The sequence below is a fragment of the Citrus sinensis genome, chromosome 1 (genome assembly GCF_022201045.2).
Source record: "Citrus sinensis cultivar Valencia sweet orange chromosome 1, DVS_A1.0, whole genome shotgun sequence".
Classification (NCBI taxonomy): domain Eukaryota; kingdom Viridiplantae; phylum Streptophyta; class Magnoliopsida; order Sapindales; family Rutaceae; genus Citrus; species Citrus sinensis.
Window position 1 is genome coordinate 14,557,276 of NC_068556.1, and position 59,884 is coordinate 14,617,159.

General features: G+C 34.6%; 2 protein-coding genes and 1 non-coding gene across 4 annotated transcripts; 2 read left to right on the forward strand and 1 right to left on the reverse strand.

Moving 5' to 3' along the window:
- Nucleotides 1-6,552: 6,552 nt before the first annotated feature.
- LOC127903156 (uncharacterized) lies at nt 6,553-8,511 on the reverse strand. The gene is made up of 4 exons (XM_052443892.1): nt 8,170-8,511; nt 7,239-7,974; nt 6,901-7,142; nt 6,553-6,663 (listed from the first exon to the last, which is right to left on the reverse strand). Exons 1-4 carry the CDS (start codon nt 8,509-8,511, stop codon nt 6,553-6,555), a joined length of 1,431 nt encoding a protein of 476 aa, XP_052299852.1.
- A 668-nt stretch (nt 8,512-9,179) lies between these two features.
- LOC112495750 (small nucleolar RNA R71) lies at nt 9,180-9,286 on the forward strand. Its single transcript, XR_003062082.1, has one exon. It is a non-coding gene; the product is annotated as a small nucleolar RNA R71 (small nucleolar RNA).
- Nucleotides 9,287-31,503: 22,217 nt separating this feature from the next.
- Nucleotides 31,504-35,270, forward strand: LOC102621391 (60S ribosomal protein L14-1-like). Of its 2 annotated transcripts, none has more exons than XM_025098192.2 (3): nt 31,504-31,773; nt 33,007-33,087; nt 33,342-35,270. In XM_025098192.2, exons 1-3 carry the CDS (start codon nt 31,771-31,773, stop codon nt 33,639-33,641), a joined length of 384 nt encoding a protein of 127 aa, XP_024953960.2. In that variant the 5' UTR covers nt 31,504-31,770; the 3' UTR covers nt 33,642-35,270. The 2 variants fall into 2 exon arrangements, with proteins under 2 accessions (XP_024953960.2, XP_052298313.1); XM_052442353.1 differs by having other exon boundaries at nt 31,505-31,773; nt 33,011-33,087.
- Nucleotides 35,271-59,884: the final 24,614 nt, after the last annotated feature.

A 59,884-nucleotide genomic window follows, 5' to 3' on the forward strand; every position in this document is an offset into this window, starting at 1 on the left:
AAATCTTAATTCAAGTATTGCTCTTTTGGGATTTAAGATAACCTAATCCAGGAAACTCAACTTAAGAACAAGTAATACTCCAATAATGTCCGCTAAGACATGCCCTTTTGCTGCTCTATCTTAACTGAAACCATTAAATGGGTAGTCAACCGAAATAACAATTATGTTCATAAAAATTATTAGAGTATAATGCTACAACATTATCATAACAACATATAAGAACAGTCAAGAACCTATTGGATTATTTGTCACTCAACTACACTTAAATTTAGTTCATATTCTGAATGAGAAAAGTAAACATAAATATACTGATCACAGTATACATCCAATCAATAAAAGGAAGAAAAATAATATGAATTGAGCACAATAAAAGTCTAAGGATACTTCTCGGTTCTTCAATGATGCCGAATAGCACTCCTTAATCTTCTTCTTCTTCTCGCCTTTGTAATTGTTTTTGGATGATAACAATTCTCCGCCGCTTGCTATATGGTGCATGCCTCCTTTATATATTGCAAATTAGGTTAAAGCCGAAACCCATGAGCGTGCATGTATTCAAATTAGGAAACATGCAGATCGTGATTTAATTGCTGATCGCACCAATATTTTCTCCTGCGTTACTCCCAAGTTGTTGCAGCACTGGTTGCTCTAACATCCGTAACAGCACTTGTATTATTTTCGAATGTGCTTTCTTTATTTTGTGACCATCTTCTTTCCTTCTCTTTCTCATTTACTGTCTCCGTATCCTTTCATGAATTTAAAACCTACAAATTAAAACCTGTTTTTAGCACAAATTACTATGATTCAAGCAAAACTTGTTAAAACTCAACTAAAATGAATGTTTATGCACAAGGTCACCAAAATGTAATCAAAACACATTATTTGCTCTCTAAATGACCTTTATTCAAGTCTAGAACAGATGTAATAACTCTCATTTCCTAGAGTTATCACACCCCCAAACTTAAACTATTGCTTGTCTTCAAGTAATAACACATACTAATATTTCCCGCAAGCAAATATGCACACAACTTCAGCTCTTTTATCAAACTTGCAAAGATCATTCCACCTTCAGATCATAATCCCAATCATACAACTTGCCCATAGTAGATTAGTTGTAGGCTTAAGCTTCTTTCTGTCCATAGTGTGTGTGTGCTGCCTTTGTGATTGAATTCCCGATATGCTGTAACATTACCAAAGGATTGCCAAAATTTCAGCAGTGATATACTTCATTCTTACAAGGGGTAGCATAAATTCCACATATTCAAACTGTGATAACTTTAACATTGATAACTTGAGGGATAATCAACCTCCTTACTGTAACATTTATTTTTCATGTGAATGTCTATCACTTGTAATGATGACACTCAATTACTCAAACCATGCTTAGATCAGAGTTGCTGCAGCAATATCTGTAGTATAGTCTTATCTCAAGATATCTTTGACTCAAGGCTGAACATGGGGCTCATGAACAGACCTGGCTACTCAATGCCTTAGATAGAGGACATATATTATTATTATTATTATTATATTATTTTTTTAAGAACATATGCTACAGTACTACTCATAACTCTCGCTGCCTTTTTACACATTTCTGCATATGGGGTGCATACTCAGATCTGGTTACTCAGCAACTTAAGCCATTGGAGCAGAGTTTTATTTCATAAATATCACAGTCAATCAACATGCTTCTCACTTCAAACTTAAGACATTTTCTATTCTTTTGGTTTTTGCTCTAGCAGTCTCATACAACTCAATCACGGGTTAAGTGTTGGGACAAAATTTCACTTCTATCTATAACTATCTCTACTTGGCATTCTCATAAATACTAAATAGAACTCAATTTATCTTCATTAGGTTTTCAAGTCCATACACAAATAACAGATAATAGAGCTTTACGCAACACAAACATAAACACATATATAAAACACATGAAAACACATGAAATCGGACACAACCCCCCCCAAACTTGAGAGATGATGTGTCCTCACAAGCAAACAAAATAAAAACACACAAATGGATGACAAAGAAAAAGGGTTTTTTTTTTCAACTAGAAGGAAACTATTAAGATGAAAGTACTCCCCTGTGGTGGGGACTACAGCCCATGACGGGATGCTATCAGCGCTTCTTGGAGGCACTGCGCAACTTATCCTTTGGTGAAGCCTTTGGGGAGGTGGCTGGCAATGGATTTGTTCTTTTCACTGCAGGGCTGGTGAGAGGAGTTGTGGCTGGGGTTGCTGTATCAGTACCCGTATATGTACTGCCTTTTCGCTTGCTAGGTTGCCTTGGACTGGTGCGGATAGGCTGGCTAGAAGTTTGTTGTGGAGGTTTTGGGGTCAATGCATCAGCTGCCTGGCCCTCGACTGTGATGGCAGCAATGACCTCAAGTAGTTGCTTGGCTTGCTCAGACGTAGGCATGGCTCTGGTTGCTGTAGCAGCCAGTTCAGCATCGATTTGCTCCATCTCATCGTCAGAGGCTGGAGGTGTTGCCATTTTTTCTTTACCCTTAGCCTTTCCTTTGCCTACAAAGACTGGAATAGGAGGCTCCATGTCAGGGTCTTCCTCCTAATTTTCTTGAATAATATGTTGCTTCCTAGTTTTGGACTGGGTTGGGATGGGTAGTTCCTCACGTTCTTGCTCTGAATTATCCTTTGCTTCTGAGGGTGAGCTATCAGTCTCAGATTTGTCACCTTCATCCTTGGTGGGTCAAATGGTTCAGCATCTTCTGAGTCAACTTCTGCTGGTGGTTCAGTTACAGCTTGCTCTGCTGGTTCATCTAAAGTAGTGGCTTCTTCACTGGCTTCAAGACGAACACCTGAAACTACACAAATGCTGGTGACAAGTGAAGGAAATAACAAAGCAGCAGTTTGGTGAGTTTTGGCTGCACACTCTCAGATTTCTTTTGCAATGATGCTACCCACATCTATGGAAAGCCCTATAACAAGGACATATAACAAAACCAGTTTTTCTTATGAAACCGTAGTAGTGTGAGTGGTGGGCATAAGCCTAGATTTCAAAAATTTCACCCACACCTTAGCCATAGGTTTCAAATCTATCATGTTAACCACACGCCCTTCCTCGTTAACCCATGATGCCCCTTCGATAGTAAGAGTTGTGAAAATGGTAGTCTAATTTTTCGGGGTTAACTTATCACACAATTTAGCATACTCAAAAGTAATCTCAGCAGGTAAGTTATAAAAAGCATTGATAACACGGGAGTCCAATGGAACAAGTGTATTTCTTACCTAAATGTTGTGCTGATCAGGGCTTACCAAATTGGCATAAAATTCTTTTACCACCGGCAGTACAGGATTGCGAGGGTGTTTGCAGAACTCTAGCCATCCTCACTTTGCTGCAGCATTATGAATTGCTTTCGTAATTCCAGTGAGTTGGTCTGGAAATTGAAATCCTTTTTCTTCCAGAAGCCGACGCGGCTCTATAAATTCTTCGTATTTTTCCTCAGCGTGGTAGCTCTGGAATCGTGATGGATCTTTGAGGCGGTTGGCTGTTTTCTTGTATCTCGGCATTGTTGCAGCCATAACAGATTGAAGCTACTGTTTTTGAGAATAAAAAGAGAAGAAGAGGTTAAGAATTAGGAGAGTTGGACTGGCGAAAGAGATGGGGAAGAGTAGCATGGACACTAAGCACAATGACTCCTTTTTATAGTGGACTGTAATGTGAAGATAACTACAGTAATTAGAGATAATTGAGGGAATAAAATATTTGAATTAAATGTGCATATCCCAAAATTATCAGTTATTGAAATTAAAGCTGTAATTTCGGCGATTTGTTTCTGCAATTTCTATCCATATCCGAGCATCAATCTGTCACGATTTCATCTCTAACGGTAAGTGAAGGCTCCAGCCTTTAATTTACTGTAACGGGAAAAATTGTTGCTGCAGCCCCCCTTTGCTCATTCCAACAACGGGTACAGAATCCATACCAAAGCGTCTAACACGTGGTTGTTGTCCTCTGAGTTCTATCACCAGATACTTGCACTTGTCAACATGAAATTCAATTGCCACCTTTATTTCAAACTAAAATTAAGTCTAAAATTATGAAAATAAATAGATTAAATGGCATCGAAAATAAGGAATGCAATAATGTAAAATGATAAAAATAAACGGTTAAAATGGCAAAACACGATTAACGAAAATAGTAAAGAGGAATAGCTGTCCATAAAACCAAAGGATATCAAAAATTGGTTTATAGTGGCTGGTTCCTCGATGGGCTGCCTCCCATGAAGCGCTTTATTTAAGGTCCTTCAGCCTGACCTTCTGTCTTTGCTCAATAGCTGGGTTCTTAAAGGAGTAACACCTCCTTTGAACCTTCTGCTGCTGGATGTATGTAATGCTTAACCCTGTGCCCATTAACCTTGAATTAGTGGCCTGTTTGTTCATCCAAAAGATCAACAGCTCCATGAGGGTAAGATTTTAACAGCTTAAACGGGCCAGACCATCGTGACTTGAGCTTTCCCAGAAACAGTCTTAGTCTTGTATTGTGGAGCAGCACTAATTGACCAGGGGTGAACTTCCTATGTTGAATATGCTTGTCATGCCAGTGTTTTGTTCTCTCTTTATAAATTCTGGTATTTTCATATGAAAATAACCATAATTCATCAAGCTCACAAAGTTGAAGCTCACAAAGTTGAAGCTTCCTTTGTTCTGCTGCAGCATGCATGTCCCAATTTAGTTTCTTTAGTGCCCAGTGTGATTTATGCTCTAGCTATAGGGGCAAATGACAAGCCTTGCCATAAACAATTTGGTAAGGAGACATGCAGAGTGGGGTTTTGTATGTTGTTATGTAGGCCCATAAAGAGTCATGCAAATGTAAAGACTAATCCTTCCTTGTTGGGTTCACCACTTTTTCTAAGATCTTCTTAATTTCTCTATTGGACACTTCAGCCTGACCATTGGATTGTGGGTGATATGCTGTTGCTATCTTGTGTCTAACTCCATATTTCATCATTGCGGCAACAAAGATTTTGTTGCAAAAATGTGCACCTTCATCACTAATAATTGCTTTAGGAGTGCCAAACCTGGAGAAAATATTTTTTTGATGAAAAGTTACCACAGTTTTAGCATCATTGAAGAAAACATAATGCCAAACTCATTATGTCTCCAAGTTACCCACTTGGAGACATAATCTACAACAACCAGGATATATAAGTTCCTAAAGGATGGGGGAAAGGGTCCCATGAAATCTATTCCCCAAACATAAAAAACTTCCACTTCCAGTATGTTGGTCAATGGCATCTCATGTCTGCTAGTTATGTTCCTTGTTCTTTGACATCTATCACAACCTTTAACAAAGTCATAAGCATCTTTAAAAATAGTGGGCCAAAAATAACCTGATTGTATAATTTTGGCAGCTGTTCTGTGCCCCCCAAAATGTCCTCGTATGTTGCAGAATGACATGACTCTAGTATATGAGGTATTTCTTCTGCTTTAACACATCTTCTAATTACTTGATCTGAGCATAACTTATATAGATGTGGGTCATCCCACTGGTAGCTCTTAACATCATGAAGAAACTTTTTTTTCTCTTGAAATTTCAGCTCAGGTGGTAGCAACCCACTTACTAGATAATTAGCAAAGTCTGCATACTAAGGAGATTATGACTGCTGCAGCATCTGTGCTTGCTGTACTACCAACAGCTGTTCATCAGAAAAAGTTTCAGTGATTCCCTTCCTTGTCAATGTACTAGTGTCTGCTTCCAACCATGACAAGTGGTCTGCCACTTGATTCTCAGTCCCCTTTCTATCTTTAATTTTCAGATTAAATTCTTGAAGCAATAAGATCCATATCATTAGTCTTGGTTTGGCATCATTCTTTAAAATTAAATATTTGATGGCTGCATGGTCTGTGTAAACAGTTACTTTAATACCTACCAGGTAAGCTCTAAATTTGTCAAAAGCAAAAACTACTGCCAACAACTCTTTCTTTGTAGTGGTGTAATTGATCTGTGTTGGAGTGAAAGTTTTGCTTGCATAGTATATGGAATGAAAAACCTTATCATTCCTTTGCCTTAATACTGCTCCCACAGAATGATCACTAGCATCACACATCAATTCAAATGGTAAATTCCAATCTGGAGATATAACTACTAGAGCAGTAATGAGGGCTTTCTTTAATTCTCCAAATGCTTGAAGGCATTCTTTGCCAAAATGAAATGGTTTGTCATGCTCCAGCAATGAACACAGAGGCTTGGCTACTTTGGAAAAATCCTTAATGAATCTTCTGTAGAATCCAGTATGACCCAGAAAACTTCTAATCCCCTTTATTGAAGTTGAGGGTGGCAGTTTATTGATTACCTCTATCTTGGCTTTGTCTACCTCAATACCATCCTTGGATATCTTGTGACCCAACACTATTCCTTCTTGTACCATGAAATGACACTTCTCTCAATTAAGTACTAAGTTGGCCATCTCACATCTTTTAAGAACTTTTTCCAAGTTATGTAAACAGTTGTTGTATGTTTCTCCAAAAACTGAGAAATCATCCATAAAAACTTCCAAAGTTGTTATACCATATCAGAAAATATAGACATCATGCATCTCTAAAATGTTGTTGGAGCATTGCATAGCCCAAATGGCATTCTTCTAAAGGCAAATGTTCCATAAGGACATATAAATGTAGTCTTCTCTTGATCCTCTGGTGCTATAACAATCTGGTTGTAGCTTGAATACCCATCTAAGAAACAATAGTATTATTTTCCAGCAAGTCTGTCCAGCATCTGATTTATGAATGCAAGTGGGAAATGGTCTTTCCTTATGGCTTTGTTGAGCTTCCTGTAATCCATACACATTCTCCATCCAGTCACTGTCCTTGTAGGAATAAGTTCATTCTTCTCATTAGCCATTACTGTTATCCCTCATTTCTTTGGAACACACTGAACTGGGCTTACCCATGAACTGTCTGATATTGGGTATATGATTCCAGCATCCAACCATTTGATAATTTCCTTCTTTACCACTTCTTTCATAATAGGATTCAGCCTTCTCTGGTGCTCCACCGAATTGCTGGAACAGTCTTCTAAAAGGATCTTATGCATATATATTGATGGGCTGATACCCTTTATATATGCCATGGTCCATCCAATTGCTCTTCTGTATTTTCCTAGCAAATCCACTAGGCTTTGTTCTTGACCTGCATCCAAAATAGACGAAATGATTACAAAGAGTGTGTTGTTTTGACCAAGATAAGCATACTTTAAATGTGAAGGTAACAATTTTAATTCAAGACTAGGGGGTGATTCAATAGATGGTAAAGTTGATTTTGCTTTCCTGTCTGAAAGATTCAGGTGTTCAATGACTCTGTTGTGCCTATTAGATTGCTGTTTGTCCATCCAATCTGTTTGAATTGCTGCAACATCTTCCTCTTCAACCTCCTCAAAGGTGGTGACTTTGTTAAGTACATTACTGCAGCATCTGTCCATTCTGTCTGCTACAACAAGATCCACTACACTTAAGAAATTACAGTCTTCTAGTTCATCAGAGTTTCTCATAGCCTCTAGTACATTGAATGTGACTTGCTGATCATTCACTCTCATGGTCATCTCTCTTTTCTGCACATCTATCAGAGTTTTTCCAGTTGCTAGAAAAGGTCTGCCAAGTATAATGGGTACCTCTTTGTCAGCTTCAAAGTCCAACACAATGAAATCCACTGGAAAAATGAATTTGTCAACCTTCACCAGTACATCCTCTATCTTTCCTTCAGGATATGCATGAGATATGTCAGCCAATTGCAGAGTGATAGTTGTTGGTCTGCACTCCCCTACTCCAAGCTGCTTAAACACAGATAATGGCATCAAGTTAATACTAGCTCCCAGATCACAAAGTGCTCTACCAACATACCTATTCCCTATAGAATAGGGTATTGTAAAACTCCCTGGATCTTTAAATTTTGTGGGAATTTTACTCTGAAGCATATGGCTGCTTTCCTGTGTTAGAGCAACAGTTTCAAATTCTCCCAGCCTTCTCTTTCGTGCCAAGATATCTTTTAGAAATTTCACATAATTTGGCATTTGCTCCAAAGCTTCCACAAAAGGTATGTTTATGTGCAATTGCTTCAACACTTCCAGAAATTTACTGAACTGCTTGTCTTGTTTTTGCTTCTGGAACCTTTGAGGGAAGGGTGGTGGATGTCTAAACTACTGGTTAGATTCAGGAGGTACCAAACTCTGTTTGTTTAAGTTGGTGCAGGTTGTGGCTACTGGTGTTGTAACTTCTTTTTCAGCAAGATCTGGTTGAATTTCTTTTGCAGTTGCTGTAGCTGGATCCCTTGCATCAATGTCTTGATGATGAATCTGCTGTAACATGCTTCCCTTTTTAGTTGGTTTTTTAGCTGAATTGCATTCCATCCCATTTTTGGTTACCTTAACTGGGATATCAACATGCTTTCTAGATCTCAGACTAATCACTTTGCAGTGTTCTTTGCTCTCTCTCCTAGGATCGTCCGTGTTGCTAGGTAAGCTTCCTTGAGTTCTGCTGCTCATTGCTGTAGCTAATTGTCCCATTTTTTTTAAAGATTTCTCAAGGATATAGCTTGACTCTGCACAATTGCTTCATTCTTTGCAATGTACTCCTTGATTAATACTTCCAATGAAGTGATTGGATCCTGACTGACATGCTTTTGCTCTTGACTTTGTTGATGAAAACCAGGTGGTTGTAGCTGTGTGTTTCTACTTAGTCCATTCAATGTTGGAGCATTTCGATTCTGATTGCTCCATGAGAAATTTGGGTGTTGTTTCCAGCCTGGGTTGTAAGTATTTGAATATGGGTTGTTCTGAGGTTGTCGATTGAAGTTACCCACATAATTTACTGAGGCTGGATTTCCAGGACAATTATCAAAATCATGATCTTCACCACAGTAGACACAAGAAAGTTTAGTAACTTGCTTTACTGTTGCTGGAGCAGCTGTCATGGCTTTTACCATGTTAGTCAATGAAGTTACTTGGCTGATAGGACTGTAATTGCATCAATGTTGTGTACCCCTGCTGATCCTCTGGCTACTAGTTGCCTAGCTGAAAGCCATTGGTAATTATTATTGGCAATTCTCTCTAAAATTTCATAAGCTTCAGTGTAGGATTTGGATAACAGAGCCCCATTTGCTTAAGCATCCACCATTAACGTTGTACTCGGGTTTAACCCATTGTAGAAAGTTTCCAATTGAATGCAACATGGAATACCATGATGAGGACACATTCTGAGCAATTCCTTGAACCTTTCCCAAGCCTCGTACAAACTCTCATCTTCAATTTGATGGAAAGAGGTAATTTCATTCCGTAATTTCGCATTCTTTGTTGGTGAGAAATATTTCATTAGGAATTTATCAGCCAATTCATTCCATGTAGTGATGCAATCAGATGGTAATGAATTTAACCATGCTCTTGCTCGATCCCTTAAGGAATAAGGAAAGAGCCTCAGCCTTAAGGCATCTTGCGTTGCTCCAGCAATCTTGAAAGCATCACTTACTTCCAAGAACAATTTAAGATGGAGATGAGGATCTTCATTTGGCAATCCATTGAATTGCCCAACTGTTTGCAATATTTGAAACATCACTGGTTTTAGCTCAAAGTTGGCAGCATCTACTTCAGGTCTGATGATGCCAGGATGGACAACTTGGGAGTTAGTACGGCATAATCTCGTATAGCTCTGTCTCTGTCATCAGCCATGTAAATAATATCGTTGTTGCCTGGCTGTCTCCTGTTAGCATGTTCATTATGCTCTTCTTGAATGTTGCCTGCTTGTAAAGGCCCGTTAGGATTCAAATTTCCATCAACTTGCAAATTATTCATGTCTAAAACAGTCTTTGAATTTCTTTGTTCTCTTCGCAATCTCCTGATAGTCCATTCAATCTCATGATCGAATTGGAATATCACAGATCCGTCCTTGCGCATGCACGTACTAATCTGCCAATCAATAGAATAAATCAAGTTTAGTTTAGTGCTATCACGATTTACTTCACACTTTAAAAATAAACAATCAATCCCCGGCAACGGCGCCAAAAACTTGTTGGTTGATTTATATAATCAATTATTACCAATGCCAAAGTGCAAGTATACACAACAAGTAATAAAGTAATGAGTATTCAAGATCGTCTCCACAGGGATTGATGTTACTCAAAGTGCTAAAGCAATCACAATAATGCAACCAACTAAAGATCGAAACAAACACTTGTCAAATTATTCTTCCGTAACCAATAATTATGAGAGATAGAAATAAACTAATACTTGTACGAAATAAACTAAGTTAATTGTGTTTAAGATTCAATTGAGAATGTAATAGTTGAATGATCAAACTCTCCTAATGGGGTGACTGTTGATTACCGAATTAGCACCAGTTGTTATAATAAGTGCTGATCAAACTCTTCCATGACAAGCAAATTATGAGAAAATCTTTCACTCCAGGTCAGAAAGTGCTTTTATTCAATTCTCACTTGCACCTATTCCTAGGTAAGTTACGCTCTCGATGGTCTGGTCCCTTTATTGTTCATACTGTTTTTCCACATAGGGCAATTAAAATTAAGGATCCAAAGAACGGTGTCACATTTAAAGTTAATGGTCAAAGATTAAAGCCATATCTAGAGTACTAAACACATGGAGAAGACACCGAAATAAATTTGAGTGACCCACCAGATTTGAATTGATTTTTTTTTCTTTTCGGTGATTTGATTTTTTTTTCTTTCTTTTTATTATTCTTTTGCTAATTGAAATTATTTTTGCATAAGTGTGTTTGTTTAACCATTAAGTTTTCTCTTCTATTTGTTAATCATGAGTACCATACTTAAACCGTTTCTCCTGAACATTCTTAAACCACTTCAACGTGTGAAATCTCATCTTAAAAGGCAGATTCGATTTTGTAAAACACATCATATTTGGGCTCTGCAACCACCAGAGTTAGTATCCTATGTTGAGGGTTTAGAAAGCCAACTTAGAAACATTGAGAGAAGTGTTTACGACATCCAGTTGGAGCTTGAGGTAAATTCAATAAGAGGACGATTTTAATTTTCTTTGTGTGTTTTATTTTTTTTCTATTTGTGTGCTTTAGTTTGTTACCCCGGTGAAGTGACGGATAATGGTACTCCGTGACAATCAAGTCGGTTACTTCAGTTTCCCATAATAACTGATATTCTGAGGCGAAGGTATGGACAAAAACGAGATTCTAGAGAAACTTCACAAGCGATTCCCTTCACTTCGTCATAATGCCCTCCTTACAATCTAAAAAGCTCAGTCCGAACGCATGTGATTGCTCATGAGGAATAACATACCTGCTGACATCCGTTGGTTAATCGAGGCGAAAGTACGATTGGCAGGTGAGTTACCTCAAAAATTTATTGCATACATGCCTGGTTGTGGTAAAGGAAATTATGCAAGAAAATGACGAGCTCGAAAAATTTCTATTGCTTGTCATAAGTGTGCCAGAATGAATTGCGATAAAAAACCATGTTCTTTAGGAATAGTGTCTGATAACAGGGAAGATAAGATTCAATTCATTAGGGATGGCTTGAATAAGGAGTCATTGGATGATATCCTTTTGTCTCTTGAAACGCATCCTAGTGGATGAGTGCAAGGAGAGATTCTCCAGTTATGGTCATTATTCCAGAAAGAGCATGAACGATATAGTCTCGGGAATCTGACTATAAACGACCATGTTTGCCAGTTTATAAGAAAACTGGATAGGAAGCCTATCCTCGACCCATAGAGGGCGTTCAAGCCGTTTCTAGACGTAAAACCAGAGGAAGATGTGAGCCACAGTCGCAACTACCTGTAAATATCTTTTTACTTTACTGTTATTTTATTTCACTGTTGTTTTATTGTTTGCATTATTGTCTTTAATAGTTTTATTACTGTTTGCTTTTTCCTTTTTACTGTTTCCTTTTTTACTATTGAGTCACGTGCTTTACGCGTTATTTGACACTGACATGCTACCTCATACACAGCTGTGACCCACTGTCACCAAGATTCTTAAATGTGATTTTTTTTTGGTCAAGCACTCACAAATTATTTTTTAGAAGTATCACAATGGCAGCTAGTCCTAATAGACAATTCAAGAACATTTGTGTGCTTTCTGGATTTAACTATGGCAAACATAAAGAGCTCGTTGAGGCAGCCATAGATCTTGGTTGAAGCATAGCAGAGAGAAAATTACACTTGGTGTATGGAGGAGGTAACCGAGGGTTATCAAAATTGGTCTCAGAAGCTGCTTTTGTCAGAGGAAGTCAAGTGTTAGGCATCATCCCAAGAGCCTTAAAACCTTTGGGCAGTTTGTCTGACTCATCGACTGGAGAAGAGTTAATCGTCTCAGGTATGCAAGAAAGAATAACTGAAATGCTTAATCATGCTGATGCTTTTATTTTCCTTCCAGGAGATCTTGCAACACTAGAGGCACTTATCACACTAGCATCTTGGGCCCATCTGCACATTCACCAGAAACCCATCGGTTTGTTAAATGTCAATAACTTTTAGGATGGCTTTATCGCATTTCTTAACCATACAATAAAAAACTATTTCATTCCTTCCAATGCGAAAAAACTTTTTATTTGTGCTCACATCGCTAATGAGCTACTTGATTTGTTACAAGCTTTTAAACCGGAGCCAAACCCCTAGACCTTTGTGTTGGAGCGTCCAAATAATGATGGTAACAGTAGCCGCAGTAAGAAGTACAAATTAGATTTATTTCTTCGCCTGTAAATATTTTCTTCTGTGTTGCACCACCCAGGTGATATCTTCTAAACTCTACTTCTTTCCTTTAAAACATTGAGGACAATGTTTTGTTCTTGTTGAGGGAGGGAATAGTCGACAATTGTGGAATCTTGGTTAAGTTTTTACTGATTTTTTGTTGTAGAAACTAATTGTTGCTAACTTTTTGTGTTGAAGATGGCTGAATATGGAGTATAGTGACTCTAGAAACGCATCTTCATCGTTTGAAAAAAAATAAAAAATAAAAAAAAATTCGGACATTTTCTTTTTCTTTATTATGTTTTGGTGTTCATTTTTCTTCTTCTTTTTAATTTCTCCTTTATAAATATACATTTTTTAAATTTTTGAGTCGAAAATGGCTGAATATGGAGTGTAGTGCCTCTAGAAACGCATCTTTTTAGTTTAAAAAAAATCGTTTTCTTTTTCTGTCATTTTAAGTGTAACTTTTATAATTAGTTTTTCTGCATCATTTTCACATTTCTGCATGCATATTTTCTTTTCATGTTTAGAATAGGTTGGGGGGTAAGATGTTGTTTGAAAAAAAAAAATTTGTGTGATTTGTTTTAACATTAGATGACATGATTAATTTCAAAATTTTAGTATTTGTATTATCTTTGGTCTTAAGTAATGTTACGCTATGTTTGCTACTCTACATGTTGATGTCGGAGACAAATATGAGTTGTTTAAAGGAATGAACATGTCATAATAAGTATCAAGTGAGTTTTTGAGTCTATCATTTTTCTTGGAGAGTAACTATTTTGCCCATTCTTTATACAACTTAGCAGTTTATTATTTTATACACGATCTCCAGATTTCTTTTGAGTTAATCCTGAAAAAAAATGTAAAATAAAAAAAAGAAAAAAAAGAAAAAATGTGTGTTGCTATATCTAGAGGCCCATCTAATTAGTAGATATAGAAGATTATTTAGAGCCCTAAAAGACGATGGAAAGGCCATCTTTGATCCGTTTGAGCCTTTCTAGCCATCCATTTTATGAAATATCCATAGTTAACCCTTTTGAGCCTTTAAAAAAAAAATAAAATAAAAAATATTTTCTTTGTGAAACTTATCATCTTGACCCACTCCGATTTGGAGTATTACTTGATGTCTTATAAGTTCCATCACCTATTTATGTTTGAGAAAAATGTAAATAATTATTTTGTTCAGTGACGTTGTGCAAAACAAAAGAAAAAAAAAAGAAAAAAATTGTTGTTTTTTAAAAAATAATAATAGGTGAAATCCACCTTGCAATTTCCAAAAAAAAAAAATCTCTACATTTTTCTCAAACATACACTTTGTTTTCCTTATTTCCTTTCTTTGTTAGCCATAACCCTAGCCTACGCTACGTCCTAATAAAAGTCCTTCTTGATTTTAGGGAACTATAGTCTGAAGTAGAAGCTAGTTATATGGGCTAAAAAGATGTAGTGGTGCATAAAAAAAATAAATAAATAAATAAATTGGGTTGACTAACATCTTTATTTGACTTGAGATCGTATTATTTCTAAGCTGAGGGCATATTTCTTTCATCTTGGTGAGAGCATGTGATATCACTTCTTTATTATTTTCTCTCAATTACTATTCATTGGAGTGACTATTTTTATTGGGTTTAATTTCTGTGTGAGAGTGTCACTACTTCCAGTGAGATTTTGGGGTTTGACATGTCATTCTTGAAAGTAGTTATGACAAAGTCTACTAGGCTGATTCATGTGGATGGTTGATGTGGGTGTGATGTTGCTTTGGACTGGAGATAATGCTTATACTTTTATTTGATTGCTATCATTAATCTGATTGAATAAACACGAGTGTTTCTAAAAAAAAAAAAAAATCATTTTGGATTTGAATTTTGTTTTCGCTTTATTTGCTAGGGACTAGCAATAAGCTGGTTAGGGGGTGTGTTGAGTGTTAGAAAATGTATATTTATAAAGGAGAAAATCGTCATTTTACATTTCAAGTCTTACTAACAACCCCTACTTTTATGTATTTAAGGTTCTTGTAATTTAATTAAGTGTGGTTTATTTTAATTAAGTATTTTGTGTATTTTAGGAGCATCATAATCATTTCACAATAAACGAGAGATCAAACGGCAAAACGGACATCACTTTTGAACTCAGGACGGTCGAAAACCTTAGGAGGAGCATAAAAGAAAAAATAGCACTGTTCACATGTACGGTACTGTCTACGTTACTGTTCACGACACTGTTCATATAAATGGATCGATGACGTGGCATTGACCGATGATGTGGCATTGACTGATGAGGTGTCATGATCCTGCTCGGCTAAAATTCTTATGTGTTGTTGATGGTGACGTGGCAGCATATTAGTGGACCAAAAACGCGCGTACGATACATGCAACACATGAGATTATTTTCAACCAAACTGCATTACTGTTCAAACCTGTCACTGTTCAAACCGCATGGTCAAACCGTGTCTCTGTTCAAGCCGCGTGGTCAAACCGCGTACTGTTGACTGATGACGTGGCGCAATCCTAAGCGTCCAAACTATTTTTAATCCGATGGCCATGATTTACTCAATGTATCTATAAAAAGGGGACCTCTCCCCCCTAATTTGATATCTCTGAATCTATTTTTGGACTCCATTTTCTGTAATTCCCTCTCCATCTTGTATTTTCTACGTATTTTAATAAATTTCCATTTTCCCCTTAGTTCAATTATGAGTAGCTAATTTTCTTTCAAGCTTGGGTTGAAGGTGAAGTCTCGACATGTGTCATGGGCTTTATTTATTAAATTTATTTTCTTTTCCCCTCTAATTTTTGTGGATGATTTGACTTTTCGTCGACAAATAATAATAATCTTGTCTAGATACCGCCCTAGTTACACCAACTCCTTAGTACAAGGTTATTATTATTTGGCACGATAAGTCCTTAGCACCATACTGATTAGAGTGTGGTTCATGAGGTGTGGATTCCCCCCTCATGATTTAATTGATATTAATAAGGAATATTTAGCCCATGGTGCATGTTGATGCGGATCAAAATACCCAAGTACGTCAATTTAATAGATTTTCACTTCAATTTATTCTTGTCATTTTAATTCGAATTTTAGAATAATCCAAATAATTTTCACCATAAATCCAACCACCCATTTACAAAATTAATTCTACACACAATTAAAATCCACCTCCTCGTGGAATCGACACTCGTCACCATTAGTCTATTCTACAATAGATTCGTGCGCTTGCTAGTTCAATAAACTTTGCACAACAAGTTTTTGGCGCCGTTGCCGGGGAGGTAAGTTATTTTAATTCGTAGAATTAATTTTTGTGAATAATTTCTTTTATTTTTTTTTGTATTTTTTTTTATTAAAAAAAAGAAAAAAAAGTGAATCTGCATTTAGAGGTTAGTATTTCTTTTCTTTTTCTCTCTTCTTTAAAATTTTGTAATTTAATTTTCAATTTATTTTTCTTTGTAATTTTTTGTTTATCTTATTAATTTATTTTTAATTTATTTATTTTACGTATTTTTTTTGTGTATTTTTATAGTAAGGTTGTAATAGCGTGATAAGGTTAGTATCGTAATTTCTCCTTTTTCGTTATTTTTATTTGTTTTGTTCTCATTTATTTTTGTGTTCCTTGCATGCATGGTCGTAGGTCATTATTACCTAATCTTGAACCTATAGACCTTGAATTAGAGAAAACACTTCGCACATACAAACAAGTTAAAAATAAAATGGATTTGCAACAAGCACCACCAGAGAGGCCATTTAAGGATTATTTCAGTCCCTTAGCTAATTTGAGCACATCATGCATAAGATACCCAAATTTAGCTGCTAGGAGTTTTGAACTAAAACCTAGTGTACTAAATTGTCTCCCAACATTTTATGGCCTAGAAAATGAGGATCCATATAATCATCTGAATGATTTTCATGCTATTTGTCAAACTTTTGAATATGAGAATTTTTCAGACGATGATGTTAAACTTAGACTATTCTCATTTTCTTTAAAGGATAGAGCTCGTTTATGGCTTAATACATTGTCTGCCAATAACATCAAATCGTGGGAACAAATGGTAACGAAATTTTTGAATAAATATTTCCCAGTGCATAAAACCAATGCTATTCGCAGGGAAATCTCGGAGTTTACCCAGAGAGAGGACGAGCAGTTTTTCGAAATATGGGAGCGATTCAATGGGCTACTCTTGAAGTGTCCACATCATGGGTACGAGAAATGACACCAATGCGAATACTTTTTGGAGGGATTATTGCTGAATGTGCAAGAATGGATAATGGGAACAAGTGGAGTAGAGCTAATGTCAAAAAGTGCATCAGAGGTTTGGGAATTCTTCCGGCGACAAGCGGATAATTCCCAACATCAGAGTCTATCCCTCAGAAACACTAAAAGAATTAAAGGAATTAATGAGGTTTACATTGGCGAGTCAACTTCGGGAATTAAAGAAGTCAAGAAGATGGTTGAAAGTCTCTCTCAACAAATAGCATTGTTATCGACTGCTAAATCAACAGAACCACATGACCTTGACTCATATCCAGATCAAGCCAATGCCATAGGTGTAATGAGAAGGCCATCAAATTACAACCCATACTCCCACACATATAACCCTGGATGGAGAGACTACCCTAATTTTTCATGGTCTCAAGGATTCCAACAGAATGGACCAGCAGCTCCAGCTCCACTAATGCAACCAATTCCTCAAATTCCTCAAGCCTCTCAGCCCCCATTTAGACCATACAATCAGAACCAGAACTACACTCAGCCCAGACCATGGGAGGATTCATTCTAGAATCTCAAGAATGTTACTCACTCTACGATTGAGCAATAGAACCGCACCATTGATGGACTACGAAATGAGTTGAGAGCAGGCTTCAACTCACAAGCCCAATCAGTTTCAAGCCTCGAGAAGATGGTGGGACAGCTTGCTTCTTCAGTTCAGACCTTGGCAATGACTATTGAGAAAGGTAAATTTCCAAGTCAACCAGTGCCTAATCCTAAAGGAGTATATGAAGCAAGTACCAGTTCACCACAACAGCACAGAGAAGTCAAAGCAGTCATGACCTTGCGAAAAGGAAAAGAAGTTGACAACAAAGTGGGGATGCCGGTGACAAAAGAAAATCAAATTATACCTGTGAATGTTGAGGACTCATCATCGGAGGAGAAAGAAGAAACCAACCCACGAGAATGCGTTCCCAAAGCTCCTTTTCCTCAGAGGTTAGCTAAAGAAAAGAAGGAAAAATCCACAGGTAAGATTCTTGAAATCTTAAAACAGATAAGTGTTAATATCCCTTTACTTGATGTTATAAAGTAAGTTTCATCTTATGCCAAGTTTTTTAAAGACCTTTGTACTAAAAAGAGAAACATTCATGTTCAAAAGAAGGCATTTTTAACAGAAAACGTTAGTTCTATATTCCAACACAAAATTCCTTTAAAATGCAAAGACCCAGGCAACCCCACTATCTCATGTAGCATAGAGAACCATACAATTGAGAATGCTTTGTTGGATTTAGGAGCTAGTGTAAATTTGTTGCCTTACTCTGTATTCGTGAAACTTGGATTGTGAGAATTACACCCAACTCCAGTGGTGTTACAACTTGCAGATCCGTCCACGAGAATACCTCGTGGTATTGTGGAGGACGTGCTTATCCAGGTAGACAAGTTTTATTTTCCTGTTGATTTCATTGTAATTGACACTCAACCTATACTGGATTCAATGAAGCACATCCCCATTATTCTAGGCCGACCTTTCTTGGCAACTGCGGATGCTCACATTCAATGCAAGACTGGAAATATGCAGTTGTCCTTCGGCAACATGACTATGGAGCTGAACATCTTCAACATTGCCAAACAACCTCACAATGCAGATGATGGAATTATTGATGTGGATTTAATAGACACATTAGTTGATAATACTTTTCTTTCAAACCTTAGTGATGACCCTTTACAAACATGCTTAACTCACTTTAGTTTGGATTTTGATATTGACAGATCGGTCGATGAGGTCAATGCTCTACTTGACTCAGCACCATCCATGGACAATAATAAATGGAAGTCAAGAGTTGAACAACTAGCACCATCAGAGAAGAAACTCATCCCATCATCAGAATCAGCACTGAAACTCGAGCTCAAAGCATTACCCAACACATTGGAATATGCATTTTTGGGAGAAGAAAGTACTTTACCGGTAATCATTTCATCATCCCTCAATAATGAACAAAAAGGTAAGTTATTGGATGTTTTAAAAGAGCACAAAGGAGCATTATGATGGACCATAGCAGACATAAAAGGTATAAACCATGTAGACTGCATGCATTACATTCATCTTGATGAAAATGCTAAACCTGCTAGGAAAATGCAACGTCGGTTAAATCTTAATGTGAAAGAAGTTGTTAGAACTGAAGTCTTCAAGCTATTAGATGCAGGTATCATTTACCCTATTTCTGATAGTTCATGGGTCAGTTCTGTACAAGTTGTGCCCAAAAAGTCAGGACTCACAGTTGTTACGAATGCTGATAATGAATTGATACCCACTAGAGTTACTACAGGATGGCGTGTATGCATTGATTGTAGAAAGTTAAATTCTGTCACTCGTAAAGACCATTTTCCTTTACCATTTATTGATCAAATACTTGATAGATTAGGAGGCCATGAATTTTATTGCTTTCTAGATGGCTACTCAGGATATAATCTGGTTCCCATAACACCACAAGATCAAGAGAAAACCACTTTCACTTGCTCTTTTGGCACTTTTGCATATAGGAGGATGCCATTTGGATTATGTAATGCACATGCTACATTTCAACGATGCATGTTGAGCACTTTTTCTGATATGGTTGAACAATTCCTTGAAATCTTTATGGATGACTTTTCTATTTTTGGTGACTCGTTTGATCAATGTTTACATCATCTGACACTAGTTCTGCAGAGATGTATCGAGAAGAACATGGTCTTAAATTGGGAGAAGTGCCATTTTATGGTAAAACAAGGTATTGTTCTCGGTCACATCATTTTGAGCAAAGGTATTGAGGTTGACAAAGCTAAGGTGGATCTCATTTCTAATCTTCCTCCACCCAAAACAGTCAGAGAAGTAAGATCTTTCCTTGAGCATGCTCGTTTCTATAGACGTTTCATTAAAGATTTTAGCAAAGTTTCTAGACCCTTATGCAATCTACTTGCTAAGAATGTACTTTTGTCTTTAATGATTCATGTTTGGTGGCATTTGAAAAATTAAAGCAGTTGTTAACATCATCACCCATTTTTTAGCCTCCAAACTGAAGCTTACCATTTGAACTCATGTGTGATGCATCTGATTATGTAGTAGGAGCAGTATTAGGACAAAGAGTTGATCGAATTCCCCATGTTATTTACTATGCTAGTATGACATTGAATGATGCACAGTTGAACTATTCAACTATTGAAAAAGAAATGCTAGCAGTAGTGTTTGCATTGGAAAAATTTCGATCCTATCTCATTGGTTGTAAAATAATTGCATTCACCGATCATGCTGCTCTTAAATATCTTCTCACAAAAAAATGTGCAAAAGCTAGACTAATTCGTTGGGTGTTACTTTTGTAGGAATTCGACTTGGAATTCAAAGATAAGAAAGGCACAGAAAATATTGTGGCGGACCATCTCTCTCGTCTCCATTTCGACACAATTACAGAGCCATTAATATTGAATGAGTCATTTCTAGATGAACAATTAATGAATGTGGAAGTATTACCTTGGTATGCTGATATAGTTAATTATCTTGTTACAGGTCAACTTCCAGAGCATTAGACCAAGCAAGACAAAGCCAATTTTTTTGCAAAAATAAAGAATTTCTTTTAGGATGACTCGTATTTGTTCAAGTATTGTGCAGACCAAATTGTTAGACAATGTGTCCCAGAAAGTGAAATTCAGAATATCCTTTCATTCTGTCATGAACAAGCTTGTGGAGGCCATTTCAGTGCTAAGAAAACAGCAACTAAAGTTTTACAATGTGGTTTCTATTAGTCAACTATATTTCGAGATGCTTACACTTTCTGTTCTTCATGTGATAGGTGTCAACGAATGGGGAGCATTACACGAAGGAACATGATGCCACTAAATCCAATTTTAGTGGTTGAGATTTTTGACGTATGGGGTATTGACTTCATGGGACTCTTTCCCCCTTCTTTTGGCCATCAATACATATTGGTTGCTGTTGACTATGTATCGAAATAGGTAGAAACAATTCCATGTAGAACCAATGATCATAAGGTGGTGATAGGATTTTTGAAAAGCAACATTGTTTCACGCTTTGGATTCCCTCGAGCGATAATCAGTGATGGTGGTGCCCACTTTTGTAACAAAGCATTCAAAGCTCTTTTGACAAAGTATTCCATCACTCACAAAGTGGCGACCCCATATCATCCGCAAACCAGTGGCCAAGTTGAGATCTCCAATCGAGAAATAAAGCACATATTAGAAAAGACAGTGAGGCCAAACAGAAAAGATTGGTCATTAAGACTTGATGATGTATTATGGGCATATAGAACGACTTTCAAGACTTCGATTGGGATGTCACCCTACAGGCTAGTGTATGGAAAAGTTTGCCACCTACCTGTGGAACTTGAGCATCGTGCATATTGGGCCATCAAGAAATTTAACTTTGACATGTAGCAAGCTAGCTCAGAAAGAAGATTACAGCTGGTAGAACTTGAGGAAATTCGTAATGATGCATATGAAAATGCCAAGATTTACAAGCAGCGAATGAAAGTCTTCCATGACAAGCAAATTATGAGAAAATCTTTCACTCCAGGTAAGAAAGTGCTTTTATTCAATTCTCGATTGCACCTATTCCCAGGTAAGTCACGCTCTCGATGGTCTGGTCCCTTTATTGTTCATACTATTTTTCCACATAGGGCAATTGAAATTAAGGATCCAAAAAACGGTGTCACGTTTAAAGTTAATGGTCAAAGATTAAAGCCATATCTAGAGTACCAAACACATGGAGAAGACACCGAAATAAATTTGAGTAACCCACCAGATTTGAATTGATTTTTTTTTTCTTTTCGGTGATTTAATTTTCTTTCTTTTAATTATTCTTTTGCTAATTGAAATTATTTTTGCATAAGTGTGTTTGTTTAACCATTAAGTTTTCTCTTATATTTGTTAATCATGAGTACCATACTTAAACCGTTCCTCCTGAACATTCTTAAACCACTTCAACGTGTGAAATCTCATCTTAAAAGGCAGATTCAATTTTGTAAAACACATCATATTTGGGCTCTGCAACCACCAGAGTTAGTATCCTAGAAAGCCAACTCAGAGACATTGAGAGAAGTGTTTACGACATCCAGTTGGAGCTTGAGATAAATTCAATAAGAGGACGATTTTAATTTTCTTTGTGTGTTTTAATTTTTTTTCTATTTGTGTGCTTTAGTTTGTTACCCCAGTGAAGTGGTAGATAACGGTACTCCGTGACAATCAAGTCAGTTACTTCAGTTTCCATAATAACTGATATTCTGAGGCGAATGTATGGACAGAAACGAGATTCTAGCGAAGCTTCACAAGCGATTCCCTTCACTTCCTCATAATGCCCTCCTTACAATCTACAAAGCTCGGTCCAAACGCATGCGATTGCTCATTAAGAATAACATACCTACTGACATCCGTTGGTTAATCGAGGCGAAAGTATGATTGGTAGGTGAGTTACCTCAAAAATTTATTGTATACATACCGAGTTGTGGTAAAGGAAATTATGCAAGAAAACGACGAGCTTGAAGAATTTATGTTGCTTGTCATAAGTGTGCCAGAATGAGTTGCGATAAAAAACCATGTTCTTTAGGAATGGTGTCTGATAACAGGGAAGATCCGATTCAATTCATTAGGGATGGCTTGAATAAGGGGTCATTGGATGATATCCTTTTGTCTTTTAAAACACATCCCAGTGGATATGTGCAAGGAGCGATTCTCCAGTTATGGCCATTATTCCAGAAAAAGCATGCACGATATAGTCTCGGGAATCTGACTATAAACGACCATGTTTGCTAGTTTATAAGAAAACTAGATACGAAGCCTATCCTCGACCCATAGAGGGCGTTCAAGCCGTTTCTGGACATAAAACCAGAGGAAGATGTGAGCCACAGTCGCAACTACCTGTAAATATCCTTTTACTTTACTGTTATTTTATTTCACTGTTGTTTTATTGTTTGTATTATTGTCTTTAATAATTTTATTACTGTTTGCTTTTTCCTTTTTACCGTTTCCTTTTTTACTATCGAGCCACGTGCGTTACGCGTTATTTAACATTGACATGCTACCTCATACACAGTTGTGACCCACTATCACCAAAATTCTTAAATGTGATTTCTTTTTTTGTCAAGCACTCACAAATTATTTTTTAGAAGTATCACAATGGCAGCTACTCCCAATAGACATTTCAAGAACATTTGTGTGCTTTCTGGATTTAACTATGGCAAACATAAAGAGTTCGTTGAGGCAGCCATAGATCTTGGTCGAAGTATAGCAGAGAGAAAATTACACTTGGTGTATGGAGGAGGTAACCGAGGGTTATCAAAATTGGTCTCAGAAGCTGATTTTGTCAGAGGAAGTCAAGTGTTAGGCATCATCCCAAGAGCTCTAAAACCTTTGGGCAGTTTGTCTGACTCATCGACTGGAGAAGAGTTAATCGTCTCAGGTATGCAAGAAAGAATAACTGAAATGCTTAATCATGCTGATGCTTTTATTTTCCTTTCAGGAGATCTTGCAACACTAGAGGCACTTATCACACTAGTATCTTGGGCCCATCTACACATTCACCAGAAACCCATCGGTTTGTTAAATGTCAATAACTTTTAGGATGGCTTTATCGCATTTCTTAACCATGCAATAAAAAACTATTTCATTCATTCCAATGCGAAAAAACTTTTTATTTGTGCTCACACTGCAAATGAGCTACTTGATCTATTACAAGCTTATAAACCGGAGCCAAACCCCTGGACCTTTGTGTTGGAGCGTCCAAATAATGATGGTAACAGTAGCCGCAGTAAGAAGTACAAATTAGATTTAACTCTCCGCCTGTAAATATTTTCTTCTGTGTTGCACCACCCAGGTGATGTCTTCTAGACTCTACTTCTTTCCTTTAAAACATTGAGGAAAATGTTTTATTCTTGTTGGGGGGTGGGAATAGTCGACAATTGTGGAATCTTGGTTAAGTTTTTACTGATTTTTTGTTGTAGAAACTAACTATTGCTAACTTTTTGTGTTGAAGATGGCTGAATATGGAGTGTAATGACTCTAGAAACGCATCTTCATCGTTTGAAAAAAAATAAAAAATAAAAAAATTAAAAAAAAATTCAGACATTTTCTTTTTCTTTATTATGTTTTGATGTTCATTTTTCTTCTTCTTTTTAATTTCTCCTTTATAAATATACATTTTTAAATTTTTGAGTCGAAGATGGCTGAATATGGAGTGTAGTGCCTCTAGAAACGCATCTTCTTAGTTTAAAAACAAAAATCATTTTTTTTTCTGTCATTTTAAGTGTAACTTTTCTAATTAGTTTTTCTGCATCATTTTCACATTTCTGCATGTATATTTTCTTTTCGGGTTTAGAATAGGTTGGGGGGTAGGATGTTGTTTGAAAAAAAAAAATTTGTGTGATTTGTTTTAACATTGGATGACATGATTAATTTCAAAATTTTAGTATTTGTATTATCTTTGGTCTTAAGTGATGTTACGCTATGTTTGCTACTTTACATGTTGATGTCGGAGACAAATATGAGTTGCTTGAAGGAATGAACATGTCATAATAAGCACCAAGTGAGTTTTTGAGTCTATCATTTTTCTTGGAGAGTAACTCTTTTGCCCATTCTTTATACAGCTTAGCAGTTTATTATTTTATACACGATCTCTAGATTTCTTTTGAGTTAACCCTTAAAAAAAATGTAAAATAAAAAAAAAGAAAAAAAAGAAAAAATGTGTGTTGCTACATCTAGAGACCCATCTAATTAGTAGATATGAAAGATTATTTAGAGCCCTAAAAGACAATGGAAAGACCATCTTTGATCCGTTTGAGCCTTTCTAGCCATCCCTTTTATGAAATATCCATAGTTAACCCTTTTGAGCCTTTAAAAAATAAAAATAAAATAAAAAAATATTTTCTTTGTGAAACTTATCATTTTGACCCACTCCGATTTGGAGTATTACCTGATATCTTATAAGTTCTATCACCTATTTATGTTTGAGAAAAATATAAATAATTATTTTGTTTAGTAACGTTGTGCAAAACAAAAGTAATAAAAAGAAAACAATTTGTTGTTTAAAAAAAATAATAATAATAGGTGAAATCCACGTTGCAATTTCCAAAAAAAAAAATCTCTACATTTTTCTCAAACATACACTTTGTTTTCCTTATTTCCCTTCTTTGTTAGCCATGACCCTAGCCTACATTATGTCCTAATAAAAGTCATTCTTGATTTTAGGGAACTATAGTCTAAAGTAGAAGCTAGTTATATGGGCTAAAAAGATGTAGTGGTGCATAAAAAAAAATTAATAATAATAATAATAATAAATAAATAAATTGGGTTGACTAACATCTTTATTTGACTTGAGATCGTATTATTTCTAAACTGATGGCATATTTCTTTCATCTTGGTAAGAGCATGTGACATCACTTCTTTATTATTTTCTCTTAATTACCATTCTTTGGAGTGACTATTTTTATTGGGTTTAATTTCTTTGTGAAAGATTCACTACTTCCAGTGAGATTTTGGGGTTTGACATGTCATTCTTGAAAGTAGCTATGACAAAGTTTATTGGGCTAATTCATGTGCATGGTTGATGTGGGTGTGATGTTGCTTTGGACTGGAGATAATGCTTATACTTTTATTTGATTGCTATCATTAATCTGATTGAATGAACACGAGTGTTTCTAAAAAAAAAAAAAATTATTTTGGATTTGAATTTTGTTTTCGCTTACAAAAACTTGTTGTGCAAATTTTATTGAACTCACAAGCGCACGAATCTATTATAGAATAGACTAATGGTGACGAGTGTCGATCTTACGAGGAGGTGAATTTTAATTGTGTGTAGAATTAATTTTGTAAATGGGTAGTTGGATTTGTAGTGAAAATAATTTGGATTATTCTAAAATTCGAATTAAAATAACAAGAATAAATTGAAGTGAAAATCTATTAAATTGACGTACTTGGGTATCTAGATCCGCATCAACATGCACCATAGGCTAAATATTCCTTATTAATACCAATTAAATCATGAGGGGGGAATCCACACCTCATGAACCATACTCTAATCAATATGGTGCTAAGGGCTTATCGTGCCAAATAATAATAACCTTGTACTAGGGAGTCGGTGTAACCAGGACGCTATCTAGACAAGATTATTATTATTTGTCGACGAAAAGTCAAATCATCCACAAAAATTAAAAGGGAAAAGAAAATAAATTTACCAAATAAAGCCCATGACACATGTCGAGACTTCACCTTCAACCCAAACTTGAAAGAAAATTAGCTACTCATAATTGAACTTAGGGCAAAATAGGAATTTATTAAAATACGTAGAAAATACAAGATGGAGAAGGAATTACAGAAAATGGAGTCCAAAAATAGATTCAGAGATATCAAATTAGGGGAGAGAGGTCCCTTTTTTATAGATACATTGAGTAAATCATGGCCATCGGATTAAAAACAGTTTGGACGCTCAGGATTACGCCACGTCATCAGTCAACAGTACGCGGTTTGAGCACGCGGTTTGAACAGTGACACGGTTTGACCACGCGGTTTGAACAGTGACACGGTTTGACCACGCGGTTTGAACAGTGACACGGTTTGAACAGTAACGCGGTTTGGTTGAAAATAATCTCATGTGTTGCATGTACCGTACATGTGAACAGTGTAATTTTTCCTTTTATGCTCTTCCTAAGGTTTTTTACCGTCTTGAGTTCAAAAGTGATGTCCGTTTTTCCGTTTGATCTCTCGTTTATTGTGAAATGATTATGATGCCCCTAAAATACACAAAATACTTAATTAAAATAAAACACACATAATTAAATTACAAGAACCTTAAATACATAAAAGTAAGGGTTGTTAGTAAGACTTGAAATGTAAAATGATGATTTTCTCCTTTATAAATACACATTTTCTAACACTCAACACTACCTTTTAAGACATAGGGTTTTTTTCTTTATAGTTCCCTTTAAAAGACTAAGGATCCTTTAACTACACTTAGTAAACCATGTTGAACCTTAAAAATGCACCGTACTCGATCTATCATACTTAGTGAAATTAGTTTCTTTTTAAGACTAGGAACATTTCTCAGTTATTTAAACTTATAGATTGAACATTATGCATTTTAAGTTTCTCATTCCCGTGCGTTTGGCACACTGTATTGTATTATATTGTATTGCATTATTTTAATGCTAGTGTATTGTATTATACTGTATTGTATTAGTACTGTATTATAATAATGTTGTACAATATTTGGTAATACACTGTACTGTATTAATTTTTAGTTATATTATGTTTGATGTTATACTGTATTGTATTAATTTTTTCGGTGATTACTTTAAATTATATATTTAAAAAAATAATAATACTCAATATAAAATTCTTAAGTTTTAGAAATTCAACATTATTTTTTTAGTATAAATAATTAAATATTTTTTAAAAATATTATCATTCTTCATAAAGATCAAAGTAAGTAATTCAATCAAATAATTTTTATTTTAATTAAAAATGAGTGTTTAGAATAATTTTTAGCAAGTAAATAACTCCATTAAACAAATATAATTCTCTCATCCTTTTTTCATTCTTTTATTTTTTGAAATTTTTTTGCAAGATCTCTTACAAAAAAAATAAAAATTAAAGGATCCTAATTTATTCTACTGTCGACATTTGTTCTGGATGCTTTAATTTACTAAGAAACAATTTTGTAAAAAACAACATGAATTCTAGAGGAAACTGAAAAGCCACCAACCAAGCAATTTATTCAGATAAATCAATTTATTCAGATAAATCGCTTCAAATTCTACGAAAATGCCAATCAGTTGAATAGTTATTTTGCCATGTATCCAGCATACATTCATAAACTAGAACACAAGAAAACAACTTCTAAATAAATTCAAGTAAAGTACTTAAGAAATCCTAAACTTAATTATACCAAAAAGTTTTTTGTAGATTTGGAGATTATAGACACCCCAGTTTAACAAAATCCACCCGATAGCAAACAAATTTTTTTTCTCAAAACCCCCTCCCTTAAGAAGTCTGTCTTCTATTTCTTTTCTTTCCCTCTCTTTTCTCTTTCACAACTCTGCTATGCTCTGCTCTCACTCTCGTTTCTTTCTTTTTTTCCTTCTTTTAAAGCCACTCACAGTGATGGTGGAGCGTCGCGAAGGCGTGTCGTGCACTGGTGTCATGCGTCGCAAAGGCAGATCGCAAAGACAGTAGAGCTGGAGGCGTTGCCGTGGTGTAATGCGACAGTGGCTGTGTGGAGGCAGATCGTGTGGTTGTAGAGCTGGTGTTGCACGACAGTGGTGGTGTTGAGCTGAGATTTGTGGAGTGGCGGTGTAGAGATGCAGGGAGAGCCACAATAGTGAAAAGGAGAAATAAAAAATGAAAGCAAACTTTTTTCATTTACAATCCCGCATAAAACCGACTCTCACACGGGTTTGATTTATGCGGGTTTGACCGCATTACAAGTATTTTTTACTACATTGTAATACGATGAGGAATACTTGCCAAACATGATATTGTATTATTTTAATACAATGAGGAGTGCTAATACCATGTAATGAGGGCTGCCAAACACGCCCTATACCAACAACTTTACACATTGCATTTTTTCCTATTGTCACTCTACCACCATTATGTTCTTGAGACGTAGTAAAAAGATCTTTTAAAGGGACATACATTAAGAGAGCAACAGAAATCTAATGCCGATTCACCTTTTTAGTTTATTTCTGAACCAATTAACACACTAACTAATCCATAGTCTTCTTCAACAATTACTACATCATCACTTTGACCTTTTTTATCCTTCTATTTGTGTTTTCTTTCTGATTGAAATGATCTTCTTAATGGCATTGAAAACACTTCAGAGTCTTGTTTTTATTCTTGAATTTTCCTTACTTCTTTTTCCTTTCATTTTTTTTATCATCTCTCTTTCACAGTTAACCCCCTTTACTAGATCTAATTTAAAGATTTCTTTGTCTTTTTTTATAACTCCCTTATATTAAGACTTTTCTTAACTTTTTTTTTAATGAGCGAGTTTGCCTCCCATATATAAGAGCATCAATAAAGTTCTTATAAGATTCAGGTAAAGAGCTGACCAATAACAAGGCTTTTCCTTCATTATCTAATGTTTCATCAATTATGGAAAAAGTGTGACAGACTTCATTAAATTCATAAATATCTTGATCCAATGATGAGCCTTTAACCATTTTCAGTGTGAACTTTTTTTATAGAGTCTATTTACAAGAGATCTCTTCATGGACAAGCTTTATAGCTTCTCCTATAAAGCAATAATTGTTGTTTCCTTTGCCACTTCTCTGATCACAGAATCTGCAAGGCTTAAAATTATTATGCTTTTGGCCTTTCTGTCAATCTCACCTATTTGTTCGGGTGTCTTGGATGAAGAAACATCTTTACCTTCCTTTTAGTTTTTGGTTGAATTGTATCTTCTAAGCCTTGAGTGACTAATAGAGCCTCCATCTTGACTTTCCACATGTTAAAACCATTTTTGCTATTCAACTTCTCTAGATCTACTTTAGGTGATGCCATACTTGGATCTTGATCAGCAACCTCAATCTTACACCACTTGAAAGACTGATATGTTCCAAAGACTTCAAAAGATCAATTCTAACCCCAATTTTATCAAGATCAAACAAAGTTGCACACTCACAACATGAACTAGATTGATAAAAAAAATTAATTAATTAATTATTGCAATAACTTAGTATTAACCAAGAATGAAATTGAAATCAGATTACTAGCCAAATCATAGAGAACACAGAAAGATACGTGAAGTAGTCTTTTGCAAGATCTGCATCCACGAGTGAATCCATCGAGCAAGCTTTTATTGATGATTCAAAGAATGAATTACAAAGCTATATAGTTGAAATTACATAGAACAAGAATAGTTTTTCCCTCTCTTGATTCAGCAATGATCCCCCAAATACACTAGAAAATCAAATTATAAAACAGCTTTATAATAGCTTTTGTAAGCCAGAATGCATATATGATTGACGCATATCCCAGAGGTCGTTATAATGAACTTAGCTCACTTAAGTAATCACGAGCTTACTCATAGGAGTAATTAGTTACGATAAAAAAGTAGCCTATTGATGTTGTTTTCAGCTTTAAATGATCATGTTTTCTTCACGTGTCTTCCATTTTGCTCGTAAGGTGATTGAATTCACCTCATAACCAACAATATCATTAATTACAATCCATAATAAAAAAAATTATTGAAAAATTACTAGGTAGCTCATGAGTAACATATAGACTAAGTGTGATCGTAGATCACCCTCGCTCTATTTTAAAAGCTCTTTATATTCTCTTTCAAGTATAGTTTCCTTATAAGAACACTAAATACCTAATTTCCCAGAGCAGCTCTCTCCCAGCCCATAGCATATTGTGACTAACAGCTTGTTGGAGAAAAATAAAGCCTTAGAAATTGAAAATACATCTAAGAAGAAACAAAATGTATGGTAAGAATTCGTAATCGAAACAAACCGTATTCACTCAAATAAATATGAATATCTTATTTAATCGAAATGTAAGAATGATACATGTAAGGTGGCTTTCATGAGTATTTCATTAAAAATATTCTAAAATTCACTCTTGTTATCCAATATAACTATATTTTGGCTAATTAAATTCAATATAATATTATCTAACATATTTATATATATATATAGTTTATCCAGTAGTTGAATTGCCTATCCAAATTTATGTGTATAATTACATAAACAAATTCAAATTATTTTTTTGTCAAAATAAAATGAAAAAAGAATAATATTCAAAGTAAATAGTGGACACTTAAACCAACATATAATTTTTTTGGGGTTCCCTTTATGATGCTGTTTAAAAATCCCAACATCAATAGTGGAATTAATACGGACCATTAGATGAAATCTAACGTTTATAATAATCAAATAAGATAAAATTAAAAAAATTAAAGTGTTTATTGTGTAGGTAACTCTTTACAGTTAAATAACTTAGATTCAATAAAGGATAAAAATCATACGAGTTAAATATGATAGAAAGAGATTTACAACTTAGAAGGAAGAAGAAATTAATTCATACACAACAATCAAAGGTCACAAAAGTTTGATTATTTAATGCTTTATAATTATACTATTTATTTATAAATGGTATAAAAATTACATTATATAAATTTTTTCTTATAAGTCACTTGTTAAATAAATTTCATTACTTAAAAACAAATTGTATTTTTACTTTATATCACTAAGTTATGATTACATTACTTGATTGATATAAATTTCGTAATGCAATAATCACTACTAGAAAAATAGTATTTACTGATACTTGTCTTCTGACACTTTATTTAAAAGTATCAGTATATACATATATTTGGATCAGTTTTTGTGTTTAACAGATATATATCATTAATTACTAATACTGAAGTATCAATAGCTTTAGTAATAGCAATCAATGACGCTTTGGTATCAGCAATTAAAAATTATCATTTTAATTTTGTTTTACTCCGAATTCGAACCCAAGACCTCTTAAACCTAAAGCTTCTACATTGAATCAAAAGACCACTAGGCTATGAATTATTTTTAATTTTTTTAGAGTTGTTCTTTTTGAGTGGATAAAAACAAAAGAAATGAATCTTATCCAAAATATAACTTTTCAACTCCCTCTACCAAAGTATTTGTTCCCTCCTAAGCTCCCCAGATTTGAAAAATCCCTAACATCCAAATTGTCAAAAAGTGGCCTCTTGCCTCATTCATTCATCTCCTCGCTCCTCCGGCAGAGCCTTGAATATCTTCGAAAATGGTAACCACTAGTTCTTCTTCTTCAGAGAGATTCTGTGGGGCTTATAAGTGAGAACAATGAGTTGAAATTCCGACTTCAGGCCATGGAGCAACAGGCTCAACTCAAAGATGGTATAAATTCGTTTATTCTTTTTTATTACCTTCTTCTACTTCATCTGTGAACTCAGACCTATCTTATTTATATGCACAAGGTGTAAGCTCTTTTGTTATTGTGATTTATATCTGTTGACTACGCCATAAGTGCAAAACTTTTTCTTTGTGTTTCACATTTTGTTTTGATATTGCTCTTAGCATTTGATTACATGGCTTGTGAAACAGACTGAGGTAGTTTTCTTTCATTTAATCTCTTAGATAGATTGATTGATGGCTTGTTATACTATTCATCATTATTTTGATTGATTTAACGACTAGCGCTTTTGAATAGCAGCACTTTCTTTGTTTTCTTATGAGAACTCTTCTCCAATACGGTTCACTGCTCCTTAGCTCTCTTGAATGAGTTAGTCGGGCATATTAGATATGATTAACACCTCAGGATTGATACTTTGTCCTTGTGCTTTTGATTGGGGGCAGTGAGACCAGTGTTGATCATTGCATTGGTTCGATTTGTTACTTGTCCTCTATTTATGCAATTAAGGGCATCTTGACTCGTTTTAGATTTATCTCCATCTTCCAATGCAAGTTAATGGATTTTCTTAGTTTTTACTTATGGATTAATAAACTATTTTAGGATCAAGCTGTCATAAAAAGGGGTTTTCTGTTAGTTATGCATCCTACTTTGTGCTTGATTTGGCAGCTTTAAATGAGGCATTGGGTGCAGAAGAACGGAAACTGAAGCTCGTTGCTACAGAGGTCAATGGAGAGGCCCAACTTTCAAGCCGCATGGCTCAGCAGCTTTCCATTAATCATCAGATGTTCCAGATGCAGCATCAGCAGCAGAACCAAGATGCAGGAGCAGCCTCAGCGTGGCCAACTGCAACCTGAGCAGCAAAGTCATGAGGCTGCTATGCATGACTGGAAGTAATAGGCCGGCCATGTCGGCCAATAGTAGTGTAGCAGTATACGTAGGCTCAAAAGTATCGTTCAATAGTTATTTATATATAAGTGAACCTTGACTATTGTTCTTGTTTTCTTGGTTGGTTTCTTGTGTCTAGACAATGGAGAATCCAACTAACTTTGCTTGTTCATCCATTTGCCCGGAATGATGTTCCAATTTTAGAAATAAATAATTGTGTTTGCTCAGAATATTTACAATATTAAATTAACCAACACAGTGATTAATTGACTTGAAACTCTCATAGTTTTTTTTTCAACAAGTAGTTGATAATTGAAAGTTTATACGTGGAGATAGGAAGAGTTGCTCTCGTTAATTACGGCAAGGACTATGGGAAGCTTGTGGTCATCGTCGATGTCCTTGATCAAAACAGGGTACCTTTATTCACTTTACGTTTATGCTTTATTTGAGTTGAATCTTATAAAATTGTCACAAGAATTCTGAATATTTTGGTTTAGTTGATGATAACTGGGTACCCCTTCTTTTTTTCTGTACAAAAATAGCAAATTAGAAAGTTAATGTGCTTTTGTAAACAGAGTGATTTTAGCTTGGATTTCTTTGAATTTTGAACTGTTTCGTTTATTTTTTAGTTGTATACAATTGTTATTATTTTTGTGATGCTTTATAGGCTCTTATTAATGCCCCTGATATGGTGAGGAGCCAAATGAACTTCAAGAGGCTTTCTCTCATAGATATTAAGATTGACATCAATCGAGTTCCCAGGAAGAAGTCTTTGATTGAAGCCATGGAGAAGGCTGATGTGAAGAACAAATGGGAAAACAGCTCCTGGGGAAAGAAGCTGATTGTTCAGAAAAGGAGAGCGGCACTGAATGATTTTGATAGGTTCAAGCTCATGTTGGCAAAGATAAAAAAGGGTGGACTTATTCGACAGGAGCTTGCAAAACTCAAGAAGGAGAATGCAGCATAGAATTTCTCTCTTGTGTTCCCCATTCTGGTTTTTAGTTCTTACAGCTTCAATTTGATTATATTAATGTATTGATTAATATGAGAAACCATCAGCTTGGCATTTTTGGGTTAAAAAAAAATTGTCAAAAAGTGCTCAGCCATGATCCTGTCAAACCTGTGGCACAGGTTCACCATTTGCCTTCAAAATCCACACTTCTTATTTCTTTTCTTATTTTATGATTTCGGGTCTCTCTTATTGTCATTAGATCTTGAGTTTTTTTTTTGTTTTAATTGTTCTTTTAGGTTTAAATAAGTGATTTGGAGAAGAGCTTCTATGTTTCTTTGGCTGCTTGGAAGAAACTAGAAGGTATTGTTTCTTTTGGCTACTTGGAAGAAACAAGAAGGTAAAGATTTAGCTTTTATTGTGTTTTTTTCTCTACTACTTTCTTTTCTTTTATTGGCACCAAATAACCTTCATTATATCTACTTTGGAAAATATTGTGTTTACCATATGTTTGAAATAATTAAAGTTAAATGTGTATGTTTCAGTTTTGGAAATTTTGGAATGAATTGGGTTTATAACTGATTTTTAATCGATTTTTCAAAATGGTTGGTTGATGTCCAATCTTTCATAAATTACTCATGTATCACGTTTGGTGGTGCAAAACGATAGTCTAAACATATCTGAATGAGCTGAAATTCGGAGAAACTAAAGTTCTATATGCATACTTCAAATCTGAAAATTTTTATGTCGATTTAACTTGCAGGTTATTTTTAATGATTTTTTAAACTCTGCTGCTCTGCAGCAAGTTCTTTCGACATAATTATTTATTAACCTTTGATCTTACAAAACACCAACATAATAATATCAGAATAACCTCAAATTTTAATATGTTGTTCATTCATATGTGTTGTTAAAAACTGGAAAATATCATTCCAATGTATTAAGTATCTTAAATTTTATAAGATTCATGACCAAAATCATAAGACTTGTTTATAAGTAATGATTTTGGAATGATTTATTTATAATAGAACATTTGTGATAGCTTTTAACCATGCACAAAAATCATTTGGTATATGTAGATAGAGTAACATGCTTGTGCTAAAAGTAGCTATTACATTGAAAACTTTTTGTCTGCTATAGTTTGCTACATATATAACCTTTACCAAAAGAGAATAATTGAGTTTATTTATAAATAGCTTATAAGTATTTTTTTTCTTTCGAACAAAATAATTTTATTTCTGTTAATTATTGTTTCTCTAATGGCTGGATATTGGCAGCTAATTTTTTTTCTTTTCCATGTATTCATATGCAGACTTGATCAATGTGTTTGAAGTGTTTATTTCTCAACTTCACTTATATCATAACCCATACAGTCTATTGAATGAAGAAGCTGCTGGTGTGATAACGCAATTATACTACTCATATTCAAAGAGTGAAAGGCAATCATCCTTCTCAATTTAGCTTCTAGATTTATTAAATTTAGCCACAAGTAGTAGGCATTTGATTGGATGGTAGAAATTTTTATGTATTGAATTTGGATTATTTAGTTATGAGAGTAGGATATCTCATATTTTTGTTATTGAAGTTTTGGAATTTGTAATATATACTAATAATATTTAAATGTGAAATGAAAGATTTTGTGATATAAATAAATTTTTTTTTGTTATTTTGTGGTGCCTTTTAATTTTACCAATAAATCAATAGGCAATGATCCAATTCAATTTTTTATTTTTTAAAATAAATTAACTAGTGATACCATGGTAACAGTAATCATATACACTAATAAAATATCAATAACTACTAATACTATGGTGTCATAATATCGGTAATACTGTAGTAATAGTAATCACTGACACCACTTATAAGTGTCACTATTTTTCTGACTCCCAGATTACTGACACAATTAATAAGTGTCAGTGAAAGTAATTTCTGACACTATTCTAAAGTCAATAAAGACTATTTTTCTAGTAGTGAATGTTGATTTTGATAATGTATACATATAATGAAAAGTTTAAAAAAAATAATCTTCACATACAATGATTTATCTTATAATTGATGAAAAATATAAACTCATGAAATCCATTTTAGTAAGCGCAAATGCTGAATTTCTGTATTGAATGAATTATTTAAAACAAAATCTATAATTAATGAATAAATAAAATAGAAATGATAAAAAAATCATAGTATTTGGGAATTAGATTCATTAACAAAAATTGAAGCCATCTTTACGTTGAATAGCAGCCAATCTTTGTATTGATTAATGAAGACAACAACAATCAATCATTTCATTTCCATTATTATTTTATTCTTATCAAATTTCAATAAGGATTTTAAATTTTTTTCGGTCTTTTAGTTGGACAATTACATAATTTTCTAAACATATTTATCGTTAATAACTCTCGAATTGTGATTGTGTGTGATTTTATAATTTTCATCATATTTTATTATTTTATATTGTATCATTCACTATATACTATGTCCAACATTATAAAAATAACTAACAATAAAAACTATCTATAAATGGATAGTATTAGCAATTTTGTGATTCAATTCACAAACCATTTATTATAAGTTGATGAGATTGTTTTAAGTGTATAATTCATATAAAATTTATATTTTATTATTTTACATTTTAAAAATTAGTACTATAAACAACAAAATGAAATAGTACATCTAATTAATGTATAAAAAATGCATCTAATTTAAAGTCATTTTTTAAAAGAAAAGATCTAATTTGAGGTCTTATGGAATAATTTTATAATGATTTTGTTAATTATGTATCCTCTTGTTAAAAAAAGGTCAATTACATTTTTATTTTTTTTATCGTTTATAGTGAAACATTAATTAAAATATTTATTTATTACTTATGTATAAAAAACTTATTTGTAATAAGGGCAATTATTCACCGACCACCTGTTTTTTCAGACTTTTTAAAAAATACACATATCTTTTTTTTGACTGATTTCCACCTGAAATTACAAAATGTATCATTTTCCCACTACCGTCTAAACTTCGTGAGAGAAGTTAACAGAATATTAATAAAATGATTATTTTACCCCTTAATGTAAAATTACTATTTCACCCTAATTAAATGAAAAAAAAAAGTTAAATTACTTCAATTTCTCTTTGCAATTTAGACATTAGACAATAAGTTAAACAAAATAATTTGGAATATTTTTACCTTTTTTTTTCCTTTTTCTACCGTGTTTAAATGACGATGATTTTTCACAATTTTACCCCTATGACATCAGTAAGGTTATAATAGAATGCAAACGGAAGTGGAAATGTGCAAGAAAATGTAAGTTCTAGTGGAAATCAATCAAAACAAATAAGATATGTGTATTTTTGAAAAAACTAGAAAGAACATGTGGTCGGTGGATAATTTTCCTTGCAATAATATGTAAGCTAGACCTAAATTAAATTAATATTTAAGGAATTACCTATAACTTGGTTAACTATTATTTGTCCATTAAAGATAAATCAAGGATAGAGGTGTTTCATTTTAAATTAAATGGTTTGTTTGGGGAAGAAGTGGAAGAAAATAGAGGTGTTTCATTTCGGAATTCATTCAGGTAAACTCGTTCCATAATAACTAAGGCATTTTTCGACCCATATCACCAAGTAAAGCTCTAAGACTTTTGTTACAAATCAATAAATTTCGAAGTTAATAAAATAAGAAGTGAGAATTGACCTTATTATAAATCGGTCATGAAAGCATTTCTGAAGTGGTGGATCTGGGAAGTGAGTTAAAATGAATTCCAGAATATCTCCATAATGTTCTTTTTGATTCTTGGCTACTTGTTTTCCCTTAGACTTATCACCACCAGCCATTGTGAAATGTCAAGAATGCCCAAATACACGAATTTGGGTTTACAAAATTATGATGAAATGAATGATTTTGAATCGATTATATTGTTCCTATAAGACAATGTATGGGTTCAATTTAGTCAAAAAGGGGCTAAAAAGGGCTTAAATTCAGGAATGTGTAAAACGGGTGAGTTAGGTTTAGAAATTGGGATTTTGTGAAATAAGGATGAAATGATGAGTTGAAGATGAATAATGGAGCTTTGAGGGATGATAAATGGTTGGAGTTTCAATTTGGCAAGAAGAAATGTTAGAAATCAAGTATTGTAGAGAGAGGAGGGGATGAAGAGACGGGTTTGAAGAGAGAGAGAGAGGACAGGTGAGGAAGATGATGAATATGCTTTTTATCTCTCGAAGCCAGCTAGCCGCTTGAATTAAGCGGTTAACCGCTTCATTGGCAGAAACATAGTAGTGAGTCATTTGCTTTGAGCCGGCTAGTCGTTATGTTTTTGTTTTATTAGTAGTTTTGCACCATTTTACTTTCCGCCCAAAACTTGATCAATTCCGAAATCATTTTGTGATCCCGAAAAAATTTAAAAGCCATTTTTAATGCATGAGACATGATGATAAATTATAAATTCAAACATATAACTATTTTATCATATATATATATATATCATAGATATAAGTGTGAAAATCTCATCATCCAAAGTTCATGTCGAATGTTTGAAAATTGTTCTTCGCAAAGAGGCTTTGTAAAAATATCAGCAAGTTGTTTTTCTGCTGACATAAATTCTAACACAATGTCCCCTCTTTGAGCATGATCTCTCAAGAAATGATGTCTAATCTCGATATGTTTGGTCCTAAAATGTTGAATGAGATTTTTTGACAGATTTATAGCACTAGCATTGTCACACATGATAAGTATTTGGTCAAGGTTAATACTATAGTCTCTAAGGGTTTGTTTCATCCAAAGGGCTTGTGGAGAACAACTACATGCGGCAATATATTCAGCCTCAGTGGTTGAAAGTGCAACCGAATTTTGTTTCTTACGAAACCAAGAGACAAGTGAGTGAAAATTCAATGACTTAGAAAGTGACAAGTCCCACTAGTACTCTTCCTATCAACCTTATAACTTGCAAAGTCGACATTCAAATAACAGGTTAGATCTATGTGAGTTCTTCTAGGATACTAAAGGCCAAGATCTATAGTTCCACTTAAATAACAAAAAAATCTTTTAACAACATTCAAGTGAGATTCCTTAGAACATAATTGAAATCTTGCACACAAACATATACTAAACATGATATTGGGTCGACTAGCAGTTAAGTAAGGTAAAAATCTGATCATACCTCGTTATGTTTTTACATCAACTTCTTTTCCTTTTTCATCTTTGCGAAACTTGATTGTTGAGCTCATTGGAGCGCTTTTAACCTTTCCATCTTCAAATTCGAATCTTTTAAGTAAATCTCTCTAGTATTTAGCTTGATTGATGAAAATTGCTTCTTCCTTTTGTTTTATTTGCAGTCCAAGGAAATATACAAAGACTCATTAGTAGAACTAAAGATAATATCATCAACATAAATTTGGGCAATGAGTATATCTTAATTCTTATGCTTAATAAATAATGTAGGATTTACTTTTCCTATTGAAAAACCAATTTAAAAAGAAATCTACTAAGCCTTTCATACCATGCTTTAGGTGCTTATTTTAAACCATACAAAGCTTTTGACAATTTGTAACATGATTTAGGTATTTTTCATTTTCAAAATCAGGGGGTTGTTTCACCTATACTTCATCCATAATATAGCGATTTAAGAAAGCATTTTTAATATCTATTTCATACAAAGTGAAATCCTTATGACATGCAAATGCTAAGAGCATCTTAATGGATTCCAATCTAGCTACAGGTGCAAAGGTTTCATCAAAATCAATTCTTTCTTCTTGATTGTATCATTGAGCCACTAATCTAGCTTTATTCCTTACAGCCATACCGGACTCATCCATTTTATTTCTAAATACCCATTAATTTCTAAATACTTATTTAGCACCTATAACAGATTGATGTTTTGGTTTAGGAACTAATTTCCACACATTGTTTCTCTCAAATTGATTTAACTCTTCTTGCATTGTCATGATATAAGATTTATTGTTTTTCGCATCTGTAAAAGATTTTGGTTCAATTTGAGATATGAATGCAACATGCCCACAAGTATTTCTAAATGATCATCTAGTGGTTACACCTCTTGAAAGATCACCTAAGATTAAGTCTTTAGGGTGAGAAGAAACATGCCTCTACTCCTTGGGGAGTGTTTGAGAATTACCTTGATTTTGCTCCATATTAGTTTGTTCTTCTTGTCGTTCCTCTTGATTCTCACATAGTGAATTATCTTGTTTATCACTTGAAGGCTCTTTTTTTTGTAATTCCTTATTTGGATCAACATTAACAACAACTTTCTCCATAGAGGAAGAGTTAGACTTATCAAATGTGACATGCATAGATTCTTCAACAACCAATGTTTTTTTATTATACACTCTATAAGGTTTGCTTGTATTCAAATATCCAAGAAAGATACCACTATCTTATTTTGGATGAAATTTACCAAGATTGTCTTTAGTATTCAATACAAAGTATTTGTATCCAAAAATTTTGAAATAACCAATGTTGTGTTTTCTATCTTTCCAAAGCTTATAGGGAGTTCTATTGAAATAACCAATTAAAACAGGATTCAAAACATAGTATGCGGTATTAACGACTTTGGCCCAAAAATATTTTGGGAATGCATTTTCATTTAACATGGTCCTAGTCATTTCTTCGATAAACCTATTCGTTCTCTTAACTACACCATTTTGTTGTGGAGTCCTTGATGATGAAAATTATTGTTTAATGCTAAAATCAATGCAAAAACTTTCAAATGCAGGATTTTCAAATTCTCCACTAATCTTCTACGCCATAGCCAACTATCATCATGTAATGCAGATAAACATTTATCATGAGTTAACGTAGAATTTATATCAATGGTGTATACATTAACACATCTTTTTCCAACAAACAAAACTTTTCCATTACATGCATCCTCGATAACACATTTTGTTTTTATCAAAAATAATTTTATAGCCTTTATCATATAATTGACTAATACTAAACAAGTTGTGCTTCAAATTTTTAATTAAACATATATTTTCAATACAGGTAGAGGAATCTTTATCGACATTATCAATACCAATAATCTTCCCTTTGAGTTATCTCCAAAGAATACTTCTTCACCATTTTAGATCTTGGTAAAACTTGAAAACCAAGAATAATTGCCCATCATATGTCTCGAGCATCCGCTATCCAAGTACCATTTGTTCTTTCTCTTCTTTAATCCCTACAGAAGAAATATCAAGTATTAAATCCTCAATAGTTAAAGTATTAAATTCTTGACTTCTTCAATGCTAGTTCTCTTAGATCTTCATTCTTTTGGTAAAGATCTAATGATTTCTTAACCTTCTCACTATTTGAAAAAGTCTTTCCCAAGACTCCTAAAAATTTTACAATATCCGTAAATATTAGTATACATGAAATGCACACTCTCATTTTGTTCCATTTGGAATCTATCGATTTTAGACTCTTTGACTTGATTTGTACCTTTATAAACAACCTCCAGTTTCTTCCAAATCTCATATGCATTAGAACATCTTGAAACTCTATGAAGTTTTTTCTTATCTAAAGAACAAAACAATGAATTCATGGCTTCGGAATTTAAGAAGGCCTTTTTCTTTTCTGACTCACTCCACTCATGTGAAGGCTTTGAAATTTCTTCCCCTTCTTCATTTTTTGTAGTTGGCATGAATGGACCATCACTTAACGATTTCCTATTTCTCATAATCTAATGCTTGCAAGTAAATTCTGATCTTAGTTTTTTAATATAGATAATCATTTCCATCAAAGAATGATGGTCTAGTGTGGACTGACCTTCCCTAAAGGCGGAATCGTTTTGGGTTGCCATGGATCTTTTACTCTACACAGTTAAGTCCTAATAAGAACTTTGCTCTGATACTATATGAAATACTAACTATGCAACCCAAGAGGGGTGTGAATTGGGTTTCTAAAAAATTATGGAGTACTTTAAATCAAAGATAAAGCAAATAACAAATAACTAACAACAATAAAAATGTAAAGTGAGAAGAGAAAGAGAATTAAACACAAGATGTTTACATAGTTCGCCAAACTTCACCGACATCCACACCTCCAAACTCATTGGACTTAAGGATTCCATTATCCAAACCTTACATCTTAAGGTTTTAAAGTCTTTACAATTGACTTCCAAGGTGTTAATCAACCTTTACAACCAGAGGTTATCCCAAACCCTTTAACTAAAATGTTTCTCATACTTATAGTCACTTAATTTCAACATAAAAAATGAAGGTTTACAAAGATTGCACACTCATAAGTGTATGTTTACAAATGGTAGCTCAATAATGAATTAATGTACATAGATAAGCAAGATGAAAGCTCAAGGTAAGTTGTATGAACTGATTTTTGCTTAAAAAACTTAATAGATTTGATTTTAATTTGAGTTTATATAGTTTGGACAAGTAAACTAGCCATTATTAACTTCCTAGAGACTTGCCAAATCGCTGCTAAAATGTGGTAGTTAGCTGCTATGCTGACGCGGCAAGTTACCATTATAAAATCAAATTGGAAATTTTGCCCAAGCAGCTCACAGTTATATTTAGCCGGCTAGCTGCTACAAATTAAGCGGTTAGTCGAATTGTTCTGAAATTTATAGTTTTGCCCTAAAACTATTAGAAATTAAATGTGGCGGTTAGCCGCTATTCTGACGTGGCAAGTTATCATTACAAAATCAAATTGGAAATTTTGCCCAAGCAACTGGCCGCTATATTTAGCCAGCTAGCTGCTATGTTTCTAAACCTCAGGTAGTTAGCCGTTACAAATTAAGCGGTTGGCCACTGTTGTTCCAAAATTTGTAGTTTTACCCTAAAACTTTTAGAAATTAAATGTGGTTGTTGGTAGCTATACTGACGTGGCAAGTTACCAATACAAAATCAAATTGAAAATTTTGCCTAAGCAACTCGCCGCTATATTTAGCCGGCTAGCTGCTATGTTTCTGGACCTCAAGTAGTTAGCCGCTCCAAATTAAACAATTGGCCATACTGTTCTAAAATGCATAGTTTTGCCCTAAAACTTTTAGAAATTATACTCTGGACCAAAATGTTTTAAATTTTTGTAAATAGGATCATATTTAGAATTTGAAACAACACTTTATTAATATCAAAGTTTTCAAAACCTTTCATTTTAGTCCATTAGTTTGAAAAACAACCAATTTTATAAAATTAATTGTCTTAATTTCATAAAATTACTTTTTTTACAATTATAAAGCCTTTTGTTTATGAAAAATAATGATATATTAAACAAAATCTTAGGCTTTTAAAATGGTAAATCAGCCTACATTAAATCATACCAGCTTAACAAGAATTATAGTAATGGAGATCACTTTGAGCTAGTACTCTTAATATTCATCCTTGATCGTGCCGTTGTCTATTGCATGTTTTAAGCTTGATGTCGCTTGAATGAATTTTGCCCTTAAAAAACTATTGAGATAATGAAATATACATTTACCATTTTACCTATAACACATGGTTTATTGTCAACAAAATTACAATTCGTATAACCCTTTAGGCTAACAAACTGATTTGCCTCTTCAACTCATCCATAATCTAATAGCCAGGTTGAAGCTGCAAACAAGATTATCAAGGGTACCCTAAAGAATAAGCTGGAGGAAAGAAAGGGAGCTTGGGTAGTGAGCTACCCGGTGCTCTCTAGGCCTATCAGACTACCAAAATACTTTTACCTGGGAAACCCTTTTTCTCTTGCATTCGGGACTGACATAGTAATTCCAGCAGAGATCAGGATACCATCTCACAGGATTGTATAGTTTCATGAAAATGCCTCTTTGATTACATCTTGGGCGGAAAAAAGAAGTAAAGCATAATTGAGGGCTACAGTATACCAACACCGCATTCCGAGTCTATACGTCAAGAGGGCACACCCTCAATCCTTCAAGAGAGGGGACCTAGTCCTAATAAGAGTAACTCAAAACACTAAGGTACCCTCTCATGGTTCTTTTAGAGCAAATTGGGAAGAACCATATCGTGTAGATAGACATGTGGGATCTGGTGCGTACAGGCTATGTCACATGGACGAAACGATTGGAAAGCACCTTTGGAACGCTGTGATTCTATGAAAGTGAAGCACCCTTGGAACGTTGCAATGCTACGGAAGTATTATTAGTTAGAGGATAGTCTCTTAATCTCTATTTGCTTACTTTATCTATTTCCTTTAATACTTTACATGTTTGTAATGTGGTAAGCCATGAAGAGTACCCTAGGTACCCTAAAATAGTTAATAGAAAATTTTAATTTCCTAAGTCTCAATCAAAATGGGTGTTTTCGAGATTCCCCATTCTCATTGGGATAATGAAGCGGTGTCATGAAATGATCCGTGCTTATATTATTTATGAGTAAATTTTACTTCCAAAATGAGATAATGTGTGTTCTCCTTATTATTGCTTACCTTTTCAATTATGGATTGTTGTTATTGTTTAATTTTTACCATTTATGTGACTCCACATTTATTGTTGTATAATGTTTTATATGCGCCTTTCAGTTATGATCACTTTATTACAAAATGAGCTGGGGTATTTGACCTGTCTTGGTCATAAAGATCTACTCGAGGTCAAAGCCAACATAAAGAATACAAAAAAATTACAAAAGTAACTTTTCAAGATTATTATGAAAATATAGCTGCTTGAATAAAGGGATGGTGGGTCAGAGAAGGCCTGAGGGTGGAATAAACTAACATACCGTAACGCCACGAGGCTTCATTAAAATATGCATGCACCCACACCTCCAATCCTTTACTTGAGCCAAGTAAAAAATAAACAATCCAAAATGAGTGGAAATCACAAGAGTTGAATACCTAAAAATAGAGGTAGGCAAGTAGTCACCTCTACTTATATTGTTACTAGAAATGTTGTCCTATTAAGTGTTGGGTTAAAACAAATGACAAACAAGAAATTTTGACTATTTAGCTATGCCAATTACAAATTTTCATTCTTAGTTGAAGTCTCATGATGATGCTCTAATTATTAACTATTTTAGATATATTATAATTTTTATTAAGATATATGTTGGTGAATTTTTACTCAATTTCTATTGATGCCAATGTGCAAGTGTACACAACAAGTAATAAAGTGATGAATATTCTAGACCGTCTCTACAGGGACTAATGTTACTAGAAATGTTACAGCAATCACAATAGTGCAATCTACCTTTATTTCACGATGAACCTAGTTAAAGTTGATTACTACCGAAATTAACAATTGTAAGGAAATAAAACAAATAACTGCAATATGAAATAGATTAGATAAATTGGGTAAAAGAATCAAATGAGAATGAAGTAGCTGAATGATCAAACTCTCTTCATGGGTTGACTGCTTTTCATCAAATTAACACTAGTTGCTACAACAATTCATACAACACTGGGCAGAATCATTTTGCATCCTCAGCTGTCGCGTGTTGGACTTCTCATACCCTTAAGTATCCTAACAATGACCAATTGTTATTCTACCTAAGGTATGGCATTATAAACATCTACTCTCTCTACCCTACAAGGTGAATGCCTATGTCTAGTTCTTCACAAATCTTAACTTCAAGTATAGCCCTTATGGGATTCAAGAAAAACTTAATCTAGGAAACACAAATTAAGATCAAGTATTACTCCAATAATATCCGCTAAGACAGGCCCTTTTGCGGCTCTATCTTAACTTGAACCATTAAATGGGTGATCAACCGAAATAACAGTTATAATAATAGCTATTAGAGTAACATGCTATAGCAATCGTACAACAACTCATAAGAACAGTCAAATACCCATTTAGATTGTTTGTCACTCAACTATAGGCAAATTTAGTTCATACTTTGAAAAAGAAAAATAAATAACAAAATATTGGTCATGAAATACATCGTTTTAATCGAAGAGTAAGAAAAGAACAAGTAAGGAACGATGCAAAATTTAATCCAAATAACTCTGCTGGATTCTTTCACTGATGTAGACTTGGTTCCCTTTAATTATGATTGTTTTCTTATTTTCCTCTTGATTTTTCCAATTTTAATTCCTTGACGCCATTTTATGTGATGCGTGCCCCTTTTTATAACTGAAAACTAGGGTAAACAAAACCCTAGGGCGCGCATGAGTCAGATTAGGAAACTGCAGATCGCAATTCTGTAGATATCCCGAGCTAAGTTTTCTCTGTCGTTGTTCTAGGATTACTACAGCAATGGTTGCTCCAACAACGGCTACAACATTGCACTGCTCCAGATTTTGTTTCACTTCTTTTATGGCTATATTCTTCCTCCTTTTTGCTAGCCTACTGCATCAACATCCCTTCCATGAATTATAAGCTTCTGGAAACCTACAATTATGCACATGATTTGAGCACGAATTACTTTAAATCAAGCAAAACTTATTAAGACTAAATTAAAATGAATGTTTATGCAAAACGTAATAAAAATGCAGTAAGTGATCTTGATTTTAGTCTAGAATTTTCATACTAACTCTCATTTCATAGAGTTATCACACCTCCAAACTTGAACCATTACTTATCCTCAAGTAATGACAACATACTAACACTTCATGCACACAATCATGCAACAAATAACTTAGCTCTATCATCGAATTTGCAAGAATTCTTCCACCCTCAGATTATACTCTTAATCATGCAAAATAGGCTTAGTAGTTCAGTTCTAAACTTAAGTTTCCTTCTGTCCAAAGTGTGTGTGTGCCACTTTGATCAAGTTCTAGAGGTGCTACAACATTACAAAGATTTTTCATATAATTCAAAGGTAGAACCCAAATATACTCCCATATGGGGTAGCAGAAATCACACATACTCAAACTGTGCTATAATAAAAAAAAAAACTTAGGAGTACTCAACCCTCTTCACTGCAACATTCATTTTTCATGTGAATGTCAATCACTTGTAATGATAACACCCAATTACTCAATCAATGCACAAATCAAAGTTGCTGTAGTAATATTCATAGTATAGTCTTATCTAAAGATATCTTTTAACTCAAGGCTGAACATGGGGCTCATGAACAGACCTGGCTACTCAATATCCTAGACAGAAAGCCTTTCTTTTCTTTCTTCTTATTTTTTTTTAGATGCTACAACATCCTCATAAAACCCAATCAAAGTCAGGATAGAATTTCAACCTCCATCTACAACTATCTCCACTTGGCATTCTCATAAATACTGAATAACACTCATTTTATCTTCATTAAGTTTTCAAATCCATACATAAATATTAGATAACAGAGCTTCACACAGCAAAAACATAAACACACACATTCAGAAACACAAAGAAACACAACCCCCCCAAACTTAAGTGGTGTTGTGTCCTCACAAGCACACAAAAAAAACCACATAACCAGACAAGGACATGTAGAGTGAATCAGAAAATGAAAACTTAATGAAAGGAAAGTTTTTCAGAAATAAATAAAATTACTAGCAGGAAGGGGATACTCCCCGGTGGTTTAGACACTGCTGCAACATGGTGTAGTGAATTCAATGCTTTTTGGATGCACTTCGTAGCCTATCCTTAGTGGATTCTTGTGGTGAGGCAGCTAGCAACGTCTTTTTCTTTTTCGGCAATGGGCTAGTGGGAGGAGTTGCAATTGGGGCAGCCTGCTTGGTTGAAACAGATTTGGTCCCTTTTTGTTCTGGTGAGGCTGTTGTAGCAATGCCTCCAGAAGTGCCCCCTTTCTTTTGCTGGGTCCTTTAGGACTAGCACGAATAGGTTTGCTGGGAGTTTGCTGTGGAGGGGCTGAAGCTGGGGCTTCAGCTGCATATCCCTCAGTTGTAATGGCGGCAATGATATCAAGCAGCTGCTTTGTCTCTGTGGGTGTATGAGTGACTCTGGCTGCTGCAGCTTCTAGCTCTGCATCAATTTGCTCGGCTTCTTCGTCAGAGGCAGGAGGGGTGATTACTTTTTCTTTGCCCTTTCTAGAAAAGACTGAAATGTGAGGCTCCTTTATAGGTTCATCTTTTTCTTCTTGTATGATGTGCTTTTTTCTAGACTTGGAAGATGTCCTGACTAGAGGTTCCTTGAGTTCTTTCTCAGGCTCTTCCTCTGCCTCTGTTGAGGAACTGTCAGTTACGGACTTAATATCCTCTTCTTCTGGCTGGTCTGACTGGTCATCATCATCTGATTCGGCCTCTGCTTGTGGTTCTACTGCAGCTTCCTCTTCTGGTTCATCTGTGTCGGTAGCTTCTTCACTGACTTCTGCTGGAGCCTTTGTAGTGTTGGTATTAAAATTGTATTGCTAGAGCAATGAATCAGGGAAATTTCAGTGGGTACTTTTTATATATACAACAAATTGGTGTAGGTGGCTTTCCAGGTGCTGTAAATAGCTCCAAAATTGATTGTTGTCCCTTTGTTGAGCTTCAGCACATTGAGTGATGCTGGTGCTCAATGCTTGGATTCTCTGTTCTAACCTAATAGCTCTTCTGGCCCCTGTTACAATGGTTGGTTCAGATGGGGCTCCAGCAACTTCACCAGCAATTCTTGATGGTGTGTGCAGTAAGGGCACCATCATTCTTGACATGCTCATCTTTTGCATCAAGAGGAACTCCTGATACCACACAGATCCTGGTGATGAGTGAAGGAAATAGCAAGGCATCTGCTTTGTGGTTTTTCATGGCACAGTCCCGAATTTCTTTTTCGATAATGCTTTTCACATCTATGGGAAGCCCTCTAACAATAACATACAACAATACCAACCTTTCTTGTGAAACAGTAGTGGTGTGGGTGGTTGGCATAAGTCTAGATTTTGGAAATTTCACCCACACCTTAGCAATGGGTTTTAAATCTATCTTAATAATTACATGCACTTCCTCATTAGCCCAAGATGCACCCTCTACTGTAAGTGTTGTGAAAATTTTATTCCATCTTTGCGAGGTTAATTTGTCAAGCAACTTGGCATACTCGCAATTAATTTCAGCAGGTAAATTATAGAAAGCATTTATAATTTGAGAATATAATGGAACAAGCGAGTTTCTTGCCCAAATATTGTACTGACCAGGGCCTACCAAATTGGCGTAAAATTCTTTCACTACTAGCAACACAGGGTCTCGAGGGTGGTTACAAAACTCTAGCCACCCGCGCTTTACTGCACCATTGTATAATGATTGCACAATTCCTGTAGGTTGAGGTGGGAACTGAAACCCTTTTTCGTCCAGAATCTTTCGCGGTTCAATGAATTCTTCATATTTTTCTTCCGCATGGTAACTTTGGAATCACGAGGGATCTTTTAGTCGGCTGGCTGTTCTTTTGTACCTTGGCATTGCTATAGCAGTGAAAATTTAATGGTAATATGCCCAAGAGTAAAATGAGAAGAAGAGGTTAAGAAGTATGGTAACTGTGAAGGAGAAGAAAAATAGTGTTAGAAGTCACTAATCACAGTAACGCCCTTATATAGGTGGAATTAAATGAAAATAAATTCGGTAAAAGAGATAAATTAAGGAAGAATTGTTTTAAATTTATTAAGCATATCCCATAAAAATAGGCAAGAGAAATTAATGCATTAATTTAAGAGATATTCTTCTTCAATTTCTATCCAAATCCACCCAACCATCTGTCACTTTGTTATCTCTAACGGTAAAGTGGGAGGCTCCATGATGAAGTTACTGTACCAGTAATATCGGTTGCTGCAACACCCAATTGTATGCTCTAGCAACGGTTACAAAATCTCCTCAAATAGTTGCTGACACGTAGCTTGCCTCTGCAATATGTTAACATTATGGCTCCAATTGTTAGGATTGAATCCATCTGTCACACACATTTCTTTTTTTTCATAAAAAAATAAAACAAGAAAATAAAAGTTAAACAATCCTAAATAAGAGAAATAAAAATAATTAAAAAAATAAAATAAAATAAAATAAGATGAAAAGTGGTTAACAAAACTAAGGAGGATCCATCTCATTTGAAGTGACTTCCTCCTCAATGGGTTGCCTCCCACTGAGCGCTTGATTTAAGGTCCTTCAGCCTGACCTTACTTGAGTGTTCATACTCTCGATTCTCTAAGGAGTAAGACCTCCTTTGAGCAATCTACAGGCACTGCAGCTAAATGCATGTAATGCTTAACTCTGTGCCCATTGACTTTGAATTCTTGGCCTGTCTTTTCATCTAAGAGATCAACAACCCCATGAGGATAAATTCTGAGCAGCTTGGAGGGTTTAGACCATCGAGATTTCAGTTTTCCTGAAAATAGTCTTAACCTCGTATTATGGAGCAGCACTAGTTGACCAGGGCTTAATTTCCTGTGTTGGATATGTTTGTCATGCCAGTGTTTTGTCCTCTCTTTATAGATTCTTGTATTTTCATATGAGAACACTCGTAATTCATCAAGCTCACATAGTTGAAGTTTCCTTTGCTCTGTTGCAGCATGTATATCCCAATTTAATTGCTTCAATGCCCAGTATGCTTTGTGCTCTAGTTCAAGTGGCAAGTGGCAAGCTTTCCCATACACAATTTGGTAGGGAGACATGCCCAATGGTGTCTTGTATGTTATTCTGTAAGCCCATAGAGAGTCATGTAAGCGCAAGGACCAATCATTTCTTAATGGGTTCACCACTTTTTCTAAGATCTTCTTAATTTCTCTATTAGACACTTCTGCCTAGCCATTAGATTGTGGGTGATATGTTGTTGCTACTTTATGTCTGATTCCATATTTTACCATAGCTGCAGTAAATACTTTGTTGCAGAAATCACTAATAATTGCTCATGGAGTGCCAAACCTGAAAAAGATGTTTTCCTAAAGGAAGTTCACTAGTGCTCTAGCATCATTTATAGGTAACGCTGTAGCTTCTACCCATTTGGAGACATAATCCACAGCATCCAGGATATATAAGTTCCCAAAGGATGGTGGAAAAGGACCCATGAAGTCTATTCCCCATACATAAAATATCTCCACTTCCAGAATGTTCGTCAATGGCATTTTATGTCTTTGAGTTATGTCTCCTGTCCTTTGACACCTGTCACAACATTTAGCAAACTCATAAGCATCTTTAAAAATAGAAGGCCAGTAATAACCTGATTGCAGTACCTTAGCAGTTGTTCTGTGACCACCAAAATGTCCTTCATATGCTGCAACATGGCAGGATTCCAGTATATGAGGAATTTCTTCCTCTGAAGCACATCTTCGTATTACTTGATCTGAGTATAGCTTATACAGATATGGGTCATCCCACTGGTAGCTTCTAACATCATGAAGAAATTTCTTTTTCTTCTGAAACTTCAACTCAGGTGGTAGCAATCCACTTATTAAGTAGTTAGCAAAATCTGCATACCATGAAGATCCTGATTGTTGCAGCATCTGTGCTTACTATATTACTAACAATTGTTCATCAGGAAAAGTTTCAGTGATGTCTTTTTCTGTCAATGTGCTTGTGTCTGCTTCTAGCCTAGACAAATGATCTGCTACTTAATTCTCAGCCCCTTTTTTTATCTATAATTTCCAAATCCAACTCCTGAAGCAATAAAATCCATCTTATTAATCTCGGTTTAGCATCCTTATTTGAGATTAGGTACTTGATGGTTGCATGGTCTGTGTACACTGTCACTTTAGTACCCACTGAGTAAGCTCGAAACTGATCGAAAGTAAATACTACTGCCAGCAACTCTTTCTCTGTAGTGGTGTAATTAATCTGAGTTTGAGTAAGAGTCTTGCTAGCATAGTATATAGAGTGGAAAATATTATCCTTCTTCTGCCCCAACATTGCCCCAATGGAATGGTCACTAGCGTCATACATCAATTCAAATGGTAGAGTCCAATCCGGTGATATTACCACTGGTGCAGTGATCAAAGCTTTCTTTAATTCTCTAAAGGCTTGAAGACAATCTTTATCAAAATGAAAAGGCTTGTCGTGTTCTAACAATGAGCATAATGGTTTAGCTACCTTGGAAAAGTCTTTTATGAATCTTCTGTAAAATCCAGCATGACTTAAAAAACTTCTAATTCCTTTGATTGAAGTGGGAGGTGGCAGTTTATCTATCACTTCTATCTTTGCTTTATTTACCTATGTGTCATTCTTGGACACCTTATGACCCAATATTATGCCTTCTTACACCATGAAGTGGCATTTTTCCCAATTGAGTACTAAGTTAGTCATCTCACACATTTTAAGAACTTCTTCCAAGTTGTGTAAACAATCAGTATATGTCTCTCCAAAGACTGAGAAATCATCCATGAAGACTTCCAATGTTTGCACAAACCAAAGGGCATCATTCTGAAGGAAAACGTTTCATAAGGACAGGTAAATGTAGTCTTTTCCTAATCCTCTAGAGCTATAGCAATTTGGTTGTGGCCTGAATACCCATCTAGGAAACAATAGTATTGTTTTCCAGCAAGTCTGTCCAACATTTGATCTATGAATGAAAATGGGAAGTGATCCTTCCGAGTGGCTTTGTTGAGCTTTCTGTAATCCATACATACCCTCCATCCAGTCATTGTTCTTGTAGGAATAAGTTCATTCATCTTATTTGTTATCATTGTTATTCCTCCCTTCTTTGGAACACGTTGAACTGGGCTCACTTATGAACTATCTGATATCAGGTATATGATCCCAGCATCCAACCATTTGATGATTTCTTTCTTCACAACTTCCTTCATAATGGGGTTTAACCTTCTCTGTTGCTCTACTGAGTTACTGTAGCAGTTGCATGCATATGGATGGGCTAATCCCTTTAATGTCTGCCATGGTCCATCCAATAGCTTTTTTGTATTTCCCAAGCACATCTACCAGGCTCCGTTCTTGACCTGCATCCAAAGTAGATGAAATGATTATAGGGAGTGTGTTGTTTTTGACCAAGATAAGCATACTTCAAATGTGAGGGTAACAATTTTAATTCAAGAATAGAATGTGATTCAATAGATGGTAAAATTGTCTTTACTTCCCTATCTAAAAGATTTAGATGTTTAACAAATCTGCTATGTCTATTAGATTGCCTTCCTTCCATCCAATCTATTTGATTTGCTGCAACATCTTCTTCTGTAAAGTTCTCAAAGGTGGCAACTTTGATGACCTTATTACTGCAGCATCTGTTGATTCTGTCTGCTACAACAAAATCTACAACACTCAGGAAATTTCAATCTTCTGCCTCATCAGGGTTCTTTATAGCCTCTAATACATTGAATGTGACTTGTTGGTCATTCACCCTTATTGTTGGCTCTCATTTTTGTACATCTATCAAAGTTTTCTCAGTTGCTAGGAAAGGTCTTCCAAGTATAATGGGTACCTCTTTATCAGTCTCAACGTTTAATACAATGAAGTCCATTGGAAAGATGAATTTGTCAACCTTCACCAGTACATCCTTAATTTTTCCTTCAGGATATGCATGAGATCTGTTAGCTAATTGCAGAGTGACTGTTGTTGGCCTACATTCTCCTACACCCAACTACTTAAATACAGATAATGGCCTCAGATTAATGTTGGCTCCTAAATCACAAAGTGCTCTGCCATTGTACCTAGTTCCAATGGAACATGGTATTGTGAAGCTTCCTAGATCCTTCAATTTTTTAAGAATCTTACTTTGGAGCATATGACTGCTTTCCTGTATTAAAGTAACAGTTTCAAATTCTCCCAACCTTCTCTTTCTTGCCAGGATGTCTTTTAGAAATTTAACATAATTAGGTATTTGCTCCAATGCTTCCACAAAAGGTATGTTGATATGTAATTGCTTCAGTACTTCTAAGAATTTACTAAACTGCTTATCTTGTTTTTGTTTCTCGAATCTCTGTGGGAAAGGAGGTGGATGCCTAAATTACTGGGTAGCTTCAGGAGGTACCAATCTCTGCTCATTTGGTTTATTATAAGTTGTTACCACTGGTGTTGTAACTTCTATTTCAGTATTTATTGGTTGATTCCCTTCCATAGTTGCTGTAGCTTGACCACTAACACCAGTATCTTGATGGTTGAGTTGATATAACATGTTCTCATCTTAAGGTGGTTCTTGTGAGGAATTAAGTTCCAACCTTTTTTTAGTCACATCAATAGGGATATCAACATTCTTTCCAGATCTTAAGTTGATTACTTTGCAGTATTCCTTTCCCTCTCTTATTGGATCTTCTGTGTTGCTGGGCAAGCTTCCCTGAGATCTGCTACTCATTGTTGTGGCAAGCTGTCTACTTTGGTTTTCCAGGTTTCTTCGAGATACAGCTTGACTTTGCACAATTGCTTCATTCTTCGCAATGTATTCCTTAATCAATGTTTCCAATTAAATAAGAGGGTCATGGCTGGTGTGTTTTTGCCCTTGATTCTGCTGATGAAAACCAAGTGGTTGAATATTTCTGTTCTGTCCACTCAATGCTGGAGTATTTCGATTTTGATTGCTCCATGAGAAATTTGGGTGTTGCTTCCATCCAAGGTTGTAAGTATTTGAGTATGGGTTATTTTGAGGCTGTCGGTTGAAATTACCCACATAGTTTATTGATACTGGATTTCCAGGACAGTTGTCAAATACATGTTCTTCACCACAATATACGCAAGACAGTTTAGCAACTTGCTTTACTGCTGCTAGAGCAGAAGTTATGGCTTTCACCATGTTGGTCAATGAGATTACTTGTGCTGATAATGATGTAATTGCATCTATATTATGTTAACATAAAGATTTATTTATTATTAATTTTGATGATAACAAACTTGATTAAGATTGATTAATCTTTTAAAAACTCAAAATAGTTTTCATATATTTTTAAATCATCATTTTCACTTTATAAAGGTTTTATATTCTAAATGTTTTTATAAAATTGGTTATTCTCATGTTAATGTTTTCAATTGAAAAAGCTTTGAGAATTTTGATAATAACAAGTATTGCTCAAAATCCTAAAAAATAGACCTATTTGACAAGTTTTATAAAGTTTTGGGTCATAGTATAATTTTATAAAGTTTTAGGGTCAAACTACAATTTTACAAAAATACAGAACAGAATTAGGTATTTGCGACATCTCGATAATGGTGATCGGACATCGAACAGAATTGAAGAGTAGTCTCTGGACACTAACGGCGATCCGACATCTAGAAAACGGCGATCCTACAATTTGAAAATTCAGCCCAACGGTCATATTGACCAGTCAAATGGTGATCCAACATTTAGTTAACAGCGATCCGACAGTGAGCAAAAATTCAATAACGGCTAGTTTTCAGCCGCAACTATAAATAAGCTCAATCAAATTCAAACAACAACGATTCCAATAATTATTATTGAGCAAAGTCTTGAGCATACAACATTCATTGAGCCTTAAATTATTGTATTCATCTCATTTGCTCACACTTTGGATCTTCATTTGTAATCAAACACATTGTGTGAGAAAGATTTATTTTGTAATATTCTTTAAAATCAAATTGAGTGATTGTAAGTGTTGAGATACACTTGGGTTAAGAGATTGGGGATAATCTCTTGTTGTAAAGGTTTATTGACACCTTAGAAGTCAAGTGTAAGCATTTGAAACCTTGAAGGCTTGCGTAGTGGAATCCTCAAACCCGAAAAGCTTGGAGGCGTGGACGTAGGCGAGGTTGGCCGAACCACGTAAAAATCCCGTATTTGAATCTCTCTTCCCTTATCTTTTTATATTGTGATAAATTTATTTGTTATTGCTTTAATTTCGTTTTAGATTTGCATTGAGTTTTGCTTTAGAATTGAATAATTTTTAGAATCTCAATTCACCCCTCTCTTTAGTTGCATAACTAGAATTTCATTTGGTATCAGAGCTTGGTTCTCTTGTTAGGACTTAACCGTCTAGAGTAAAAGATCCATGGCAACCCAAAATGACTCAACCTTTAAGGAAGGACAGTCAATAACTCGACCACCGTTCTTTGACTGAAATGACTACCCATACTGGAAAACTAGGATGAGAATTTATTTACAAGCACTAGATTATGAAATTTGGGAAGTTGTATGTGATGGTCCGTTTATGCCCTTAACTAAAAATGAAGTCGGGGAAGACATTTCAAAACCTTCACAGGAATGGAATGAATTGGAAAAGAGAAAAGCTTCTGTAAATTCCAAAGGTACGAATGCCTTATTTTGTGCACTTGATAAGAAAGAATTTTATAGAGTATCTAGTTGTGAAAGTACAAATGAAATTTGACATAAACTTGAAGTTGTCTATGAAGGCACAAATCAAGTGAAAGAGTCGAAAATTAGTAGGTACACTCGACAATATGAGTTGTTCCAAATGGAACAAAATGAGAGTGTGTACTCTATGTATACTAGATTTACGGACATAGTAAACACCCTAGAAGCCCTAGGAAAGACCTTCTCAAATAGTGAGAAAGTAAAAAAAATCATGAGGTCACTTCCAAAAGAATGGAGACCTAAAAGAACTGCTATTGAATAGGCTACAAATTTAAATACTTTACCTCTTAATGATTTAATTAGCTCTCTCATTTCATATGAAAAAGATTTGTCAGTAGAGAAAGGGCATGAGGAGAAGAAGAGAAACATTGCTCTTAAAGCTTCAAAATATGAGAGTATTAGGGAGAGTGAACCGGACGATGAGAAGTCGGCCATGCTAGCGGGGAGGTTCAGAAAATTTTTCAAGAAAACCGGTGAGCAAAGAAAATTCAGAAACTTCAAGAACCAAAAGGAGAAGAAAGAGGTAATCACATGCTATTAATGCAAGAAGCCTGACCATATAAGATCGGAGTGCCCACTTATCAACAAACTCAAGAAGAAAGCCATGGTTGCAACTTGGGATGATAGTGATGAAGATTCAAGTGATGAAGAAGAGTTGCAAGAAGTATCAAACCTAGCGCTTATGGCAATAGGAGATGATGAGGATCTCAATGAGGTAAGTGATCCTTCATATGATGAATTGTATGATGCTTTTAAAGAATTGCATGATGAGTTGATGAAAATTGATAAAAAGAATACATGTCTTAAAAAGAAAATGCTAGAACTTACAAATGAAAAGGATGCCCTGGAAAAATGCAATAATGAGAAGACAAAAGAATTAGAATTAGAATTAGAGAATAAAATGTTGCATGATAAAATTACATCTTTTAAAGATAAACAAAGCACTTATGAGCATGAGAAGTCACATATAGATGAGTTGATGAAAGAAAATGAAGTGTTTAAGAAGAAAAATAGTGAACTAAATGAAATTGTGCTAAAATTTACAAATGGACAAAAGATGTTGGATAATATGCTCAATTCTAAAAAATGTGTGTTTGACAAAGGAGTATTGGGTATAAGCTGAATTTGAGACAAAAATATTATAAGAACTACTTTGTGAAGAGTATCTCTATTAATAATCAAGTTGTATGTCATTATTGTAATCAAAACGGGCACATGAAAAATAAATGTCCAGTAAAAAGAAATGCATATTATGGTGTGAAATGTATTTGGGTTCCAAAAGGAATCATTGCTAACATAAAAGGACCCAAGAAGTTTTGGGTACTTAAAACTTAAAGACTGTCTCTACAGGGCTTGAAGAAAAAGAAAAATAAATGGTACTTGGACAATGGTTGTTCAAGGCACATGATCGGAAACTATGCATGGTTCTTAAGTTTCACCAAAATTAAAAATGGTGGAGATGTATCTTTTGAAGACAACTTAAAAGGAAAGATTCTTGGGATTGGTAATGTCGGTAAAGTTTCCTCAACTCTAATTGAGAATGTATGCTTGGTTGAGAATTTGAAACACAACTTGATTAGTATTAGTCAATTATGTGACAAAGGTTATAAAGTTATTTTTTATGAATCAAGATGTGTTATTGAGAATGTATATGATGGGAAAATTTTGTTTATTGGAAATAGATGTGGTAATGTTTACACAATTGATATAGAGTGTGCATCTACTCATGATAAATGTTTTTCGGCATTGCATAATGATGATTGGCTATGGCATAGAAGACTAGGACATGCAAGCATGGATTTGATTTCAAAAAATTTTAAAAATGATTTAGTTAAAGGTCTTCCAAAAATTGGTTTTCAAAAAGATAAGATTTGTGAAGCTTGTCAATTTGGAAAACAAATCAAAACATCTTTCAAAAACAAAAATCATATTTCTACTTCAAAACCACTTCAACTTCTTCACATAGATTTATTTGGGCCTTCTAGATATGCTAGTTTAAATGGTAAATATTATGCATTTGTGATTGTGGATGATTATTCTAGATATACATGGGTATTATTCTTAGCTAATAAGGATGATGCCTTTAAAGTGCTTTGTAAGAAAATTCAAAATGAAAAAGGGTATGGTATTGCATGCATTAGGAGTGATCATGGAAGAGAGTTTGAAAATCATGCATTTGAAACATTTTGCAACAATTTGGGCATTGTGCATCAATTTTCATCACCTAGAACTCCACAACAAAACGGAGTTGTTGAGAGAAAGAATAGGTTAATTCAAGAAATTACTAGAACTATGTTGAATGAAAATTCATTGCTTAAGTATTTTTGGGCCAAGGCCGTCAACACTGCTTGTTATGTTTTAAATTGTGTGTTGATTAGACATAATCTTAATAAAACTCCAAATGAGCTTTGGAAAGATAGAAAACCCAATATTGGTTATTTCAAAGTTTTTGGATGCAAATGTTTTATTTTGAACACAAAAGATAATCTTGGCAAATTTGATCCAAAATCCGATGTTGGTATTTTTCTTGGATATTCAAACTCAAGCAAAGCTTATAGAGTTTATAACAAAAGAACTCTAGTTGTGAAAGAATCTATGCATGTTACATTTGATAAATCTAAACCCTCATCTACGGAGAAAGTTGTTGTTGATAATGATGCAGATAAAGAATTACAAAAAGAGTCATAAAAGGATAACCAAAAGGATGTATCTCATGGGAATCAAGATGAGCAATATGAAGAAATAAATGTAGAACAAAATGAAGGTACTTCTCAATCACTCCCTAAGGGGTGGAGGTATGTTTCTTCTCATCCTAAGAACTTGATTTTAGGAGATCCCTCAAGTAGCATAACTACTAGATCATCATTTAGAAACACTTGTGAGCATGCTGCATTCATATCTCAAATTGAACCAAAATTCTTTGCGGATGCGGAAAATGATGAATCTTGGATTATGCCAATGCAAGAGGAGTTAAATCAATTTGAGAGAAACAATGTGTGGGAATTAGTTCCTAAACCGGAACATCAATCTATTATAGGCACTAAATGGGTATTTAGAAATAAAATGGATGAATCCGGTGTGGTTGTAAGGAATAAAGCTAGACTAGTGGCTCAAGGTTACAACCAAGAAGAGAGAATTGATTTTGATGAAACATTTGCACCAGTAGCTAGACTAGAATCCATTATGATGCTATTAGCATTTACATGTCACAAAGATTTTATTTTATTTCAAATGGATGTCAAAAGTGCGTTCTTAAATGGTTATATTATGGAGGAAGTTTATGTGAAATAACCCCCTAGTTTTGAAAACGAAAAATTTCCAAATCATGTTTATAAGTTGTCAGAAGCATTGTATGGATTAAAGCAAGCACCTAGAGCATGGTATGATAGGCTTAAGAATTTCTTATTGGATAACGGTTTTCGATGGGTAAAGCAGATGCTACTCTCGTTGTTAAGCATAAGAACCAAGATATTCTTGTTGTTCAAATTTATGTTGATGATATTATTTTTTACTCTACTAATGAATTGTTATGTAAAGAATTTTCATCTTGTATGAGTAAAGAATTTGAAATGAGTATGATGGGAGAGTTGAAGTACTTTCTTGGTCTGCAAAAAAAACAAAATGAGAAAGGAATTTTCATAAATAAGGCCAAGTATGTGAAAGACCTGCTCAAGCGATTTGGCATTGATGATTCAAAGACCAAAAGCACTCCAATGAGCACAACAACTAAACTTGACAAAGATGAAAAAGGCAAAGAAGTGGATATCAAAACGTATCGAGGTATGATCGGATCTTTACTTTACTTAACCGCAAGTAGACACGATATCATGTTTAGTGTATGTTTGTGTGCAAGATTTCAATCATGTCCCAAGGAATCTCATTTACTTACTGTAAAAAGAATTTTCCGTTATTTAAGTGGAACCATAGATCTTGGCCTTTGGTATCCTAGAGGAACTCATATAGATTTAACATATTATTCGGATGCGGATTTTGCCGGTTACAAAGTTGATAGGAAAAGTACTAGTGGAACTTGTCATGTACTAGGTCATTCACTTGTTTCATGGTTTAGTAAGAAATAAAATTCGGTTGCACTTTTAACCATCGAGGCTGAATATATTGCCGTAAGGAGCTGTTGTGCACAAGCTCTTTGGATGAAACAAACACTTAGAGATTATGGCATTAATCTTGAACAAATTCTTATTAAGTGTGATAATACTAGTGCTATAAATCTTTCAAAGAATCCCATTCAACACT

Coding starts and splice junctions, on each gene's coding strand:
- LOC127903156 (XM_052443892.1), bottom strand. CDS start 8,511: ATGGGACAATTAGCTACAGCAATGAGCAGCAGAACTCAAGGAAGCTTA. Junction 7,975..8,169: donor ACTTAAACAAACAGAGTTTG/GTACCTCCTGAA, acceptor TTGGCACGAAAG/AGAAGGCTGGGAGAATTTGA. Junction 6,664..6,900: donor CAATATCAGACAGTTCATGG/GTAAGCCCAGTT, acceptor AGCTACAACCAG/ATTGTTATAGCACCAGAGGA.
- LOC102621391 (XM_052442353.1), top strand. CDS start 31,746: ATGGAGCAACAGGCTCAACTCAAAGATG. Junction 31,774..33,010: donor ACAGGCTCAACTCAAAGATG/GTATAAATTCGT, acceptor ACGTGGAGATAG/GAAGAGTTGCTCTCGTTAAT. Junction 33,088..33,341: donor ATGTCCTTGATCAAAACAGG/GTACCTTTATTC, acceptor GATGCTTTATAG/GCTCTTATTAATGCCCCTGA.